The sequence below is a fragment of the Lycium ferocissimum genome, chromosome 5, assembly GCF_029784015.1.
Source record: "Lycium ferocissimum isolate CSIRO_LF1 chromosome 5, AGI_CSIRO_Lferr_CH_V1, whole genome shotgun sequence".
In the NCBI taxonomy this organism is placed as follows: domain Eukaryota; kingdom Viridiplantae; phylum Streptophyta; class Magnoliopsida; order Solanales; family Solanaceae; genus Lycium; species Lycium ferocissimum.
In genome coordinates this window covers 15,054,643-15,125,749 of record NC_081346.1, presented here as the reverse complement: position 1 = coordinate 15,125,749, position 71,107 = coordinate 15,054,643, and the positions used below count along the sequence as shown (strand labels likewise).

The window sequence follows — 71,107 nt, the reverse complement described above, 5'->3', positions numbered from 1 at the left end:
TTTGACGTGGAAATTCACAAGTAATAAGTTAATCGAGATATAGTTTAAAATCAGCTTTGTACTCTTCAATTTTCTGAATTTATGTAGTTAATGAATGTGTCAAAAAGCCTATAAGTATGCTAATGCCACCAAAATGGAGGTATGAGATGAATCTTACTTTGAAATTCTGTGAAACCAGGAGACTGTGAATATAATATAGTGAGAAGATGGTGTGATTGAATAAATCATCCATATTTGATTTAGCAAAGTAAAACCTTGTCTACCATTACAAACAAAGGGAACAAATAGAAATGTTGAATATACAACTAAAGATTAGTAAACCATTTAGGCACATGTGTGTCTTCACTTGCCAACTCTAACTTCTTTTTTTCCTTCTGCTGAATTAGTGGTCATGTCAGGCACTACCTCTCATTATCTACCGCTTTAAACCATTCTCTTGAATAACAAAACAAGTAGTAAAAGTAGCTACGGTATAGTGGTTCTTCCCAACCATTTGCTAGAGTGCTTAAGAGCTTTTAGCCAAACAAAACTAGGGGAAAAAAGAGAAGAAGAGAATCAATGGTGCTTCTACTGCTTCCCTGCTAGAGTGTGTAAGAACTTAAGTCAAACAAAACTAGAAAAAAAATGAGAAAAAGAAATTTGATCTACATATCAACAACAACCGTCTGCTAATCATGACATCAGAATCTACATTTTTTAGATAATATCTTTTCACAAGTTTCGGCTTTGATCAAATGCATCTACCTGTTGTCCATCTAGAGTTTAAGTAATTTCTCAATGAATTAAGTGTTAAAGTACATTCTTTATGTTTTGTTGTCATTTGTCTTATGTTAAGTGCTATGTTTCTATTTCCTTTCTTAATTTGTAGCAAATGATATGAGAAATTTCTACACCAATAATTTTTTGTATCTATATTATTAGGATTAGATTTGTAGTGTCAATCCAACATAAGTCCTTTTTGTAATATCCTTTTGTTCATAATAGGTGTCCACTTACAAAATCAAGAAAGAATTAATTATTTTCTTCCAAATTTACTTTTATTTAGATAAGTGAGCTTTTATGTAATCAAGAAACTATATTAATTAAGGTAGTATTTAATTGAGGGTAATTTGGTCAAAGTACCTACTCCATACGTTTCAATTTGTTAGTTTAGTTTTGACTTGACATTTGCTTTAAAATTTTTACTTTTCTTTTCTTACTTTATTGGTTCTATGTTTCTAACATTAACTGATTGGTAGTTTGTGTAAGTACTATTAAATTCGGTGGGAATGACTTATGAGTGTTGATATTTTCTTTATTGCTACAACTGATAGCATTTAGTCATCTCATTAGAGTTACTAATGGATGATATTATTTTTTGCCTCGACTTTTCACTTGCCATAGGATTTGAGCTAAGTAAGCACTTTCTTTATTCCGGCAATAGTAGTGGTAAACACATGCTAATCGAGTGAGAAAACCAACTGGCCGATCAACATGTGGTATAATATATATGATCACATGCTAATTGAGTGAGAATAATCGAAATATATATAAAAGAAATACTAAAAAAGCAATACTGAATAAGTGGTAGCCAAAAGGGCTAACTCAATAATCCAACAAAATACTGAAATATTTGACTGACTGTAATCTATGAAGCCTCTACTGAATAAAGAAATACTGACTGACTACCGGGACAAGGCCCCCGGCATACCTTAATACTGAAATACCGTCTCGCTAACCGACCGAATATAAAGATAAAGATAGGGCCTCGAGAACCGAGGCTCACCATTGACTAGCCGAATCGAAAGCCTCCCAGCGAGCCGCGTACGCACCCCGTGTATCGATATCTGCATCATGAGATGCGGCCCCGAGCAAATGGGACGTCGCATACACTGGAATTGTACTGGTATGTAAAGCAACTGAATGAAATAATAAGCTGAACTGAAATGCTGATAACTGGACTGAAACAGAGAAGTAAGGATATGGATACTCCCTGTCCTGAATAACGAATAACCTGTTTACTGTCTGTGACCTTAGGTCCAATAATAATAATATACATGCAAAATCTGTGGCATGATGCCTAAGTATACGTATACATAATTTGTGACCTTAGGTCCATATCTGTGGGCCTGATGCCCTAATACAGGTATTCAATAACAAGCACTGAGACTGAGATATAACTGATAACATGATACTGATTACTGATTATGAAGATAAAATTAATCGTTCATAATAATTCTAAGTATTCATACTGAGACTCATGAGATACAATTCACAAGTCTATTGATTACGTATTGAGTTCATGATATTCAAATTAATCACCATGAACGAATTCTGAAACTATAAGCCTAGAAGATAACAGTTCTACAACTATTCAAGAAACTAGGGCTAAATTATATTCTAAATCAATTTACTGATTAGTATGAAGAATGAGGCGTAGAGAGAATCATGAACATTCCCTAACGTAGATAGTTAGCCTCACATACCTTATTTCGCTTCACAATCCAATCGAAAAGTCCTTTTCCGATGAACACCAAAACTCTAGTGTCTCACTTATGGGAAGGATTTACCTTGGAAATCCTATGTTTCGGTTGAAGAATCATGTTACTAATCATGAATAATTGTTTAAATTACTTAGGAATCATTAGAGCAATCTTACCTTGACGTGGGAGGAAGAGGAGCGGAGGAAAACGGTTGCTTAGGGCTTTAGAACGAAGTTGTAATGTCTAATAATTGAAATTTTGAGTTAAGTGTTGAATTTATAGCATGGGACATTTTGGACCCCCGAAAGCGAGGTCTATGGCTTGTTTACCTCGCTTCTGGAGCCTCGAAGTCGAGAGAGCTCCCTTGTCCATTTTACACTTAGATGATTTTTTTGAATTTTTCCCACTTTTGGAACCCTACCTCGCTGAGCGTTGTCCAAGGTGAGCCCTTGCCTCGCTTTGGGGCGAGCTCGGCGATCTCCCGTCACTTTTATACTCAGTTAATAGCATTCAGTAAAATGGTCATAAATCCTAACACAGAGCTTCGTTTGGGCTCCACGATATATTGTTGGAAAGCTATTTCAAAGGTCTACAACTTTCATGTTTTAAGTTTTCTCAAATTCTTAAAATATTTTCACCAAAAAGGGATGGAAGGCAGACCTAGCGAAAACTTAGCCGATTCTATCGAATCTGAGCACCCCTCTATTAGCCATTTTGAGACGATCATATCTCCTTGATCCGGACTCCAATTGGCCTGATCCGTATATACCTGGAAAGATATTCCTATGTTCTACAAATTTCATTAGGAACCTTTTCCAAATTCCCAATGAATCAAGGTGTTATGGTTAAGAAATAGGCCCTCAATTTCCAACAAACGTCTTTAAACCTTCAAACTTCTAAAACTCTAACGATACAGTCTAACCTTTATTTTAAGATACGGGGTGTTACAATATATCTCCCCTTGGGATCATTTGTCCTCGAATGATTTTTGGTTAACTAAGTAACGGAAACATGTGTACACTTAACCGTTATGAACACATGAATGCCGAACCGAAAGTTTGCTAAACCGAATAAATAACTAAACTAACTAAATGTATCTAACTGGCCGAATACCGAAGAACGTGGAAACTATAGAATGGAATCTGAATGGGAAGGTAACTTACCTTCAACATTTTCTGTTGACTATTCAAAGAGATGGGGATATCTGGACTTCATGTCCTCTTCGGCTTCCCACGTAACCTCCTCAACTTTCTGACTCCTCCAAAGGACTTTCACTGAAGCAACTTTTTTCGTTCTCAACTTGCGAACCTGATGATCAAGGATTGCTACTGGGACTTCCTCATAAGTCAAACCATCCTTAACTGTAATGCTATCAGTTGGGACAACCAACGACGGGTCTCCCATACACTTTCTCAACATGGACACATGAAACACTGGGTGCACAGAAATCAAGTCCTGTGGCAATTCAAGCTCATAAGCCACTTGACCAACCCTTCTCAAGATTCTATATGGTCCAATATATCTGGGACTAAGCTTCCCTTTCTTCCCAAATCTCATAACACCCTTCATAGGTGAAACTTTGAGGAAAACCCAATCATTAACTTCAAATTCTAGATCTCTCCGCCTCACATCTGTGTAAGACTTCTGGCGACTCTGAGCCGTTTTCAGACACTCTTGAATTAACTTGACCTTCTCCATAGCCTGATAGACCAAATCTGGTCCTAACAACTCTACTTCACCAACTTCGAACCAACCAATTGGTGATCTACACCTCCGCCCATAAAGAGCTTCAAACGGTGCCATCCCAATACTAGCATGGTAGTTGTTATTATAAGAAAACTCAATGAGAGGTAAGTGATCATCCCAATTACCTTTAAAATCAAGAACACAAGCTCTCAACATGTCCTCAAGGTCTGAATGGTACGCTCTCGCCCGACCATCCGTCCGAGGATGAAAAGTCGTCCGAGATTAACCTTGGTACCCAATCCTTTCTAGAAGGATTTCCAGAAGTTCGCCATGAACTGAGCACCACGATATGAAATAATAGACACTGGGGTCCCATGTAATCTGACAATTTCACTAACATATAATTTGGCGTAATCTTCTGCTGAATCTGTGGTCTTGACTGGCAAAAAGTGCACCGACTTAGTAAGCTGGTCAACGATTACCCAAAATAGAGTCATGCCTCCTAGATGAACGAGGTAGACCTGATTAAAAGTACATATTGATCATTTTCTATTTCCAGACAGGAATATCAATATTCTGAGCCAAGCCACCAGGCCTCTGGTGTTCGGCTTTCACTTGCTGACAGTTCGGACACTTAGCCACAAAATCTGCTACATTCTTTTTCATGTCGTTCCACCAATAAATTTCCTTAAGATCATGATACATCTTAGTGGAACCTGGGTGAATAGAATACCTGGAGTTGTGAGCTTCTGACATAATTTGCTCACTGAGCCCATCAATGTCTGGAACACATAATCTGCCTCGGTACCTCAAGGTACCATCATCTTCCCCTTGTTCGAAAGCCGTCTTATTATGCTTGTGAATCCTTTCCTCCAGCTGCAACAGGTAGGGATCACAAAACTGCTTCTCCTCACTTCAATGACTAGGGAGTATTGAGACCTATCTTGAACAACAACAACACCATCCTCGGAGTCCAAAACTCGAACCCCAAGACTGGCCAAACAGTGAACTTCCTTGGTCATAGTTCTCTTATCTGCATCAACATGGGCTAAACTTCCCATAGAACGTCGACTGAGAGCATCAACTACAACATTCGCTTTCCCTGGATAATAGAGAATATCTACATCATAGTCCTTAAGCAAGTTCGAGCCATCTTCTCTGTCTAAGATTCAACTCTCTTTGCCTAAAGATATACTGCTGACTTTTATGATCGGTAAAGATATCAACATGCACTCCATACAAATAGTGATGCCATATCTTCAAAGGCAAAGACTGCTTCTGCCAATTCTAGATCATGAGTTGGATAATTCTTTTCATGAACTTTAAGCTGTCTAGATGCGTAAGCTACAACCTTACCATGCTGCATTAAAACACAACCGAGACCAACTCCTGAAGCATCACAATAGACTACGAACCCTTCGGTTCCCTCTGGTAGCGTCAAAACTGGAGCAGAAGTCAACCTTTTCTTCAAATCTTCGAAACTCTGCTCGCATGCATCGGACCACTGAAACTTAACCTTTTTCTGAGTCAACTTAGTCAATGGAGCTGAGATTGAGGAAAACCCCTCTACAAAACGCCTGTAGTAGCCTGCTAGACCCAAGAAACTTCTGATATCAGATGCTGATGTGGGTCTGGGCCAATTCTTAACAGCGTTAATTTTCTTAGAATCGACTTTAACACCCTCTCCTAAAATTATGTGGCCTAAGAATGCTACCGACTTTAGCCAAAACTCACACTTTGAGAATTTTGCATAAAGTTCGCGATCCTTTAGTGTCTGCACTATTATTCTGAGGTGTTCTGCATGGTCAGCCTCACTTCGGGAGTATACCAGAATATCATCAATAAATACAGTGACGAACAAATCAAGATACGGCTTGAAGACCCTGTTCATAAGATCCATGAAAGCTGCTCGTGCATTCGTCAACCCAAAGGACATGACAAGAAACTCAAAATGACCATAATGGGTTCTAAATACGATTTTCGGGATATCAACTCCCTTAACCTTTAACTGATGGTAGCCTGATCTGAGGTCAATCTTGGAATAACACTGAGCACCCTGAAGTTGATCAAATAAATCATCTATTCTGGGAAGAGGATACTTATTCTTAATGGTGACTTTGTTCAACTGGCGATAGTCTATGCACATACGTAAGGACCCATCTTTCTTTCGGACAAACAAGACCGGTGCGCCCCAAGGTGAGACACTTGGCCTTATAAATCCCTTATCAAGAAGATCCTTCAACTGGACTTTTAACTCTTTTAACTCTGCTGGGGCCATTCTATACGGCGGAATAGATATCGGCTTAGTGCCGGGAAGTAGGTCAATCCCAAAGTCAATTTCCCTATCGGGAGGGACTCCAAGTAGATCATCTGGAAAGACTTCTGAAAACTCACTGACAACTGGTACTGACTGGAGAGTCGGAGTCTGGGCATCTGCATCCCTGACTCGGACTAAGTGGTAAATATACCCCTTGGAAATCATCTTTTTGGCTCTAAGATAGGAAATAAATCTACCCCTGGGTGTTACTGAATCACCACTCCACTCTAAGACTGGCTCATTAGGAAATCTGAACTGAACTATTTTGGCTCTACAATCTACTGTGGCATAACAGGATGCTAACCAATCCATGCCCATGATTACATCAAAGTCTACCATTTCTAGTTCTGCTAGATCTGTTGTGGTAAGACGATGATAAACTCTGACTGGACAACCCCTATAGATGCGTCTGGCTAAAACTGATTCTCCAACTGGAGTAGACACTTCATAAGGTTCATGCAACTTTTCGGACTCTACCCCAAACTTTTTAGAAATAAAAGGGGTTACGAAAGAAAGAGTAGAGCTTGGGTCTATAAGGGCAAAAACACTGAAACTGAAGACTGATAGAATACCTGTGACTACGTTTGCACGAGCCTCTGTGTCCTGATGACCGGCTAAAGCATACATGCGGCCTGTGTTACCAGACTTAGCCGCACCACGCCCTGACTGGGCCTGAGAAGCACGAGGGGCTGCTGAACTAGTGGACTGTGCTACGCTGCCCTGCTTCGCTGATGGTCAGTCTCTCAAGAATTGCCCTAGCTGCCCACATCCGAAGCAACCATCCATACCTGAATGACAAACTCCCGGATGCCTTTTGTTGCACTTACTGCAGACGGGGTGCTAAAAACCCTTGTTACCCACGCTGGACTGAGATTGGGAGCCTGCTGCTCCAGAATTCCTGTTCTTCTGATCATTCCTGAATTTCGGGACTGGGGCACTGGCTGCAGATGGGGCAGGTCCTGCTGATTTACCTTTCTGAAATGGTCTGCCACCACCTCCCTGACTGAAATGGCCTGTGGACTTGGCCCTTTTTGCGAACTCTCTGTCTTGTTCTTTCTGTCTCGCCTCTGCTGCTTTCATATCATCTTCGTTCTCTTTCACAAAAGTCAACATCTTAGTGATGGTCATGTCTTTGTTCTGAGCCGCTATCTTTGCAGGACCGTAAAGCTCTGGACTGAGTCCCAACACAAAGCGCCGGACTCGGGCTCTCATGTCTTTGACCATATGAGGAGCATACCTGGCCAGTGATGAGAACTTGACATAATATTCGATCACACTTATGCCATCCTGTCTCAAGCGCTCAAATTCCCAGGCTTTAGCCTCTCTAGCTTTCTCTGGTAGAAAATGGTCAATGAAGGCGGTCTCGAACTCCTCCCAAGTAGCATGAGAAGCATCCTCACCGCGGGACATCTCCCATGACTCATACCATAAGTGAGCCACATCCTTGAGTTGGAAGGTGCCAAACTCCACCGCTTCCCTGTCTGTAGCTTGTATGACCCTGAAAATCTTCTGCAACTCATCGATAAAATTTTGAGGGTCTGCATCTGGGTCTGTTCCTGTGAACTCCTTGGGCTTCATGCGCAAAAATTCCTGAGTCCTAGAGCTGGACCCTGATGACCCCTGACGCTGGGCTTGAGCAGCTACCAACTGAGTGAGCAACTGAATAGCTCCGCCAACATCCGTCTCAGAAGAGCGGGGAGTCTGAGCTGGCGCTTGGGGAGGTGCAGTTGGGGGCACAGCTCTTGGAGGGTTCCCCTGAGCTGGGAGGTCTGAATCCTGAGCCCTAGTGCGCATCCCTCGAGCCTGTGAATCTGTAGTTTGATCGATTTCGATGAAAGCCTCCTGACTAGTAGTTGCAGTCTTTTTGGTGTACTTTCTCTTTACATGCATTTTTTTTTTAAAATACGAAATTTCGTAAAGTTAGAAGACTTTCCTGAGGTACTGTTCTAACTGCACGATCTAGAGTATGAAAGAAGTGAAACAATCCTGCATGTCTTGGTGGCCAACTATTTACATGTGTGGCGCGCGCACACACATAAACGAGACCCCACTAGACACGGCTTCATAAACTCCCTAAGACTGTTGAACCTAGGCTCTGATACCAAGCTTTGTCACGCCCCGAACCATGGCCTGGGCATAACACGACACTCGGTGCCAGTCTGTATGTGATCGAGCAAACCAACTGGCTGGCTGGATCAACATGTGGTATACTGATAATGAAGTATGATAAACACATGCTAATTGAGTGAGAATAACTGACTGAAATATATATCTGTGCGGAAGAAATACTAAAAGTCTGCAATACTGAATAAGTGGTAGCCAAAAGGGCTAACTCAATAATCCAACAAAATACTGAAATATCTGACTGACTGTAATCTATGAAGCCTCTACTGAATAAGAAAATACTGACTGACTACCGGGACAAGGCCCCCGGCATACCTTAATACTGAAATACTGTCTGCTAACTGACTGAATATAAAGATAAAGATAGGGCCTCGGAGAACTGAGGCTCACCACTGACTAGCTGAATCTGGGAGCCTCCTAGCAAGTTGCGTCGCGTCACACTCGTATATCGGTACCGCATCATAAGATGTAGCCCCGAGCAAATGGGACTTCGACACCGGAATTGTACTGGTATGTAAAGCAACTGAATGAAATAATAAGCTGAACTGAAATACTGATAACTGGACTGAAACAGAGAAGTAAGGATATGGATACTCCCTGTCTCGAATAGCGAATAACCTGCTTACTGTCTGTGACCTTAGGTCCAATAATAATAATATGCATGCAAAATCTGTGGCATGATGCCTAAGTATACGTATAAATAATCTGTGACCTTAGGTCCATATCCGTGGGCTCGATGCCTTAATATGTATTCAATAACAAGCACTGAGACTGAGACATAACTGATAACATGATACCGATTTCTGATTATGAAGATAAAACTAGCAACTGTTCATAATAATTCTAAGTATCCATACTGAGACTCACGAGATACAATTCACAAGTCTATAATGATTACGTATTGAGTTCATGATATTCAAATTAATCACTATGAATGAATTCTGAAACTATAAGCCTAGAAGATAACAGTTGTACAACTATTCAAGAAACTAGGGCTAAACTGTATTCTGAGTCAATTTACTGATAAGTATGAAGAATGAGGCGTAGGGAGAATCATGAACATTCCCTAACGTAGATAGTTAGCCTCACATACCTATAATCGCTCCAATCCTACGAACTAAACTGCTTTTCTGACGTAGAATACCAAAACTCTAGCTTTGAATCACTTGGGAGGGATTTACCTTGGAAATCCTATGTTTTGGTTGAAGAATCATGTTACTAATCATGAATAATTGTTGGAATTACTTAGGAATCGTTAGAGCGATCTTACCTTGACGTGGGAGAATGAGGAGAGAGGAAAACTACGCTTAGGCTTTAGAACGAAGTTGTAATGTCTAATAACTGAAATTTCGTGTTAAGTGTTGAATTTATAGCATAGGGTAATTTTGGACCCCCCGGCTCGCCGAGCGCGGTCTATGGCTTGCCCTCGCCGATTTGGCCGCCGCGAGCTCCCTTGTCCATTTTACACTTAGACAATTTTCTTGACTTTTTCCCACTTTTGGACACCTCCTCCTGAGCGCGGTCCAAGGCGATCCCTTGCCTCGCTTTGGGCCTCGCTCGGCGAGCTCCCTGTCAATTTTTACACCAAGTCGACAGAATTTAGTAAAATGAGCATAACTCCTAGCACAGAGCTCCGTTCGGGCTTCACAATATACCGTTGGAAAGCTATTTCAAGGGGCTACAACTTTCATGTTTTATGTTTTCTCCAATTCTTAAGATATTTTCACTAAATCTGGATGGAAGGAAGGCCTACAGAAAACTTAGTCAATTCTATCGAATCTGAGCACCCCTCTATTAGCCATTTTGAGACGATCATAACTCCTTGATCCAAACTCCGATTGGCCTGATACTTATATGCCTAGAAAGGTATTTCTATGTACTACAACTTTCATTTAGGAACCTTTTCCAAATTCCCAACGAATCAAGGTGTTATGGTTGCCCAAAGTAGGCCCCTCAACCACTTTCGCAAAACGTTCAAACCTTCAAATTTCCTCTGAAACTCTAACGATACGAGTCTAACCTTTATTTTAAGATACGAGGTGTTACAATTATCTGGTTGTTTCAACTAGATTATCTATGTAAGTTTTCACTACAGCTTCTTTTGATTCTGTTTCATGTAAAATGATATTTCAGGTCTTTTGAACTGTAGAACTAATTAATGGTCTTTTGATTTCTGACAGAATAATTTAACAACTTATACCTTTTCTGTGTATGTTTGATTCAAATCATGTCGCCATCCTGGTATGACATGCATAATAGAGAGATAGAGAATACCACAACAAAAATAGAAAATCCAGTCTTTTTCACGGGAATAGTAGGTTTGGATCAACTCCAGCAAAATTTTCTCATATCCTCCTTTGCCCCTGAGCAATGTCTCATCAACAAATTGTTGCAGATTAGTTTGAAGATGTTTGCTTCCCTAAAGTAGTGTCTAGAAGAGAACAAGGTTTACTACACTTGAATGTACATGTTATAAAATTGTTTTTGTGTATCTATGTTAAAATTACCATTAGATATGAAATTGTGCATCACTGATGTGTTAGTAAATTCATAGGAACTCTTCTTAAGAATTTATTGTTAGTTGTATGTCTATCTCTGTGGATGTAATATGAAGGAGGAGAAAAATTCGTTGTTCTTGAAAAACCAATTAAAGAGCAGCCACATTAAATATCAGATTTCCAAATGTTGGGCCCGTGCGCATCATGGGCTATACTTATCTAGTTGAATATTTACAGCCCAAAGACAAGAAAAAGATGAGGAAAACAGTGAAGATTTGAACCCCAACTATTCAGTACATTACACAAAACCTCTCTACCTCATGACCTCTTCTGGTACAAAAACTAGTAGTAGTAAACTAGACGGGATAATGGTTTAATCTATTTAACTGCACGGTTAGTATTAAATTAGCTTTGTACTAAACCTTCTGGACTAACCAGCATTCTGGTGATTACTGTGGGAAAATCGGGGGAGGAAGCATTCAATTTCTTTCTTGTAGACGAGTGGAGGAAATGATTCATTTTTACTTCACTTTACTTGCTTTCTCAATCAATGATTGACTCTTTGAAGACAAGTGGAGGATAATATTCTTCTACCAACTTAATTTACATTTTGGCGAAAATGGCTATCATATGTCCTAGCTTGTACCTAATTTGGCGCATGTATTATCGTTTAATTCTATTCATTCCCCTTTTTCCCAAATACATGTATATACATGTATCCTTACATTAATATCCTAAATACGTGAACTAACTAAATTCATGTATCACACAAATAAAAAATTCTTTTAAAACAAGGTTCACATTTCAACAATTACAACCTCAGACCTCTATTTGTGTTGGAAGATCCTATTATTCCTTTCCTGCCTCAGGGTAGTACGTAGTTGCTGCTAAAGTGAACTTGTATACCCATCTCCAATGCTTCTTTTTGCACACTTTTTCAGCCAAGTTCAATTCATCATGTCACACCAATTAAGTTGCTTCTGTGAATGCTAGGCCATTTGAGTAACTGCCTCCATATGTTTCCAGTAATTTAAGAGAACATTCAAAGAATAGATGTTGCAGGGTCTCATTTGCCACATTAAAGAGTGGGCAAATAAAACTTGTATCTATACCCCATTATCCAATCCTGTCTTTGGTATACAATCTTCCATGTATAGCCAACCTGAGAATGAATATTCATTTTTGGGCACTATGATTATTGCATATAAGTCTTCTCCGGGTAACTCTTGCAGTCTCTGGTATACTTTTTTGGTTGAGAACCTCTCCATTTGTTGCACCTAGCCAATGGTATCCTGCATATTCTGGTATTGCTTGCCTTAAATATCTTTTGCACAATCCAAGATGTTTATGAACTGTTTCCCAGATGTAGTGTAGGACAGGGCCTGATGTTATATTAATGGAAAAAACAAAAATTGGTGCTGAATCCTGACTGATTTATTATTTTTGGTTTTTGGTCATCCAAACCCCATAAGAGCTGTCCATTACCCTGACAAAAGATATAGTATGTGCTTTTCCATGTTAGAGAAAATATAGTTCATGTATATTAGCTATATACTAATTTCTCAATCGTAGTCTACAGTAATTTCAATTACTTAGTGGTACTGACAGATAAATCTTTATGATAAGTATTACTCTCACCGTTCCAATTTATATGGCACGAATTTCGAGAGTCAAACGAATTATTCTTTGATAACAATTTTTTCATATGCCTTTTAAATATTTTGAATTATTAATTATTGTAAATTTTAGATATAATGTCTTTTTATGTAGTTTCCTAATATGTAAATTTTTAGATATATTTGCTACTACATAAATTTTATTTCGAAAAACTAAAAGATTCTATTTCTAAATGTACGCTTTTTAATTGAGAAGTTTGAATATCGAAAAGCGAAAAATGTCACATAAAGTGAGACAGAGAGAGTAGCTGAAAACCCGCTATAATAACTAGTCAACTATCACATGTTAAAATCTACTAATTGTATAAAAAAAATCTTTGCAAAGTCATTATTTATAATGTATCATCGAAGTGTCTGATACCAATTCCATCATAGTGTGTCTTTTAGGTGTTTGCCTATATATTTGGTGATTATGTACATTAATTAGTCTTATAGATCATCATGACCATATTCAATGAATATTGCATTACCTGAGAAATGGAATTAGGGAAATCGGCTTGTTGAAACATGAGTGATGCTGAATTATCCAAAAAAGGATACCCACTCTTAGTGTTAGGAATAACTTCAGCTGCCTGTGATGTAGTAGGGCTAACTTGCTGAATATTTGGCAGTGGTGTCTCCAAGCCACTCAAATTCTGGAAGAAAAAAAAAATCATAATAGTTAAAAAAAAAAAAAAAAAAAAAAACGAATTATACTGAAAAGTATTAAATGAAACTAGAGAATATTTGAAGGAAATCCATAAACTGAACCAATTTTTTGTGTGTATATATACCTGGTCATCAGGACTGACCATGAGTGCATCTAAGTCCATGCCAAAGTCATTGTACATTGGATTTAAATAAGCCAGTTTCGTTGAGAGAAACTGAAACATGGGAAACACATAATATGATTAGTAATATTTTAATTATACAATGCTAATTAAAGGAAAATATTAATTATTCTCTTTTTACCTCAACTTGGTTTTGCAAAGTTTGGACATAATTGATTATCTCATCCAACATGAGGGCCTTCCCAGTTACCTGATCTCATTCAAGTCACATGAAATTTTTCAGAAGAAATATTAAAAAAAAAAAAAAAAAAAAAGATTTAAATACTACTATCTTGAAAAAGTGTCGTTCCGCCTTACATGGAAAGACAAAAAGAAAACAAAATTATTGAACTAAATTTGTTATCCACCTTGTCACAACCAGGAACAAGAGATTGCAATTTCTTCATCCTTTCACTTATTTTCTGTCTCCTCACCTGATATCATATCACAATTTAAACAGTAAGAAAACTGTTGCACATGATATAGTAGTAAGTAATAATTTTTATAGAATTGATTAAAAAAAAAAAAATTATAGAATTGATAATTTCTATTCAGCAAATACTATGAAGTGGTAAGTACTTCTGTGTCCTTAATCATAAGTCTCGTGTTCAACGAGAACCGGTTATGAAATTGTCTTTCGTGAAAAGTGCTTTAAACCAATAGGAACCTTCCGGTGCGAAATCGGATTTAATCGAGCCCAATGTGATAGCGAACACGGGGTAACAAAAAGAAAAAATCCATACGCACATTGGTAAATTTTAGTTAGAGCTAAAGGGGAAATTAAAATATTGTACCCTTTCAGCAAGACTATGGCTGTCAGTTGCCTGGCCCCTTCTTGCTCTAACATGAATATAGTCTGTTGGTGCCTCTTCATTAGCTTTCTTCTCCTCTTTGACTACTAATTTGCTATTGCTCTTCGTCTTTTTGCCATTATCACCCTGTGTTAAATTGTGGGGAAAAAAAACAGAGTATTGTTAATCTCAAATCCAAGAAATTGATCAAGAAGATGAAAAATTGGAGGACATATATGGAAATTTTAATTACCTTGGAATGAGCAGAACTAGTTGAAGGAGACCCTTCTCTGGATTTTCTTTTCTTGTCCATAGGAGTGACATTAGGCTTATTATTCTCACTTTCAATTTTATCAGTAACAGAGGAGGAATCCATATCCAAGCTGCTACTTTTGTTGGTGACAGAATAAGGCTCATTTTGGCTAAGAGTAGCAGTAGTAGTAGTAACATTTGGGCCATTTTCATGAACAATCACATTGGCAGGGAATTCTGGTTGGTAACATTGAGAAAAACAATTCTGGATTGTACAAGAATTGTTTTGTTCTTTCAAAAAGCCAGACATCTTTATGGGAGAACTTGGCAAAAATACTGTATCAAGAAGAGAAGAGTTCGTGTGCTGTAATTGATATGATGAAAAAGCAGCCATCTTTTTGTTAAATATATCTTCTTTGTTTAGTTTATGATTTGTTTTGGAATCCAGTGGATGGCTTCAAAAGAAATTGTTAAAATATAGGATATTAGGATGTAGTCAAGAGAGAAAATAACATTTGGTTTGAGAAAATGAAAATCCCAAAGGGCCAGGTTTATATAAATATGAAGAAAGAGAGGAAAAAAAAAAAAAATTGGCCAAAGGTTAAATCTTTTTTTCTAGCTCATTCCCTTGCATTTGACTGGTCTTATCAAGTTTGGGGGAAGGTGGGGGCTACTAAATATGCTAGTAGCTTATAGACCTCTCTTTTTATATAAGAAAATAAATAAATGAAATTTCTGTTTGACATATACTAGTGTAAGTATTAACTAATTAAGCAGCTAATGATGTCAGAATAGTGTTACTCCCTCCGTCCCAATTTGTTTGAAGGTTGACCAGTTTAGGAGTTAAATAGATTTTTCTTTGACTTAAATTTAAATATAAATTCTTCGAGTATTTTATAATAAAATTTACATATTTGAAAATTACATAAAAAGTAGGGGAAATGGTCAAAAATGCCCCTCTACTTTGGAATAATAGCTAAAAATATTCTTCATTACAAATTTGGGTCAAAAATACCCCTCACCGTCATTAAAGTTTTCAAATATACCCCTGTCTTAACGAAAATCCCCAACATAACACAATTTTATTTTTAAATCCGCTCCATTTAAACCCGACCCAACTAAATAAAAGACACATATGGGTTACCGGCTTCTGTGTCTAGTGGCTCTAGATGTTGGACTCGGGAACAAGTTGGTCGCATATGGGTTTTTATGTAGTTGGGTCGGGTTTAAATAGAGCAGGTTTAAAAATGAAATCGGGTTATTTTGGGGGATTTGGGGATTTCCGTTAAGATAGGGATATATTTGAAAACTTTAATGACGGGAGGGGTATTTTTTACCTAAATTTGTAACGGAAGATATTTTTAGTCCTTTTCCCAAAATAGAGGGGCATTTTTTACCCTTTTTCCTAAAAAGTACTATAAGTCTGCATAATTAATAATTCATAATATATGAAAATAGTTGAAGAAAATCATAGTCAAAGAAAGAGCTATTTGACTCGAAACTGGCCAACCTTCAAATAAATTGGGACGGAGGGAGTAGCTAGTATCAATTATAAAGACAGATAAAGAGAGTGTACTTGTTTGTGTTAAACTTTCATTAAACACTGGGAGATGATGATTCAAGCCAGTTATTTAAATAACATTTCACAAGAGTGGGAACGTAATAAAACATCTATTTTATTAATTGTACTTGTGTTTCTCTTCTTTAATAAATAATTGTACTAATCAGGAAGCCCTATCCTTTATTCTATTGTGTTCTAGCACTAAGCCAGACATGGCCGTATCAATTCCTTAAATCGATCTTTATTTTTTGGGGCAGCCGTGAGAAAATAGAGCTGGTGCTGGTGCTTACCTCACTCCAAAAGTTAGCTCAAGAATTGTTAAAAATCATAAAAGAAGACCACAACTCAATTTTTCAATAAATGTGGGACTTAACACTCCATCGCACCCACAAGACTGGACAACTAGTGCGGATAATATAACACGATGATCCAACATTGTGAAACACAACAACAAGGGTTGTAAGATTCGACTATGATACCATGTGACTAAATGTACCTTAAGTCTAGCTCAATCATAAAAATTAGTCCATGAGAAGATGATTGCCAAAAATCGTATAAAAATAGCACATTATATTCTCTTAAAGAATGTGCAACTTATTAACAGTAACCATGTCTTCCAATGACGGAGTCTTGTTCAAAGAGTGTTAATTGACACCCCGTCGTTAAAAATTTTACCCTGTTAATTAAATAGATACACAATTATTTCTAGGCGGAACACATAGATGTCCCTTTGTGTTGGTCATATCGATCAAATAGATATTTTAACTCTGTAAATGACCAGATAACATCTTTAATTGACATATGTGTATCTTGTGGACACGGGGATCCAACAAACTTTACGCATGAGTTGCATTCGCGGATGACACGTCAAATGGACCAATCAGTGAACGACATGTGTGTTTTTTTTTTTTAAAAAAAAAAAAGAATACTTAGTCATTTAAAAAAAATTAATTTTTTTTTTTTTTTATACATTTCTTTAAAAATATTGTGTAATTTTTTAAAAGAAAAAAACCCTCCCCTCCACCCCCTCTACTTCTTCCCAAACTTCCTCTTCCATTTGTATTTTATATCTTTCGGCGTTCAGATGCTATCGACTTTGACAACAAAATCTGAAACTTAGTAGTAGCAAGTCATATGGTTAACTACAAGATATAGCTATTCTTTTAGCAATCTATCTTTTAGCAACTTTAACAAAAATTATTGTATTCTCATTCCAATTCTTTCTTAAATAGAAAATACAGGTAAAAGTTTTCAATTTGATGATTTTTTATGTTCCTAATAAAATTATTTTTTGGGGTTATCTACTTCTTCTGGGTCATTTGCAAAGTAGATGAATTAAATTTGATTAAAATTTTGGTTAGATCCTCTTAAAATTTCTTGAGGTTGAAACTTTCAAGATATATATTCTATTAGATGAAAATTTGAAGAATATGGTGAAAATATGATGGGCCCATGTAACTGTAAAAAGAAAAGGAAAAGAGGAATTAAAAACATAATTTTTATTTTAAAAGTTTTATACGTTCAAATTTGGGTGAAAGACAGATATTTTGCCACGTAGGATTCACAAGATCACACACGTGTCAAGTAGAGGTGTATATCTAGTCATCGACAAAGTTAAGATGTCTATCTGATCGTTGTGAACAACTTAAAGAGGTCATCTATATATTTTATTTTTATTTTTTATATTTATAACTATGTTGAATCACCTTGACCTATTCGTGTACTCTGATTAATGTCAATTCATGTCCTTATAAGAAATTTCACCCAAATTGTAAATAGAATTATAGGACCATAGATTGAACATTGTTGGGCTCAGTGTTGTCTTTGTCCAGATCCAGCCTGTTCCTCAAGCTCATTTCATCAGTCTTAAAACGTGAAACTACTATATTTGACAGCCCCCACGAACAAAAAAATCATACTCCTTATTGATAGTATGAGTAATTCTGATTAACGATTTAAAATCACGTTTAAGGATAGTAATATCGTTTTCTTCATTGGAAGGACATTGGCACAACAAATTATAGAAATTTTTACTTTTATTCCTTGACTCATCTGTGTTTGTTGATTTTTCAAATCATTTTGTAATCAAGTTCCTAACGAGGCAATGCCATTGTGTTATAATGATTGAGACTGAAAATATTGACATTGCAGCTTCACTTATGCCACTAGTACTAGTAAGTTAGTACAATTAACGCCTTAAAATTAATCACTTTTCGTTTTATTAGAAAATAAATTTTGTGCCAGTTGTCTTGACGATACCCAAAATCTGGCGTATTAGAGTTTCAGCTTGGGGACCATAATGACTCACTCTCACACGTATCTAGTTATTAAGAGACACAACACAAAAATACGGTAAAAGGAAAATTCTATAGGCTGATATACTGGAGCCCCTATAAATAATACGATTTCTTTTGGTAAGCGTTTGGACAAAGAAAAGTTGAAGTAGCATTTGAATCATGAAAACATAGTACCCACGAATAAGTCCTATTTGATACTCTGGAACAGTAAGCCCTGTTTGATAAACAAAAGCTTATGTAAAATACTTTTAAAAATATTCCAAATCTTTATTCATCGCCAAACGGCTCCTTATAATTTCCTGCAGTTTTTGTATTAGTTCCCATACTTGTTTCAATTCCCAAGCTGAAAGAGCAAAGTCTTGTTCCATAATATAGTTATACATACATCAGCTATTTGCGTGCTTATCCCTTTGATTAATTATGGAGTGATTTCAGGTACTTTTGAATAATCAAACATGTTCATGAAACACGTTCGCACTTAGCTTTACAACTCTGACTGTATTAACTGTTGCCAATCACTACAGTGTCAAGTTTGTACATTATTAGTGTAACAAGGTGTTGCTCGTAAGAAAGTACTTTGGTCTAACAGAATGGAAGTTACAAGTCCTAAATTATTAATATCGATATAAATTATTCATTAATCAAACGATCCCGAGTATCTTACTCACTCGATCACTCGGTCACTGGCAGCCGGAAATAAGTCATTTTCTCATGTAATAATATTTCAGTCAAGTGTGAAGTTACATTTTACTCTTGTGCACAACTTGTACACGCATAAATTAAATTAATGTAACTATGGCAACGTCAATCAATCAGCTACTAAAAGGGCTTGGACATATTAGAAAGATTTGTTAGTGAAATCATATAATGGTGTACTGAGTACTGAATGGTCCATTTCCCTTTTCCTGTAACTATCCACTGACTGCATTTAAATCTGTGTATACTATTTTCTGAATCTATATTGTGACAAAGACACTGGCATACCAAAAATTAAATGCTCCGCCAAACAACGTACACAGTATTTGTTGCTTCTTCCGCAATTTACTTGAAAATTAATAAAATCATTCATTACCAAATAAATATCTAGGACTTATTTTAAATCATAAATATTTTTTTTTAAAATTATTTTCTTTAAACTCCGACCAAATCAAATATTAAATCATAAATTGGGACCCAAAGACAGCATTATGTATGAAAACTAATGCTCATGCTCAGTGTATTAAAATCAATAGTGAAAGTTTCGCTACATTTCTACTACTATGTACTAGCATTCTCAGTATTTTTGTGGCTATAAGACTTTTGAAGCTCGTGGTTTTCGGGGGAAAAATTAGCATTCTCAGTGTATGAAATTAACATCAATAGTGAAAGTTTGCGTAATGAAGCATTATACTACAACTAGAAGGCAGATCTAAGATGGAGAATTCCTCAATTCTTTTGGGGTTGCATTGTCCATTTTGTGAAGACATAAAAATAGAAACTGAGTGGAACTTAGCTAGCACAAAAATAGAAACAATCATTCAGCTAGAAGCTACTGGAATCTGGATGTATATAGGCAAAATCGTAGTGTACTGGAGTTTCAAAAACAATGAACTTGTTTTATAGCTAGGACCAATAGAATTGACTAAGCATGGACAATGAGCTCAATATTTACAGCTGAAAATTAAATTAAGCACATGGATTTCATTTTTTTGTGGCAAGGAGGGACGAGATGATCGATAAAAAAAAATTGGAAGAATGCAATATATTTTATTGTACATCATCTTAATATAAAGTATAAAGCTATATGCAGGAATACTTATATATCAGGATTCAAAGCATTCATATGAAAAGGCGCAGTAGAAGTACTCATGCCTGCAAACTCCGCAGTTCTATTTTTTATAAAAACGAAATGTTTTCATTAAATACAGATATTGGACGTAAGTGAGTGCAGATCATAAAGGGACCTAGAGAGAGATATACGTTGAAAAACCACCAAAGATCGATTAATCAAATCATACACAAGGAAATGAGATGCATGCCATTAGAATCTTTATCTTGTCGTGGGGGCCTATATACTACGCTACTGTTATAGTATTTGATAACATGTGGACAATTTTCCCTTTTCTTTTTTGGTATTTACCAACGTGAACTTTGTGGGTTTTCTACGTTTTGTCTCCTAACCAGCTCATATCATGCAATGGTCCTAGTTATGGAGGAATGATAGCGATTCTTTTAATTATATTGTTTTTTTGGGCCTAATTGAAGGGATATATATATATATCAAGAAATTTAGAATATACACTATTAGACACAGAGGTTTTTCCCATCAGCATTCAGTGGAAAATTTGTGCTACAAAACATGATTTTCCCACCTCATTCCCACCGAACCAATTGACTGAGAAAACGCATAGTGGGAAACAGGTTCTCATTGAAATGTTGGGATATTTTCTACTTTTCCCTATGAAAATACTATTATTAAAGTTTTTCCCACAGGCATTCAATGGGAAGTAACCACTAAACATTTTTCAGTAGAAAATTCAGTGAGAAAAAAGAGATCTTCTAGTAGTGATGTATTTTAAAGTAAAAGCACGGGGTTCTTTGCTAGGCAAGTATGTCATAAAAGAGGAGGATCAACAATTTTGAAGTTATGGGTTTTGGATTATAGAAAAGACAACTTGCTTAAGTTTTGAATAAATTCAATTAACTATTATGCATATTAAGTGGATTACTTAATACAAATACAAAACTACGTACAGTAGGTCTTAATTATTAGAATGGTCTTAATTATTAGAATTCTAACTACATCTCTATTTGATTAGATAGTCTTGAGCATTGAGCAGAGTTAATTTCTCGACCTCAGTTTGACCTGCTTGTATTATAATTCGGTTCATCACAATTTTCAACAAGAGTTTCGGTTGTGCTCAGCTAAATAACTTGATTGAATTAGGTAACTGTTACTCGAATAATAAGATGGGTTTTTACACAAATAATCGGCTAAAATTCGTTTATTAGGCTCGCTCGTTGGCTTCTTTTCTTAGCATCTTAACTCAACAAAGAGCCGTGAAGGATTACGCTACTACTATAAAGTATAAACTCAGGCCGAAAAATAGCGAAGGGAGAGATACAAAGGTTCAATAAATTATGGGTCAATTTTCCTAGCTGTTTTTTTGAATATGAAGATCACAAATGAACTACGGAATAGACTTTTTCGTCTTTATTTGAGAAAGGAAAATGATATAATATATATATATATATATATATATATATGTATATATGTATGTATGTTGTATATAGACGATCTAGCATTGAACAACGTAGATTATTATTTATAAAAGTACTTACTGACCTGCCTATATATATATATATATATATATATATATATATATATATATATATATATATGTTGTACTTTTATAAATAATAGACAATCTAGTTGAGGAAAAAGAAAAATAATAGACGATCTAGCATTGAACAACGTAGATTATTATTTATAAAAGTACTTACTGACCTGCCTAGCTAATACTATACGTTAAGTACTTCATTTTTGCTAATACGGTGTCACAATTAGAGGTAGTTTTTTATTTTAAACTATTTGGATAACTATTTCTAAAGATAAGAATATATGTTTGTCCATATCTTGATCTTGTTCTTGTTGTAGCAACAGTAATTAAATTTAATGTGTCGCCTTTCGTTTTACAATATTCAGTATTTGGTTTGGTAAGACCAAATAAATAACAACTTGAGAAGATCAAGACAAGAGAATTAAAAGGGGATAGCTATGCACCAAACTGAAATATAACATTTTGTAGATAGGCAAAATGACACAACAAAAATCTGTAAAAAAAAAAAATATATATTCTCCAATCACGCCAGTTATCTACTGGTCCCCTAATATTATATATTTGCGACATCTCAAATGTAAAGTCGTGTCAACTTCCAAAGAAGGTCTCCTTTTCCTTCTGGAAATGGACGGTCTCTGGGCTGCGTACATCTACGAGTTGAATGATAAAATTAACTCATGAGGTATGATGACTCATTTAAGTTGAACGGGTTAATGATTTGTTGGTTGTCCATTTATTAACACAACATATTTTGGTCAGATTTAAATTAAAAACGTAGCAAAATTTTTGACCCAAGAGAAACTTTTTTTTTTTTTGTTTGTTTGTTAAATATATTATCTATAGTCAAAATAAAGAAAAAAAAATAAAAAAATTAAACCTTGGTAAGAATTGGGAGAGGGGTTATCCCCCCATTATTTAGTTTATCTTGATCCAAAGAAATAGCATTTGTATGGGTTAATGACCGATGGCGGATAGATGTAGAGTAGGACTTAAGGATTCACGAGAATCAATAGTTTTATTAATTTGCACATACCATGTATGTATTACAAAAGAATCCAATAAAATATTTTGAATATCGTATGACGCATATTAATTTGATTGTTGTAGAAATTCATAAACTTCAAATGCTGAGTTTGCCTCTGTCAATATAACGATCCCCCATAATTATTCACTTAGCTTACTTTGACCTGCCCAAATTTAACACCTCTATCTACGAGCTTTAAATTTTCAAAATATGTTTTTTGTTTAAAATTTGAGTCATGTCCATCCACCTCCATGCACGTAAAGAGAATTTGATAGAGAAATTGGAATGAAACTCTACAACATAAAGAGACAACGATGGAAAAGGGAAAAAAAAAAAAACTATCAGTTTGATGTGCAATAAGCCTCGCTCTTTGACGTAAAAGTAACCGAATGTGTTTTAGGGTATTAATTAATTAATTTACAAATTTATGTGGTATTATAAAAGGGAAAAGGGTCAAAAATACCTCTCTACTTTAGAAAAAAGGCTAAAAATATCCTCCGAACTTATTTTTGGTCAAAATTACTCCTCCCATCCTTAAAGTTTTCAAATATACCCCTGTCTTGACGTAAATTATCCCCCAAAATAACCCGAAATTATTTTTTAAACCCGCTCCATCATTTAAACACGACCCAACTAAATAATAACCCATAAGATCCCCTTATTCCCCCAGTACGTAGGTTTGAAGTTTGAGGAAATTGGAGGAATAAGAGGATCTTATGTGTTATTATTTAGTACGGTCAGGTTTAAATGATGGAGCGGGTTTAAAAAAATAATTTTGGGTTATTTTGGGGGATAATTTCCATCAAGACAAGGGTACATTTGAAAACTTTAAGGATGAAAAGGGTATTTTTAATATAAAATAAGTTCGGAGGATATTTTTAGTCCTTTTTTCAAAATAGAGGGGTATTTTTGACCCTTTTCCCATTATAAAATTGAAATTAACTTTGCCCTTTGACATAACATTTTCCTTTATTTTCTCCTTTATTTTCTGGCTCATCATTCACAAATCACCCGAGACTCTCTCACCCAATGGCACAAACTCACAAAACTTCTTAAGATTACGATATAATGGAGCATCATGATTTTAAAATTCTGAATGTGCACTGTTTAGTTAGTAATGGACTGTATATCTCAATCTAGTCTAGGGATAAAGTGCCGCTATCATCATGAACTAAAATATAACAGTAAGATATTTGAAGATCTGATTTAAGTCTGCGTAGTTACGTACTAGCTAGGGGCTAATTTACAGTTAGAAGTAGTAACGTACTAGCTAGGGGCTAATTTACAGTTAGAAGTTATAGGTTCTGCAGATTCAATAGTTTATAGTTAGAAGTTATAGGTTCTGCATAATTTCGTACTAGCTAGGGGCTAATTTACAGTTAGAAGTTATATGCTCCGCAGACTCAATAATTTTAAATATTTACTTTATATGTATAAATAATTTATTCAGAACTTAATAAGTAAAAAAAATTATAGTTCAAAACTCATAAACTTAAAATCCTAATCCGCCTCTGACGTTGGTGTAGGCCGAGATATGGAAGTGGAATATGTATTCACAAGGGACCACCAAAAAAAAAAAAAAGGTATATATACTGTTAACGTAAAAAAAGAATCTTACATATACTGTCAATGTAAAACAAAAATTTAGGCTATCAGCAGGGGCGGAGCACATAGGCCGAGGGGGTTCATCTGAATCCCCTTCGGTGGAAAAAAACACTATTTATACAAGGTAAAAATTATTTTTTATGTATATATAGTAGATGTGAATCCCCTTTGGCTTCTTCATATGTTTATTTTTTTATATTTTGAACCCCTTAGTGAAAATTCTGACTCCGCCACTGGCTATCGGGTCATCCAAATATATTTACTGGTAAGTCTTCTAAAGTATGAGATTTATAACTGATAAAGATAGTCTGTTACGTTAGTATAAAAATTTCTTACACTCACAGTATAACTAACTTAAACTCGTAAAAAGAGCAAAAATCACAAGGGAATTAAACTAAGAACCTTCACGCAGGTGCTTTCATGAGAAACTAGTCCGTCAGAATATTCTTCTCTAGCTAATTGATAGCCGATTCTCCTTCTATGAAGAAACAAAACTCCGTCGTTCTACTAGAAATTTCCACTTTGTTTCTTCTGAACTAGGAAAATTCCACAAATCCACGCATGCCTGCAAAAGAAAACAATTCTGATAATGAATGTCTTCCAGAGGTCAAACCATCTTTGAACACTCGTTAGAAATCACTTTCATATACAAACTTATCCATTTACGCGCAAATAAATTAAAGCGTGATGTTTATACTACAAATTGCATGCAAACAATACTGTAAAATGTCAATTTTATGTTTAATGTCTCATCAATCAGGTGAAAGAAAGAAGATTACTACAGCTATCATCAAAAGTAGGGAAAAAACACAAAAAGGGATTGCCATGATTTTGTAGGAGTACTCAGTTTCCAAAAAGATTAGCAACTAGACGTATATTTTTGTCATAAATAGGACAAATTAAGAGGTCTCCATCATTACTTTTGTAGTTTTCTGCCCTGAGAAATTACCATTGAGGGAGACGTCGCGAGTAGCAGCTCAAGAATTAGTACAGTTACGTACTTCATTTGGTTATCAGCTGGAGCATGATGTTGAGCCTAGCTGCTTGTTAATTCAATAGCTGGTAATACATTGATGTGAAATAAGCTTGTTGCAATCTGTAATGTCGTGATAAGGTTGAAGTCTTTGTTCAGATCCCCTCCCCCCACCACCCCGCCCCCTCCCCACGCACCAAAAAAAAAAAAATTGAAGTCTTTGCTATTTACTACTACTTGATATATGCAGCAGTGGTTCCCACCTCTAATATCGTCCAGTATTTTGTGGCTACGAGCTTTTATTAAGTGAAGTATATATATTGTGAACTAGTCTTGTGAAGCCCGGGCTCAAATTAATGTAGAAAACTTTATGATAGTTTAGAAAAAAAGATAATTTGATATATTGTAACCTAACATAGTTGGAAGTAATTAAAATAATTTCAAACTGACGACAAGAGTAGTCGACCATTGTGTTTTGCTTCTGTTTCAAAGTAGTGATTCAAAGAAATCTATTATTTTTCAACTAAGATTTCGATAAGTAAAAGGATCCTTTTAGTTCTTCATCACCACAAATTCTTGCATCATTTTCTTAAAAAGATGTCATATTGATATCCGTAAAAGCCTATGTTTAGCTAAACTAAAATGGTTCAAGAGTTAGAAAAGATAAATAACAAAATTAAACTTCAAAAGTTACAAAATTATTAAAAAGAGATTAAGAAGGCGATCACTTAGTAGACACAGTTACATCTCTCTCCTTTTTACTCTCCGCTGAACCCCACTCCTCCCCACTTCCCCCCCCCCCCCCCGCCCCCTGCTTTCTTTCCTCCACTTAATTAAGAACATTGAATAAACCTTAAAAATTCTTTCTTTTTTTTTTTTTTTTAATTTTCTTATTTTCAAAGATCCTAGTATATTAATTCTTGAAAAGCTTTGATATCATAATATACTAAAAGCTATTGCACCCGAAAAAACTAAGATTTACTGCAAAATCTCAACAACAAAAAATTGCTAGAAGGACTGGTGGTTTACATATGCACGATTAGTAAAGACCATGTTTTATGAACTATAAACTACTTTTTACAAAAAAAAAAAAAAAAAAAAAAGAATAATGATATATAATTTGGTTCAAGAAAAAAATATCAAACCATAAATTTTACATTTATTCTTTTGTTGAGAAATTGGTGAATTTACTAGTAAATAAAAATAAAATTTTAAATTTTAAAAATTGACACTTTAAAATGATATTAATACATGCTAATTCTAATTAAATCATACAAAGTATGAAAAACAGCTACTTTTTTTAATTTAAACTTTCTTTTTCTTTTCAAAAGATGCATGTGAGGAAATGACACATTCTTTTTTTAAAAGTCTAAGTGGAATGTTATTTTGATAATTTATGTCATAGTAATATTATAACTATACTACCAGTCCAAGAATGTTAGAATCAACTAAATTTTAATAAGTCATGTCTCAATGCAATTGTTCCTTCTCGGGTTTATTTTTCTAAACGATCAATTTTGATTTTCTTTAATATACAAAATTATGTTAAAATATCATACCTACTTTATATTTTCAAAATAAAAAGATTATTAAGAGATAAGATCAGGATAAATCTAACAATAATCCTAAAATTTACAAAGTGAAAATATCATTTACAGAGTTCTCTCTCAATACCAAATGAGCTCCTCAAAGTTACTATTCCCTATGTACAATTTATGTGGCACAGTTTTCTTTTTAGTCTGTCCAAAAGGAAATGTCATTTTTCTATATTTAGAAACAATTTAACTTTATAAAGTGAATTACAACCACACTAATATCTAAAACTTGTTTTGGACCAAAAATTTCAAAAGTCTCAAACTCTCTGCTCACAAATGTGTTAAATTCCGTGTCTAGTCAAACGGTGCCACATAAATTGGGACAGAGGGAGTACTATTATTTATTTATCTTTATGGATAGCTGATTTTTTAGATGACATCAATACTATTCACAACTTTTTAAGCATTTTAAAGGGTCTCAAACTTTACTATATTTACCAAATTGAATGTGGCAACCTATGTAATAAAGGAATAAAGTAGGGCTAAATACAACAACAACATACCCAGTTGGATCCCACAACGTGAGGAAAGTAGGGCTAAATATATGACAAAAAAGTTATGGTACATATTTCATTTACAAAAAGTTGAACAAAGGGGCCATGTACCGTCAAAACTAGTTGTATACGCGACTGTATATTCAGTATATTAGTGTATATCACGTGTCAGAGTTAGTTAGGATCAGATTCTGTTATGATGAGTAGGTGGTTAGTTAGTTTTAAGTGTGATGATCAGTTCAATGCCAGCTGTAGACTGCTGGCAGTGAGGTCTACAAATATCTCATTTTCTACATTGAGTTGTAACTGAATCAATACAATTTCTTCATTTTGCTTTGTTTCCTCTCAATAATGCAAACCTCCATGATCGAACTTGAACCCTTGATCGTGGCTATCAATTGATAAATTTACATGTACAATATTACTAAAAAAGGCTTGGAAGTATCTTGATTTATTTGGAACGTAACATAATTTGATATATCATGCAATCAATAACAAGTACAAGGGTAAATTTGGAATAGAAAACTCTTTTAGTTAGCAAGCACACAACCAAATGTTTGAGATCCAACTAAGGACTACGAATCTTTGCATTGTCCCTCATTATATATAGTAATGTGAGTTTATACGGAAATAAAAAAAGATATTACTATTTCTTAGTAATTAACTAGAAAATCCATCTTTCCATCTACTGTATATACACTTGAATTTGAATGAAATGTAGTTTCCACAAGAAGAGCTTTGAATAGTCCAGCTGCCATATATGTAGATTTACTTACACATGTTATATGAATGAAAATATCAATCATTAATCAACTGTGTCACGACACGAATCGAGAATCAAGATTTTCCTTTTAAGGACATTTTTATGAGAGGAGCTCTCTGTACTAGCTTTTGTCAAGCCCAACTGTATCATATTGATTTCGGCCCATAATGGAAATGGAGAAGTGATGAGAAAATATGTATGAAAGTCTATATTTGAATGGGTCTTGTTCATTATTTAATCAAGGGCAATGGTACAAATATACCCCTCAACTTTACGATTTATAGTAGATATACCCCTCGTTACAAAAGTGGTGTATATATACCCTTGCCGTTACAAAATTGTGCAAATATACCCCCACCATTATAAAATTGCGCAAATATACCCCTTTCGTTGATAGGAGTTTTTTTTTAAATCATTTAGGTTATTTTTTAATTAAAAAAAATGTCACGTGACTTTAAAAAAAGTCTACCTATTTTTTTTTAGTAGACATATTTTTCTAAAGTCATGGTATTATTTTTTCTGGTGTGTAGGGTATGGTTCGTTTAAAAAAATATCTCTGTGAGTTTAAAAAATAAGTCTACCAATTTTTTTAAACGAACTAGACCAGACCCATCAAAAAAAAATTATTATGTGGCTTTAGAAAATTATGTCTACTAAAAAATATGGGTAGACTTTTTTTTTTTTAAAGTTACGTGACATTTTTTTAATTAAAAAATAACCTAAATGATTTTTTTTTAAAAAACCCCTTCAGCAAAAAGGATATATTTGCACCATTTTGTAACGACAGGGGTATATTTGCACCATTTTATAATGGCAGGGGTATATATACACCACTTTTGTAACGAGGGGTATATCTGCTCTAAATAAAGAAAGTTGAGCCCTTTAATCAAACTAGATAAACTTCAGCAGGAACTTGACAGAAAGTATTTAATCTTTTTAAAGAGACCCATGACTTTTGTTTTCCTTTATCATTTAATATTACATTGAGAATCCGTTTGATTACGTTATTAGATTGCTTCTGATTATTTAAAAAATTAGGCGAATTAATTACAATAATTAGTTCAACAGGGATATATCAGTAGTTAATTAATTAGCTCCATGATTTAATTTTTTTAGATACCAACAATAATTGTGATTATGTAGAATTGAAACAATAGATAGATAAAAATGTTATACATATTATCAAAATCATATTGTTGGAATAGAGTAATATTATTGGGATGTTATAGGATAGAATGATGCGTGAAAGGCAAATTCTATAGAACAGTTATAAGATCAACAATGTTACATGAAAGTGAATGTTCTACCGCTAAAGTCTAACACATCTCCAAAATGAATGACACACATATGCAAAAGGTAAAATAGATATGGGGTCAGACAAGACTAGAAAAATTATAAATGATCACATCCTCACGAAGGTTCAAGTAGCACATGTCTAGATCTAGAATAAAATGAGAGATGGTTCACTTGAATAATTTTGTTCATGTTCTGCGTTGACCGCGAGATGCACTGATAGGTAGATATAAAATCATGATTCATGAAGGTGTTAAAGGGGAATGAGCCAGACCTAAAATGAAAAATATGGTCAGTAAAATATTGTAAATAGAATAAAATTTGGATCAATTTTATTGCGAATTTGTTAAGTTGTTGGGTAGAAAATCCTAAAAACAAATTGGGCCGATGACATCTTAGCTCGGCCTGCTTTTTGACTACTATGCAAGGGGTCATTTGCACGATCATCCTTCAAAGGCACTGGTTAGTGGTCTTTAATTTTTTTTGGCCTTCGCCTAACATTATGAGGTTTGGAGTTCGAATCTCGGTTTAGTCAAAAAAAAAAAAAAAAAACGCAAGTCACCTATTCGGGCCAAAGTGAGGCCTCAGGCAGAGTTTCAAGGTAGAGTTTCGATTCCAAACCTCTGTCTTGCGATTTATTTATTTTTTTACTGAGCTGGGGTTCGAATCTAGAACCTCGGAGTATTAGACGAAGACCAAAAATTAATGTCTACCAATTTGAGGGACAAAAATTAAAGACCAGTGCCTTTGAAGGAAATCCGCACAAAAAAACTTTTTTGTTTGCGCCGATTGTCCTTCTTTTGGGGTGGTATTTAATTTTTTCCCTTCAAGTTGGTGGTCTTTAATTTTTGTCCTTTGCCTGATACCTCGAGGTTCTAGGTTCGAACTTCAGCTCAGTTAAAAAAAAACAGGAATTTCACAAGACAGATGTTTGAATTCGTAAGGCAAAGTTTTGCTAAGACAGAATTTTGCCCTGAAGGTAAAATTAGGTCGTAAGGTAGAATTTTGAAGGCAAAATTTTGTCTTAAGGCCTAATTTTACCTTCAGGCCTTAAGGTTGAGAAACCTAGTATAAACTTAGTCCTATAGCTGTTCAGGTTGCAAAATTGTAGTAAATCAAATCCAGCAACAGTTGCCTCATCCAATAAACACCAACATAAACATGAGTGGAACTGCATCTTTTTTTTTTTAAAAAAAAAAAAAGAAACTGGACTAATTCAAAACTATTAGCAGGTGGAAAGAAGAAATTGCTTGTTCTTAACATGAGAGAAATCACTTACACAGGAGGACAAATAGGACGCAATATAAAGCTCCAATGATAGGACAAATTCTACCTTGCGATTTTTTTTAACAAAATTTTGACTGATCGAGGGTTCAAACTTGAAACCAAGAGATTTTTAGCGAAAGCCAAAAGTTAAAGATTTCAAATTTGAGGGCCAAAAATTAAAGACCACCCCAAAATAAGGACATTCGTGCGAATTGTCCACAAAAAAATGCCATTTTTTTTGCGCGGATTGCCCTTCTTTTGGGGTGGTCTTTAAATTTTGCCCCTCTTATTTATGGTCTTTAAATTTTGCCCTTCATATTTGTGGTCTTTTAAGTTTTGCCCTTCGCTTGAAAAAGTAGGCAAATACCTGAGGTTCTGGGTTCAAACCTCTACTCAGGCATAAAATAAAAAAATAATTTCGCAAGGCAAGGCTGGGGGGCGTATATGTCGGCACATACTCTTTAAGGAAAAACTAAAGTTATGCTAGATCCGACATAACTAAAAGTCTGCCCTATGAGGCAGAACTTTTCCTTAAGGCATAGTTTAGTTATGCCTTATGGGGCAGACTTTTAATTAAGGCATAATCAAAAGTATGTCTCATAAGGTGAAACTTTTCCTTAAGGCATAGACTTTGCCTTATAAGCCAAACTTTTAGTTATGCCTTAAGGAAATGTTCCGCCTTATAGGGCATACTTTTAGTTATGTCTTATGGGGTATACTTTTAGTTAAGACATAACTAAAAGTATATCCCATAAGGCGGAACTTTTCTTAAAAGTTTGCCTTGAAAAGTAAAAAATAAAATAAAATATATGTCTGAAGGCAAAGTCTTTTAGTTAAGAATAACTAAAAGTCTGCCGGAGGGGGCAGAGCGAAATTCAAACTCTGTCTTATGATTTTTTTTAAAATTTTTTAACTAAACGGGGGTTCGAACCTAAAACCCATGGGTTTTAGGCGAAGGCCAAAACTTAAAGACCAGCAATTTGAGGGACAAAATTTAAAGACCACCCCAAAAGCACAATTTTGCGAATTGCCCCAAAAATGGTATGCAAGAGCCCAGCCTTATGAATACTCAGAATGCCCAATATGTGAACAATTTTTTGCGCGGAGTGCCCTTCTTTTGGGGTGGTCTTTAAATTTTGCCCCTCATATTTGTGGTCTTTAAATTATGCCCCTCATATTGCTGGTCTTTAATTTTTGCCCTTCGCGCGAGTTCCAGTTCGAACCTCGCTCGAGCAAAAATTAAAAAAAAAAATCGCAAGACAAGGGTTGAATCGCGTGTATGCCGGACCCGGCATACTTTTGTTAAGGAATTACAAATTTTATGCCGAACCCGGCATACTCATACCTTATGGGCAGACTTGGCATAAGTATGCCGGGTCCGATAACTTTGATAATTTCTTCACAAAGTTATGCGGAGTGGGGGCATACTTTTAATGGGCAAACTTTCTTCATCACAACACTTGCACATAACACAAATTGGTTCTACACTCAAGCCCCATTGTATGATCCTATTAGCGATCTAGCCTTCCATGTAAGCACAATCACATCAGTGAAATATATTTTGGTCGAGTGGCATGTTGAAACACCATAAATTTTCGATTGACTCTTTCAGATTACCTAATAATTGCAAGAATTTAGTTCGAATCAAGCTTTTTCCAGGTTGAGAAGAAGTATGCACTTGCTCCAGGATTCTCCAAGAACCAATAATTTGTCCGACCATCCAATATGTCCGCCAAGCATCGTTAAATTGGTCAAATCCTACTCTTTGACATAGTAGGCATGGATCCACTTTATCCATAAACTTTTATGCCGACCGCATAACTTTGTGAAGGAATTATCAAAGTTATGCGGATCCCATACTTATGCTAAGTCTCGCCCATAAGGCATAAGTATGCGGTCCGCATAACTTTGATAATTCCTTCACAAAGTTATGCGGTGGGGCATACTTTTAATGGGCAAACTTTCTTCATCACAACACTTGCACATAACACAAATTGGTTCTACACTCAAGCCCCATTGTATGATCCTATTAGCGATCGAAATAGCCTTCCATGTAAGCACAATCACATTGTGAAATATATTTTAGTCGAGTGGCATGTTGAAACACCATAAATTTTCGCTGACTCTTTCGGGGATTACCTAATAATTGCAAGAATTTAGTTCGAATCAAGCTTTTCCAAAGTTGAGAAGAAGTATGCACTTGCTCCAGGATTCTCCAAGAACCATAATTTGTCCGACCATCCAATATGTCGCCAAGCATCGTTAAATTGGTCAAATCCTACTTTTGACATAGTAGGCATGGATCCACTTTATCCATAAACTTTTATCTTGACATAACTTTGTGAAGGAATTATCAAAGTTATGCCGGATCCGCATACTTATGCCAAATGCTGCCCATAAGGCATAAGTATGCGGTCCGGCATAACTTTGATAATTCCTTCACAAAGTTATGCCATGGAAAAGGGGGCATACTTTTAATGGGCAAACTTTCTTCATCACAACACTTGCACATAACACAAATTGGTTCTACACTCAAGCCCCATTGTATGATCCTATTAGCAGAATCGCGAGTTTCCATGTAAGCACAATCACATTGTGAAATATATTTTGGTCGAGTGGCATGTCAAACACCATAAATTTTCGGCACTCTTTCAGATTACCTAATAATTGCAAGAATTTAGTTCGAATCAAGCTTTTTCCAGTTGAGAAGAAGTATGCACTTGCTCCAGATTCTCCAAGAACCAATAATTTGTCTAACCATCCAATATGTCCCGGCCAAGCACTCGTTAAATCGGTCAAATCCTACTCTTTGACATAGTAGGCATGGATCCACTTTATCCATAAACTTTTATGTCGGACCGACATAACTTTGTGAGGGAATTATCAAAGTTATCCTGATCCAAGATACTTATGCTAAGTCCGCCTAATAAGCATAAGTATGCCGGTCCCGCATAACTTTGTAATTCCTAACAAAAGTATGCGGTCCGTATAAATAAATTTAAACTCGCCTTGCGAATTTTTTTTTAAAATTTTGCCTGCACGTGGGTTCGAACCCGAAACATGGGTGTTAGGCAAGGGCAAATTTTAAAGATTTCAAATATGAGGGGCAAAATTTAAAGACCACCCCAAAAGAAGGGCAATTCTGCGAATTGCCCATATGTGAATAGAACCAAGCCCAACCCGAGTCCAAAATCATCATCTCTCCTTCTCGAATCTAAAACCCTATCAAAACCCCCGTATTCATTGTTGCAGAAACATAGCTTAGAACCATGGCAATTTCCACTGGTTTTGCATTTTCTTGTCGCCCACATTTTCCCCTCTCTCATAGCATGCGAAAGGTGCCTCTCTCTTTACAGATACGTGCCTCTTTATTGTTTATGATTGAGACACTCTTTATGTTTTTTTTTTTACAGGCATTTATTAGCTGTGCTGCAGCAATTGAAGCCATTGAAGATATCGACAGTAGCAAAGGTTGGTGAACTTCGAGAATTTTTTGTTTTATTGTAAAGTTTCCATTTTTGCTGGAAAAAAAAAGTGATGAAATTTTAGTGGTGTTGCAGAACCAGCAGAATGGAAGAGGTTCAATTCAACGGAACTAGGAATTAGCAGTTCAATGATTGCAAAACCTACAAAAGTTGTTCTTAATGGTCTCAAAAGTAAAGGTACTCTAATTCCCAGTTGATTATGTTTGCTTTTGTTTTGGATTATATTGGTAATTTAATTTCCTTGTTAGTTAACGGGAAAACTTAATGAATGGGACTAATCTCCAGTATTCATGTTACTACGCTTTCTCTATTGGTGCAAAGAGAAAAAAATGAATATATTCATACTTGATAATTCTTTTATGAGTACCTGGCACCTATTTGATAAGTCATCTTCTAGCATCAGCAAACTTTCCTATCCCATTTAATTGTTTTGTGGTTAAGAGAGTTTAAGATTTGCGTGAGAGTTTCTTAAGGGCGTTGTTGTTTATTCCTTATTTATGATTACGAGCAAGAGGTGGTCCGTGTTTCTTTTAAGAGAAATGCAATGTATATGAGATCTGCCATTTGGTACGTGGCTTCTTATAATGTTAACTTTTTATGAGCTGCTTTAGGTGATAAATGTGATGGGATTGATTTCCATTTTTATTAAAAACTTCCTTGTTGCTATTTTTCTTTGTTTAGAAATGGATTATCTAATTTTCAAAAATAAAAAAAATAAAAACAAGAACGAAAAAGAAATGAATCAACTAGCATATGCATTGGCTCCCTTCTGGTCTAGGGAATGAGTGACACTATGTCGGGGTTGGGCGAACCAACTGGTTGCTCCTCTAGTTGAAGTATCAGACCCATTTTCCGATGCCTAGGTTATTGACGAGAGATGCCTAACTTCGCCGAAGTAGAACCCCTGCTTCCCACAAAAGAAGTCCACTACCCACACACCCAAAATGGGAAACTTTCAGTTAGTCCTTGAAGGAAATGTCTCTTTATTATTTAGATAAAAAAACTTGTTTATCCTTGTCAATAAAAAACTTGTTTAAAGATCCAAGTTTCCACCCTCATTTACAGTAAACACATGATGAATAAATCCTGAAGCAGCCATGCGGCAATAAAAAGCAGAGAGAAACTGCAACCGCTGAGACCTAGAGTTTCACCTGATAACAGCTACCAAATAGTTGATGTCATATTTTTTTAACGAAAAAGTTGATGTAATATGCCATGTTTGGCTATATGTAATTGCTTCTTGGTCTTTCAATAGTAATGATTAGATTGAAGCTTAATGGATAATTATCGTGGCATAACGTGCAGCTGATGAGGATAACTATTAGATACTGATTTTGTCATGAAGTTTTTCTATTTACTTGATAAATTGTTATCTAATGCTTTAGTGGTACGGGCTGTGAGTATTCTCTTTTCCCTGTGTCATAAGTTCAATGTCTTCTCTGAATTCTGACACCCTGAGAAATTTCTTTCCGTCTATCTTGTAGGATTTGAAGTTTACCTTGTGGGGGGCTGTGTTCGGGATCTTATTTTAAAACGAACACCCAAAGATTTTGACATTATAACTACTGCTGAACTTAAAGAGGTTAGTCTTGGGTCTGAACTGTATACTGGTTATTCTACTGCATATATTTCAGGTCATGCTAGGTGATGTTGTAAATCATCTTCAATGATATTTCATTGTAGATCAGTTACATTATAGATGTCATAACTGCTTTCTGTCAGTTTCCAGGTTTTAAATAATAACCTTTTCATAGCAACATAGGAGGACTTTAATGCCTAAAAAACCTACCTCAACAACTTGTGGGTCCCTTCCTATTATGTGTTGTCCTCGCTTCTTGGTCGTGAAGCTCATACACGCTATGTAGTTTATTTAACTAATTTGTTTACTATTATCTCCGGAACCATTCCTTCCCTTCTGTCCCTCGGAGGGGAGTCTTAGCTCAGCGATTGGAGGGATTCAAATATACAAGTCCGGATGCATTGCCTGATTTAACATGGAATTTACCTCAAGGGTTCTATGTTGGAATTTTTATTGAGAATTCAGCTGCTTGGAAAATTGTCTTCGGTATATTACGAATTAAAGACAATTTGAAGGCTTTGGTTTTGTTACCTAAACCTTTTTCTCTTCTAACGCGGGAATTGGGATTGTAACAGCTCGCACCATTATGTATTATGTGAATTTCTACCATTAAACAAATATTAGCTGCCTATTCTTTTTCTTTCGGCATGGAATTGACACATCACATACTATAATAGTGTCTGAAGTTTTGTGTAGCTGTAATTGATCTAGTAGAAGGATGTTGCTCAGATGTCTTATCCTTATAAGTCACTAGCCTTTGGTGTAATGTGATGAGTGCTGAATCTTGATGGAGAAGGTGCTAATTTGATTACTCAGTTCAGTGCTTTATGTCCTTATAGAGCATGATTCATGTTTTCTCATAATCTTCTCTGTGTGCCAAATTGACTGTAACTTTGTGATTACTCTAGATTTTGGTACTTTGTATGCAAAAGTTTCTTCTTTGCTAACTAAGATTTTGAATCCAAATATACATGTGATCTGAATGGCCTATTATCATCATTGTAATTGCAGGTGAGGAGAACGTTTTCACATTGTGAGATAGTTGGAAGGCGGTTCCCGATCTGCCATGTGCATGTTGATGATGAACTTGTGGAGGTTTGCCATGATCTTTATCATTTCTTCCCAACATAGGTGCAAAGATCATTTTGCGCACTTTAAATTCATATTATTTGCTTATGAGGTGCATTTTATTTTTATTAATAATTAGGTTTCAAGCTTTCACACCTCAGGAATAAGGCCTGTGAGGGACTTGGGTTTATCTTTTGAGAAGCCCATTGACTGTGATGAGAAGGACCACTTTCGATGGAGAAATTGTTTGCGTAGAGATTTTACGATAAACGGGTTGCATATCTGATCCTAGTTCCTTCTTGACTTTGCGTTTATCAGTGTCCCACATTTGCCAACAACTTTCATTGATTTTGTGCTGTACTTAATTTTTTTTTTTTTGACGGTTATCTATAAGTAGTGTATGGGTTGGAGGTGTTTCAGTAGGCTTCTAAACTTTATATAAAAACTTCTGAAATTTACTATTGTCTACTGACGGTTGTAAATTATCCTCTTTGTTTTTGCTCAGGTTGATGTTTGACCCTTATTCAAAACTGGTCTATGATTACATGGGTGGAGTGGATGATCTCAGGAAAGCTAAAGTGTGCATATTATCTTTAATAAGGTCTAATTGTTAGTTTGTTACCATAATCTTCTCCATTCCACCACATTGATTTGATCACTTTTGCTACAGGTACGAACAATCGGTCCTGCTAGTTTCTCATTTATAGAGGATTGCGGTGAGTTCCCTTTCATTTCCTGTTCCTTAAGTGATGTTCAACTCTTAAAAATGATCGACAGTTTAAGTCCTCTATATTTGTTTGGACATCTATTGGCTTTGTGATTTAATTGCCAACACTTGGCTTGCTTTTTTTCTTCTAAAGCAACTTCATTGCCCTATTGTAATCTTCTTTCTTATATTTGTTATCTTAAAATAACTATAGTACTATACACAAGAGCTTTTGAAGGGGTGGAGATAAGCTTTGCTCAATTGAGGAGTAGTCTCCGATCCCTTATTTTCTTTTGGTGCACCCATGTAGTTCCTGTTTGTATATAGGATTGGGTTTCTTTTGGAGAGAACCATATTTTGTAGGGTTCTTCTTGTTTTTGTATATCTCTTGTATACAGCCAAGATGGCCTATTTATTATCAATGAAATCTTTTACTCGATCAAAAAAATTATTATTTTACCTTTGCAGCTCGAATCCTTCGTGCAATTAGAATTGCTGCCAGACTTGGATTTCGATTTGGAAGGGAGACAGCTCTTTCTATTACAAACTTATCATCTTCAGTCCTGAGGCTTGATAGGGTACATGGTGAACATCTCTCTCACTCTCTCACTCTCTCTCTCTCTCTCTCTCTCTCTCTCTCTTTATATATATATATAAAATTTGTATGTGTGTGACTGTTTATATGTAATATATGAATATATTTATGTGTGTAATGTGTCTATGAATATATGTATATATGTTGGTTTACAAACTACAAAGCATTAAAACTATGTTGTGATAGGTAAAAGCACTAAAACTATTTCAAAATGTTTTATTCGGCTTTGGTTTTTCAGGGAAGGCTCCTCATGGAAATGAATTACATGTTAGCCTATGGCTCTGCTGAGGCTTCACTAAGATTATTGTGGAAATTTGGTCTTCTAGATATACTTTTACCAATTCAGGTGAATATACTCTGAATCCTGTTTCGCCCCATGGTCAGTTAAATTTCATTTCTAATATAGCTTAATTTGCAGGCAGCATATTTCGTACGGCATGGTTTTAGAAGGCGCGATAAGAGGTCTAACTTGCTTTTGGTAATATATATTTTTTTTTTTTATAAATCTTGCTCTGACGCAAGATGTTTGATTTCTTCTTTTTGGATCCACCACAGACTCCTGCCCTCCATAAGGTACTACCGGGGTGAAATATTTTTCCCTTAAAAGTAGTACCTATTGGCCTTTAGGTGATGGCAAACAACGGTGGTTATAAGTTATTATGCTTAGTCATAATTGATCTATTTAACTGCATTTGTGGCTTAAAAAGTGAGTTATGCCATGATGAGGTAGATTTTTGACCATAAGTTCATTCCCTGAAATATAATGATGAGAGACTCAGATTCTCGTAAAAAAAGGTCAAAAGGATAGAGAGAGAAGAAACAAACCATGTTTCTTTTGTTGGTTTGCAATTAACTTGGTGTTGATCTAATGGAGAATCATAAGGTTGTAGATCTCATACTGGGAGCATTTTCAAGACGATCAAAGCTCTGTAAATGCAAATAATGAGTTTGAGAACAGCACTGAGTGAAGAGAACCAACAATCATTATTTAGCAAAGAGTTGCTCATGGTTGTCTCACTGAGTGTTAAAGATTGCATTGTTTTGTTACTCCCTCCGTTCACTTTTACTTGTCCACTATACTAAAAATAAAGTTTCACTTTTACTCATCACTTTTAGTATATCAAGAGAAAAACATATTTTTTTTCCATGTTTTACCCTTAGCTGTAATTACTCATTCCCCAAATCATTTTTCAAGACCCAAGACTAAACATCAAATAATAAGGGTATTGTAGTAAAATACTCATATCAATTATTATTTCTTAAAGGATGTGCAAAGTCTAAACTGGACAAGTAAATGTGAACGGAGATAGTATTTCTTAAAAAAATAGTCCCAAACTCAGTACATGTGCGTTCTTAGAATATACACGCGATCCTGCCTATACTTCTCTTTTACATTAAATGGCCTATACTACAATGAAGAGAAATCATTAAATGGCCTATACTACAATGAAGAGAAATCATGAATCTACAGTACCTGTTTCTCAAAAAAATAAAAATGAAAAAATCATGGGTTCTCTGACGTCCTATTTGTGCAAACCATCAATTGCCAACATCCAAATGCGGATTTTATTCTGGTTCCCTATCCTTGTTGATGCACCATTTTAATACCATGAATATAATTGTCATCTCTCTCCTCCTTCCGTTTCCACATGTAAGTTTTGACATATTAGCAATTCTGCATATCTCATTTCTCGAACCTATGTTATGTTGGTTTTGGTTTGATGAGTAAGAAGTCAAAACTATTATGATTAACTTGTTTCTGCTTTCCTTTGCAGTCTCTATTTTCCAACCTTGATAAATTAGTGGCCCCCGATAGGCCATGCCACAGTAGCTTATGGTAAGATTCTCTGCACTGGCTCAGCAAGTAAGATGGTTTGTAAGTCACTCTATAAATCAGTTTCAATGTCATGGATATCTATTGGATTGTGCAGTATTCCTATTTCAGCCTGATAATTCTCCTGCGTCAGGGACCATTACCTTTCCTCTAGAAAGTTAGTTAAAGGACTGTTCAGATACTAGATAGAAAAGTGAAACCGAAGAGCAAAATTCATACGTATTATATGTAAATAAAGGACCACTGGAAATGGCCTAGAAAATGGGAACCTCAAGGACAAATCAAATATGTGTGTGTGTCTAATTGTTGACAGCTCAAAAAGTTAATGCTTTATTTTTTAAAAAAAAAAGGTAAAATGTCCGTCAACAAGTTCTCGGCTGATTTATAGTTACCAGTTTCAAAAAAGTTCTCGGCTGATTTGACTGGCGTATATATCTCTTGGACATTCTCTCAGTCAGTTTGAGTGGGCTTGTTTACTAGTCCAAATGTGCAAATGTTCCGTATATTGTAGAATGACACATCCTCTAGTTCCCCAGTGTAATTATTTCAACAGATTTCTGAGTCAGTTAAATGCAAGTGAACAATATTTTTGGCAAGTAACTGAAAACGTGCAAGTGCAGATTTTTTTTTGTCAATATGTTTTAGACTTTTAGTCATGTTAGTATGTTTACTTTTAAGTCCAATTCTTTCTAGGTCTTTTAGCCTTTTAGAGACTCTTATGCCAATAGAAAATAGAAAATATGGAGAACTTCTAGTGCTTTTATTTTTCATTTATTTTATATGATGTGAGGTTTCACATGGCCGCCCCAACTGAAGTCTGCCCAGTTCCTAGGTATGTGCATGTATTCTCTATGTCATTTGCGATACATCGCCAAAGAATTAATACTTTTAAAAGAATGTGAGTAATAGGGTAATGGTGTATGTTTTTGCCTTAGCTTAAGTGTAACTGATCTGTCTTCTGTTAACATGCCAAAAAAGGTTTTAACATGTTTCTCTCAATTTTGTTCCTAAAAATGTAGAGGTAGAATCCTTTTCTCAAACTCTAAGTGCATCAGAATGCTAAGAAGCTAATTTCCTTGTCGGATCAATCAGCCAAAGCTTATCTGAATTTTAAATGTTCTAGGGTCGCAATTTTGGCTTTACATAAAGCACTCTCAGATCAACCAAGGGACCCTTTGGTGGTTGCTGCATTTGGCCTTGGTGTTCATAACGGAGGTGATTTGTCAGAAGCTTTAAGTATAGCTAAAAGGATTTCTGCACAACATGATGGAAGCTTTCATGAGTTGGAATCTCAGGATCTGGACTTGCCAGCTTTAAAAGAAGAAGTTGTGGAACTGGCAACTTCAGTTCAAAGGGCACTGACTAATATGACGGACGAGTATTTTGTCTCACGAGCAATGACAAACTACCCTAAAGCGCCGTACTCAGATCTAGTAAGCTGATTTCCCTAATAATCTCTCACTTTTGGTTCTTGTTATTCTTCGTGACTAATCCTTTGTTTCCTCTCCTGGTCGTTTGGCCTTTGGTTTCAATGTCTTATATTTGTGGGCATACAGCTACGAACCAAAAGAAAGTTGATACTCATCTGCCAAAGAAAGAGACAACCTAATCTCTTCCTTTTTCATTCCTTTGCAGGTATTTATTCCATTAGCACTGTATTTAAAGGCGTGCAAGGTTTGCCAATGCGTTAGAATGGGAAAGGAGAACGGATTTGTACCTAAGCAAGGTAGCAAGATAGACTATGAGTTGTTAGCTTTGGGTAGCCTGCAGGAAGTCCGACATGTCTTTGCAAGGATTGTCTTTGATACCATATATCCATTAAACACTGGCGAGGATGATATGTAATGAGTATCTGTTAACGTCAGGTTTATGTATTTTTGCCTATAGAATGTAGTATCAGTTGCAGGAAATTGATAGTTGATAGGTGTAAGAAATAGCTTGTTCCAATAAAAACAGTTGTACCGTTTGCTTTTGATAAAACTGTCTGTACTCTTCTCATGTATTTGCTGAGTGTTTTTGGAAGGTCTTTCCTTTGTTGTGTTTTTACAATCGTATATTGAATCGACAAAAGAAATTTCATCTCATCACATGAGAACCATGAAGTGGAGAAGCTACATATTCTCATTATAAATTTGCCATATTATTGTAAATCCAAAAAACTTGTTTACAGACCAAGTGATACTACTTTAAACCCAATAATGCCGAGGATGATTCATCCTCCAAAATATCCGATACAACTACAAACCTTTAAAGAATTCAAAACTAATGTTACCATATATCAAAAGTCAAAACTTAAATTGAAAGAATTTCCAGTTCCCTTAGAACTAGTGGAAAACAAGAAGAAGATATTACGTAATCATCAATGCTTTCTTCACTTCTGGGCTGGAGGAGCTGCACCACCGGTGGTTGGCCTGCAAGGCGAGGAATTTACGCATCAGTTCAAGATATTATAAGTAAGTCACAAGATTATCTCTTGCTTGATTCAACGTTAGCAAAGAAAATATAAGGTCGAAGAAGCTTACAGGCCAACGAAAACTTTGAAAGAATCATAGATGCCCCATTGTGCTCCAGTAAGTGTGCCAATCATGAATATACGAAGGGGAAGACCACGAGTACAGAGACCCCGTAGTCCTAGCTTACTCACAGCCTGCAAAAATGAACAAATCCATCATTAAGGATTAAGATGAAACCGAACGTTAAAGCAGAGGAAGCAGTTCAATATTTACTCACATCGCCCACAGTCGCCCCCTTGGCATTGTTGAGGAAAGAAACTAGGTTATCAGCAGGGTGTGACACAACAGCGCAAAGAATACCAGCCAAATATCCACCAGCAAAACTCACACCGAGCTGCGTAGAATTGCTGCACTGGTCTTTTGGTACTGGAATGACATGCTTATAGAGTTGTTCCACAATGTTTTCAAATGATGCAAACTTCATCATGGTGTCTGTAAAATAACCCATATGAGACTCAGTCAGTCTAGCCAATATCCATGTGGAACACTCCAGAAAGAGTAATTAAACAGATGCCAAGCAGTTCGACAAATAAAAGTTATACTCCTTTTGTTTCATTGATACAACACTCCTATTTAGTTTGTTCCAAAAAGAACAGAACCTATATATTTGGAAATCTTTAACTTTAAACTTCTCATTTAACATTAATGACATGCTCTTATAGCCGTAGAAATGTTCATGATATGTTAATGAACATAAATTTTAAGTGTACTTTTAGCAAGTGCTAGAACTTCTCATTGCAAGAAACTGAATGACACCTTTTGGAAAGTTTCCAAGTATAAAGTCAAACAAAGTACCCATATGAAAAATCAAAATCCTAGTGATGGAACTATCAGAGGAAATATGTAAGCTTACATGGAATTTGTCGTCCCCAGAGAGGCACAATCCCCTTATAAAGCCTGTAATAAAAATTCAAATACCAAGTTTTCGTCAGCATTGATCAAACCCCACAATAAGCAAATTAACAACAAACTTGTTCAACTTAAAATATATATGCATACCCGGCAGCTCCTTCAGCCTTGACAAGTTTGGGAAGTCCATCAGACAAGCCTCTAGCAAAACCAGGCTGAGTTTGTACACGAACTTTAACAGCCTCAAATGGACAAAGGGCAACATCAGCAATAACTTCAGCAGAAGCAGAACCAGCAAGGTAAATTAAAGTCTTGTATTTGACAGCATTTTCAGGGCCAGCAAGGTCTGAGTAGTACTTCTTGAAATATTCATAGAATCCATATTTGCATGCTCCTTGTGCACTGTAACCAACCAGAGTAGGTGCCCAACCCCTAAACATTCCTCTAATACCCTGCTCCTTAAATAAAATTCCAAAACCAGACGAAATGCTCTTGTACTTCGCTGGGTCAATCTGACAAATCAAACATTTCAAAATAAGGACATTAAATCCGTCATTAATCCAATTTTTTCTGGAAATGCAACTCTTATTTTTTTCATTTTCTTTTTCTCTTTTGATTTTAGGTCAACAAGCGAAAGAATAGAATGGAAGAGCAAAAAATACAGATGTGAAAGCTCTGTTTTTTATTTGCTCACAGAGGAATGATTGATTAAGGTTAGATCAAAAGTAACACACAACTATCCAGCCTAACATGATCAATTTTATGCAAGCCTAAGCATCGTCTTTTCGTGACCGTTATCTTCAACTATTTCATAAGAGTTTTAAGTCATGTACAACGATATATACTAATAATAAAAAAAAAAAAATCCTAACTTTGCAATTCAAGTGGCTATAACAAATTATTACCCTATTTTCAGGTTATCTTAGGTTATTTGTTATTGTAGGTCAACTTAATCTGATAGTATAATAATTATTTATGCGGTAAGCTAACATAACATAAATTCTAAGGTTAATACTAAAAGTTACTCCCTCCGTTCAAGTTTATATCGAAACGTTTCCTTTTTAGCCCGCTCAAAAAGGAATGAAAACTTTCTTAATTTGAAAATAATCTAACTTAAACTTCATGTCTCAACTTTTATAAGAAATTTTATAATGATACAAATGTTATGGAATAGTTAAGACTATAAGTTTCCACAATCTGACAACCACCGTATATTTATGCTCATAAGTTTCAAAATGTTCTCATTTCTTTCTTAAACTCCATGTAGATTCAAACTTTGCTAAGTAAGTTGAAACGAGGAAGTAGAAAATAAAAAGGATCCTCTGCTATAGTATATACCTGCATGTTGCACTTGACAAGATCGAGAGGGGTGACAGCCGTGTGAGTAGGACCACAACTCAGAATACCACCGATGGTACTGGCTGCATAAAATGCCGGTGAATACATTTCTACCTTATAACCTGAATCTGAATTCTCCTTTGGTGCTGGAATCAAGAAAGGCTTCTTCTCCATCGTCGGTGATGATGATGGTAAAATGGATGGCTGAGATGATCTATCCATATTATTGCCAAGATGGTCCATATTAGTCGTGTAAAGAAAACTTGGGATTAAAGATTTCCGGGTAGAGTTGTCTGGAAACGCCATTGAAGTAGGTAGTTGTAACTGTGATCAAGAAATTCAAAGAGCTTTAATTTGTAATACTATGTATAAGAGAATTTGGAAATGAAGATGAAATATAAGAACTCTCCGAGGAAGAGGGAGAGTCGAAAATGGCTACGTTATGTGAAGGTTGTTTAATCAATTTATTGGCTTTCTTTTTTACGTGGCTTTGGACCAATTTATACTTAACACGAATCAAACAGGGTTGGCGGCCTTGGCTCTCCCTAATTTGTACTTTTGAGGTGCCTAATCAATTGGTCTGCGTTGAATGTTATTTGAACATTGACCTTATTTACTTTGACTTTTTTTATTTTTACTCTTTTTCCCTCGAGAAAAAAGACATGGTCTGATAGCTTTTGTCATTTTATTTTTTCGTTTGGAGGCCTCGTTTAAGGTGGAAGGGACGCAATTGCGCAAAGGGATATATTTGGCTCCACTTTTTGTTGTCTATGCTTTCTCATGGTAACTTTATTTTTTGTTGTGCAATATGTTCAAATCCTTTTCCAATAATTTTGTTAATGCTTTTTTCTTTTTGGCTGGGAAAGACAGATTGAAATAAGAAACAAGGCACGACACGTGTCAAGTAACTTAATATCACATGGCATGATGGTTGGTTGAGGTTTTAGGCTGATTGCAAAGTCACGGATTACGCAAAGTCATTGACTCATTGGTAATCCAGCAATTGAAACAAATTAAATATGATTCTTAGAAGAGTCAACGTAAATGTAAATCTAGAAGGGACAACTTTACCAGTCAAATAATTCTAGGAACTCGTGCTAATTGCCTCCCTTGTGATACAATTAAATGCCTTAAGTAGCTGAAAAATTGCAATTTTCCAATTACCAAAAGGTATGCGCGGACCCATTTGACCAATGACGATAACCTCTTGTTTTTTTTTTTTTTTTTTTTTTTTTAAAGCTTCGAAACTTCTTTTCTTCTTTGTTCAGACTCGGTCTTAAATTCCTAACTTTGGTACTAATAATACTGAAACATGTGTCTTTCCGACACTTGTGGGGTCCAGCCTCATCTTTGATTTAAGTGAAATGTTTTATTTCTCGGTGTGTGAATGTGATTGCTGACAATTTCCTAATACAATCTTTGAATTAGCATGCGTAATTAATGCCAAGATAAAAAATACACTCCATCCCTATAAATAGGGTCTCTTTCCACACCAAAAATCACTTGTACATCTGAAAACAGGAAGCGAAAGTGGTATCATTGTGTAAGAAAAATGGTACGTGTGAAAAATAGAGTGTGAGTGATATTGTAGTGAGTGGGAAAATCAAAAAGAGTGTTATTTCTTTTTGAGGTGTAATGGTCTTAGGAGTATTTGTACTCGTTACTACAGTGTGAAATTCCTGATAGTGATATCGGTTACTCCTTTTGTGTTTTTTCCCTTATTCGAAGGGTTTCCACGTAAAATTCCGGTGTCATTATTGCTTTATTTTATTCTTTGACTTAACCATAACTTAGTGTTCGCGTTTATCACTAATACCGTGAATATTATTTCGCGGTCTATTTTATTCCCAACAAGTGGTATCAAAAGTATGCTACGTAATTTGCGGCCACCGAACTTCCACATCGGAAAGAATTACTTTGGTCTCCGAATAAATAGTATTTGTATTTGTGCTAAATGATGGAAGCCAATACTAGTAGAATGGTTATTTTGAGTGGCGTAAATTATGCCATTTGGAAGGGCAAAATGGAAGATTTGCTCTATGTCAAGAATTTTCATCAACTTTGTCTTTGCCACTAAAAAGCCGATCTCCGGATAAGAGTGGAATTTGTTGCATTGGCGGGTTTGCGGCTTTATTAGACAATGGGTTGACGATAACGTGTTGAACCATATTTGGGAGACACGTTCTCGGACCATGGGGCATTTTGAAAGTTTGTATGCTCGGAAAAGCGGTAACAACAAGATGTTTTTGATAAAGCAAATGTTGGGTTTAAAATGCCACGATGGTTCCGCAACGAGATCATCGAATATATATTTTCGGGGATCATGAACCGATTATCTGCTATGGGCATTAATTTTGATGAAGAAATTCAAGGCTTGTTTCTACTTGGTTCCCTACCGGATTCTTGGGAAATTATTAGAACTTCATTATCAAATGCATACGATGATGTAATCTCCCCATGGATCTTGCTTAGAAGCGATCTTTTAAATGAAGAGATGAGAAGAAAATCTCAAGGTTCTCTCATCGATGTCTTGGTGATTGACACTAGGGGAGTAGGCAACAATCGTGATTCTCAAAATGAGAACATCATAGAAGCAAATCCGAAGCCGAGAGTTAAAGATATTGAGTGTTATCATTGTGGGAAAAAAAGGGCACCAAAGAAGTTCTCACGGATTTTGAAAAAGGAGAATAGAGATAAGGAGGAAAAGAAAGAAGATGGCAATCGTGTTGCATTGTCACTACGGAAGATCTTATTCTTGTCCACGATGCGGATGCGATAAATATTGCTTGTGATAGTCGAAAATGGGTTGTGACAATGGTGCCGCATCTCGTGTGACATCAAGGAAGGAATTTTTCTCATCCTATACTCGGTGACTTTGGAACTTTGAGTATGGGTAATGAGGTATCTAGGGTGGTTGGTGTTGGAACGATTTGTTTGGAAACTAGTATTGGAACTAAACTAGTTTTAAACAATGTAAAGCATGCGCTGATGTTCATTTTGCACTTGATCTCTGTTGGTGTTTTGGATGATGAGGGATATGTCGGTACCCGATAGTGTTGGAAAGTGGAAGCTCACTAAGGGTTCCATGATTGTGGCTCGTGGCGAAAAGTGTCGTGGTCTATACTGAACTACGGCCTCTACCTGTGTTAATATGGTGAATGCAGTTGAGAGCAATAGCTCTTCAACGTTATGGCATAAGAGGCTTAGCCTCATTAGCGAGAAAGACTAAATGTTACGGCCAAAAGAAATTATTGTCAAATTTCGAAAGTGCTAAATTAGAAAAGTGTGAGCAACTTTGCTTGGGTTGGAAAACAAAATAGAGTTTCTTTCAAATCTCATCCTCCTTGAGAAAGACGAGTTGCTTGAATTGGTGCATTCGGATTTATGTGGTCTAATGAAAACAAGGACCTTGGGTGGTGCACTTTATTTTATTACTTTTATTGATGATTGCTCGAAAACTTTGGGTCTACGTCCTAAAGACTAAAGACCAAGTGTTGGGTGTCTTTAAGCGAGTTTTAGGCTTGATTGAAAGAGAAACGGGAAAAAGTTGAAGTGTATTCGTGCGATAACGGTGGTGAATACGTGGACCGTTTGACGAATCGCAAGCAACGGGGTATCGACACACCAAAAGACTCCTCCTAAGACTCCTCAGCTTAATGGTTTAGCAGAGAGGATGAACGGGACCTTGATGGAAAGAGTCAGATGTTTGCTTTCTGAAGCAAAGTTGCCGAATTCCTTTTGGGGTGAGGCTTTATTGACTTGCACATGTTATTAATCTATCCCTATTGATTCTTTGCAAAGTGATGTTCCAAACGAGTTTGGTATGGCAAGGATGTTTCTATGACCACTTGAAAGTGTTTGGTTGCAAAGCTTTTGTACACGTGCCTAAAGATGAGAGGTCAAATTAACTACCAAGACAAGGCGATGCATCTTCATCGGTTATGGCCTTGATGAGTTTTTGGTTACGAAATATATGATCGATTGAGAAGAAGGTCGTGAGGAAACGGTGATGTTATCTTCGTGGAGGATCAAACCATTGAAGATATTAACAAAGCGGAGAAGATAAAATCTTCAAGTTAGAAGGTTTAGTTAATCTTGATCAAGTCCCTCATACAAATGTTGATGAAGTTGGTGGGCTCGATGACGATGGTGATGCCCGGGAATCATGTTCCGGATCGGCGTGTTGATGATGATAACGATCTTTGCTGCTATTGATGAGGTAAATACTCCTACTCGTGAAGTCGTGGATGAGTCGGATATTCCACTTAGAAGGTCTACTAGACGAGCATGTTCCTTCTTCTAGTTATTCACCTAATGAGTATGTATTACTCGGCGTGGGGAAGAACACCGAATGTTATGAGGAGGCCATGGAAGATGAGCACGAGGACCCGATGGATTGAAGCCGTGCAAGATGAGATGAAATCTCTGCATGAGAATCATACTTTTGAGTTGGTGAAATTGCCTAAGGGTATGAGAGCTTTGAAGAACAGAGTGGATGTTCAAAGTTAAAGCGAAAGAACTCGGCTTGAAGCCCGGATACAAAGCTAGATTGGTTGATAAGGGATTTGGTCAAAGGAAAGGTATTGACTTTGATGAAATATTTTCTCACTTGTGAAAATGTCCTCCAGGTCGGACGGTTCTTGGTTTGGTTGCTAGTCTTGATTTGGAGATTGAAGCGGATGGATGTGAAAATTTGCTTTCTTCACGGTGACTTAGAAGAGGAGATCTATATGGAACAACTTTGAGGGCTTGAGCCAAAAGATAAAGAAAATTATGTGTGCAAACTTAAGAAGAGTCTCTATGGATAAAAGCAAGCTCCTAGACAGTGGTACAAGAAGTTTGGATCTGTTATGGGAGAGCAAGGCTATAAAAAGACTTCTTCAGATCACTGTGCGTTTGCACAAAAAATTTCTGATGATGACTTTATCATCCTCTTGCTATATGTGGACGATATATTGAGTGGGCAGGAATGCTTCCAAGATTGACGAGTTGAAGAAATTGACGAGTTGAAGAAATAGTTGACTAAGTCTTTTGCAATGAAAGACTTGAGCCGTGCTAAGCAGATTTTGGGCATGAGGATTACTCGTTCGAGAGACAAAAAGAAGCTTTACTTGTCGCAGAAAAAGTACATAGAACGTGTCTTGGAGGCGCTTCAATATGAAGAGTGCTAAGTGGGTTAGCTTACACCTCTTCTGGTCATACGAGCTGACAAAGAGATGTGTCCTACAATAATGGAGAAAAAAAAGAAAATGGCCAAGATTCCTTATTGCTCTGCCGTCGGAAGTTTGATGTATGCAATGGTATGCACTCGACCAGATATTGCTCATGCAGTCGGTATTATTAGCAGATTTCTCAAAAATCCAGGGAAAGAGCATCGGGAAGGTTTGTGAAGTGGATACTCGAGTATCTAAAAGGAAGCTCGGATGAATGCTTGTGTTTTTTAAGGATCAAATCCAATCTTGAAGGGCTATACGGATTCGATATGGCGGGTGACCTCGATAGCGAGAAAATCCCTCTTTTGGATATTTGTTTACTTTTTCGGGGGGGGCTATCATGGCGGTCGAAGTTGCGAAGTGTGTCGCATCTGGCCCGAAGCGGGAGTATATTGCGGCTACGGGCGTTTGGAAAAGAGATGATATGGCTCGAGATTCCTTCAAGAACTTGGATTGCGACGAAATGGAGTATGTTGTCTATTGTGACGGTCGAGTGCAATAGAATTGAGCAAGAACTCCATGTACCTGCGAGAACAAAGCACATCGACGTCGGATATCATTGGATTCGTGATCGAGGTTGAGAACGAATTGTTCCGAGTCAAGAAGATTCACACGAGTGAAAATCCTGCTGAATATCTTTGACCAAGGTGTGGTAGAGACAAGTTTGAATTGTGCAAAGAACTTGTCGGCATACACTCAAACTAGAAGCCCGGTGTACCCTCACTTCGTGTCAGATGGGTACGGAGGGGAGATTTGTGGGGTCTGACCTATAAATACCCGTGATTTAAGTGAAATGTTTATTTCCGCTTTGACAAAGTGTGTGAATGTGATACAACAATTTCCTTTTGCGGATACAATCTTTAATTGGCACGGGCGATTAATGCCCCGAAGAAAAAATTGCACACTCCATCCCTATAAATAGGGAGCTCTCTTTCAGTTTAAAGACACACCAAAAATCTCAGACAATACATCTGAGTGAGAGCAAAGTGAGGTATTCCATAGGTTGTAAGAAAATAGTCTGTGAAGAAAAATAGAGTGTGAGTGATATTGTAGTGAGGTGGGAAAATCAAAAGAGTGTTATTTCTTTTGAGGGTGTAGTGGTCTTAGGAGTATTTGTACTTGTTACTACACAGTGTAAAATTTCTTGCTATAGTGATATCGAGTTGCTCCTCTTGGCCGTGATTTTCCCTTATTCGAAGGGTTTCCACGTAAAATTCCGATGTCATTATTGCTTCATTTTATTCTTGCTGACTTAACCATAACTTAGTGCTCCGCGTTTATCACTAATACCGTGAATATTATTTTTGCGGGTCTATTTTATTCCCAACAACACCCTTGACAATTGCGTGTTTCAACTTTATTTTTGTTTTCAGGAGAATTTGGTCAACAGCACCTGGAATATACAAACGAGTTTCTAGTGTTGAAAGATCAATTACAACTCGACAAGTTTTATTGAGGTTAGAAGAACGACTAGTGCTTCAACTTACTACAAAAGTGCAAAGTTACGACTTACGAATACGATCCATTAAAAGATACATTCTTCCATGTGTCTCTCCTTAGTATTCACAAACATACACTTAAAAAAAATTCAAATTGAGGAAATTAAAAGAATAGTTTATGAGGATTGAAATGGTTGCCATCGTGTGACATTTCTAGCATCCAGACTTGGGTTTTTTGTGGTGATTTATAATCTCAAATTTGTCATGTTAATACATGATGTTTATAACTTTTTTGCTCAAGTTTACCATGATAAGTTAAGATGTGTTCTTTCCCATGTTAAAAGACGAATATGAGAAAATACAATCTGATCTCTTACAGTGTTTATTTACTTGCTTTTATATCCATCTAAAATAAATAAATAAAAAATATTAACGCCCTGTATGGTTCATAAAAATATTGGGAACTGCCGACTTTGAAATATTAAAATAGAACACCTTATATTCATAGCACTAATTCGTATGAAGCTCACCTTAATTTATGTGTAATGTTCCTCATAGAATTAAATTGATTAAACTTGGACGAGCACGTCGTGTCAGGTCAAGCAATTTTTCTCTCCAGGCTTTTGTAGGAAGAAAAGAAAATACTTCCTCCGTCCACTAAGCCCGTCAACCGGTTCAAACCGATAACCGGACTGGTAAAACTGAAACCGGAACCGGTCAACCGCTTAATATATACCTGTCCGGTTTCGATTTTTTTGGGACCGGAACCGGACCGGTTAAACCAGTTAAACCGGTCAGAATTAAAAAAAAAAATTAAAAAAGTAGCCGTTGGGACATGGGCTGGACCGTTGGTCAACGGTCCAATTGCAAAAATGGCCGTTGTCAAACGGTTCCAAACCCCCATTTTGGCCCCCCAACCCTCCAAACTTTTTTTTTAACACTTTAACCCATCCCCCACCCCTATATAAACCCCTCTCCATTTCCATTTTAATCCACACTATTCACTCTTCTCTTTCTCTCAATCTCTCAATTATAGTTACTTTGCAACAATTAGCCACTTTAAATTTCTCTCAAAGTCTCAATTAAATATTATAAAGTCTTAGTCTAGTTTCAATTATTAATTTTGCAATTATAATATTGTTGGTGGAGTTGGTGATTTTGCAACAATCCGAAGTAGCTTTGGTGGATTTGCAATTCTAGCTGCCTTCACTTTGTTGGAAATTAGTCCGGCAATTTGGTACTATCACGCCCTGAACCATGGCCTGAGCATAACACGGCACTCGGTGCCTTGTCGTGTGACCGAGCGAACCACATGACTTATTGAGTCTACATGGGACATGAATCGATGCGGAATATAAAGTAAACATGCATGAATTATGAAAACATGGAATTCAATAATCATAAGTGCGAAAATATTATTATTATTATCATGAATGCGGAATTATGGTAATGTAGCCATTAAGGCCAGCTCAACCGAACATGACAACTAACTAGTCTATGAAACCTCGACACGAATACGTACGCTAAAATCATTCACCGGGACAAGGCCCTGCAAGCATACCTTAAATGCGTATAGCCGACATAAATAGAAGTAAAGACACAACCTCGAATGAGATGGGGCTCACCAAAAGTTGATACGAGCAATGTCTAACGAGCAAATCTCGTTGTCACTCGTCAATCAATACCTGCATCGTGAAATGTAGGCCCCCAGGCAATAGAAAGGGAACGTCAGCACATTGAATGTACTAGTATGTAAAACAACTGAAAGAAATAACATAGGATATGGAATAACATGATAAGAACTGAAACTGAAAACCTAGACATGACCATGAGCATGAGCATGAGCATGGGTACATATATATATATATATATATATATATATATATATATATATATATATATATATATATATATAAACATAAATAAAACATGATAAGTAGGGAGAGCATTTCATAAACCGACCATGTGATATCACCGCGTGGTGCGTGGCGTCGGTACCTCGGCCAGGACAGGCGGGCACGTACCTTGCCGGGGTCTAAGGTGGTAATGTGCACGATGGATCCATTCGTGTAAAATTAAGGAATCGTCTAAGCGGGCGGAGCAATCTTTGTCCTACGGTGGCTACGTAGTTTCGGGCTATCTCGAGCCTTCTCGGTAATTCGTGCAACTCCCAAAAACATGAACATAATATAGTTGGCTAAGAAGACCATGATTTTCGTGAAATAACTTGTAATCATGATTTCACGAAGTAACTTGTAACATAGCTTGTATCATGGTTTCATGAGATAACTTGTAGCATGGTTTCATGAAATAACTTGTATTTAGCATGTATATTTCTTGTATCATGGCATGAAAGTAATTATATGATTTAATTGCATGAAAACTTGTAGACATATAGGATATTCATGAAATAATCATTCTTAGTCAAAAACATGCATGCAAGAACCCATGGAATACAAAATATGGGTTTTCATGGATTACGAATGATTCTCAATAATCATAATGAGTATCGAGAACACAATGATAGAATAATTGCAATTCAAACATAATATAGTCATAGACATGGACCTAGGGTTATCATGAGCATAGTATAGAATAGAAACCCTAGTTTTGTAAAGTTTCATACTTTATGGATTAGGAGGCGTGGGGAAGAACAATGATGTTCCCACACGTAGATAGTAACTCTACATACCTTAATCGCTCCAAAACTTGAAGAAAAGTCAGAATCTTTGAAGAAGAATTCCAAAAGCTTTGAATTTGGAAACCTTGAGAGGATTTTCACTGATTTTCGTAGCTCAAAGGGTACTTCTCCGGACCTCCAAATCCAATCTTTACCGTTCATATTTCAGAATTATGTGTTATGAACACTCAGTTAAAATTTGGGCTTGATCCAACGGTTAGATTATTGGGTAACACCAAATTAATATGGCTGGTCGGAATGAAACTCAACAGAAAAATACTAGAGTTTTCTCCAACTTTTTACAACTCTTGATTTTTATAGGGTAACGGGATGGATGGATTTATTCTAGTCTTTATAAATGATAAATCTTGTAGAATACAAAGGTTCTTGATTAAAATATTTACCTTGGAGGAAATCTTAGGAAACTAGATTGCCAAACCAAATTCTTGAAGGTTTCTTGATTTTTCTTGATTGCAAGAATGAGTTTCTTGCAAGATTGAAGTGTCTAGGTTCTTTAGGGATGGAGGTAGAGAGAAGAGAATAGTCTCTTAGGGTTTAGAATAGTGTTAGGGACGTTTTTACTTCATACAATAATAAAATAAGGAGTCCCAGTTCGAGTAGGAAAAGGCTAAAAACGTAACCCAAAATCTGAAAATTCTGCTCCAACCAGTGATAGTAAAACAGGCATAACTCTTATCATAGAGCTCCATTTGAGCTCCATAAGATACCTTTGGAAAGCTATTCCAAAGGGATACAAATTTCATGTTTTAAGTTTTCTCAAATTATCAACTAATCAATGAGTTACGGGTGCCCGAAGTAGAATTTGGTCAACCACTTTCGTAATACGTACAAACTTTCAAATTTTTCTCTAAAACTCTAACGTTATGAGCCTAACATGAGTTCTAAGATACGAGGTGTTACAGGTACCTTCGTTCCAACTGTATCTTTATTTTTCGCTATTTAATTTATGCAATTTAATTCTAGCAATTTAATTTGTTGCAATTTATTTTTTCTTGTGATTTATTTGAGTGTGATTTAAATTAATTCTATTTAATAATGGCGAAGAGATTTAGACGTGGTGCCGGTAGTAGTGGTATTGTTAGAGGTGGATTTGATGAGGAAACATTTGTGAACGAAACACCTAATTTAGGTATTGATGTTGGTAGAAATAATCCACTTTTAGATTATGAGACAATGCAACAACATTATACCGACACTTTTAATGAAATTGATGATGATGATGATGATGAAACACAAGCCCCCAAAAATCTAATAGGAGATACAGGTCCTGTACAATCACATACACAAGACAAACCGCTTAGAACTCGTAAGCCAACTGCTAAAATTTGGAAATTTATGACTAATGATAAGGAACTCTTTTAAATCCTTGTTTAAAAATGTCTTATACTAGAGCATTGGTTAATCAAATTATATATTTTTAGAAATTGAAGAGGGAGTTGAACCATCTTTATTTGAAATGAGCTTGCTATTAATGCCGAGTTTAGAAAATTTTTAGTCATTATTCTAATTTGAAGAAAATACTACACCGGATTGCTCCACGCCCTATTACTTCTCAAAGTAGCAAAAAGGGCTTGTCGGGTTTGTCGCATTTAAAAGTTTTACATTCACATCCAACTCCTTCTTGTAATGCAAACTTTGATGAATATCACCTTTATTTGATGCGACCAAATGTGGATATCAAGGAACTAGATTATTTGGATGTCTTAGAATGGTGGAAGAAATACAAGGCAAGGCATCCGATACTTTCAAGAATGGCTCGAGATATCCTTACGGTTCAAATATCAACCGTGGCTTCGGAGAGTGTATTTAGCCAAGGAAGACAACAAATTGAAGACCATAGACACTCATTATTCGGATTTAACTTGCAAGTACTAGTGTGCATTCAGATTGGATTAGATCGGAGCGACACAACCAAAACTTAGAAGCGGTGGAAGGCAAAGAGGAAGAGATTGAAGATTTGATAGCAAGTGGAGTGAACCAAATGGAAGACTTTGAAGATATCTCCATGGCCGAATATGATATGGGGGAAATTAACCAAATGATTGACAATTGGTGATTTTATTATTCTACTATTTCTTTGCAACTCATGTATTATTTGTAAGTTAAAAAAAATTACAACTTGCAAATAAATGTTATCCATGAATGAATAAAATATATGGCTCATTGAGATTTCTTCTATTTACTTGTGTTCATATTTTACTTATATTAAGTTAGGAATATACCTAAAATATACTAAGAATATACTTATAATATAAATATACTTAATTTATAAAAAATGAATTTATAAACTTAGAAAAAACTTAAGCTATAAATAACTTAAGTTATAATATATAAGTTATAAGTATACATATAACTTAAACATATATATATATATATATATATATATATATATATATATATATATATATATATATATATATATATATATATATATATATATATATATATATATATATATAACTATATATAGTATACATATAACTTAAACATATATATATGTATAAGTTATATATATATATTGATATATATAAGTATATTCTTAGTATATTTTAGGTATATGTAGTATAACTAAGATATAACTAATATATATATATATATAGGTACTTATATAACATATGTAAATATATAAATATACTTATATAAATACTATAATATACCTATATATATATACTATAATATATATATACTAAAAAAAAAAGAAGAAGAGGTTTTGGAGCGGTTTCGAGCTGGACCGGTCCGATTTTCATTTTAAAATTGGGTAAACGAACAGTGGCGGTTCGGTTTTAAATCGAAAACCGGCCGGTTTATTAGCGGGTTCTGGAAGTCGTCCGATTCAAAAGCTTAGGTTGATGGGCTTCTTCGTCCACTTTTATTTATCCATTATACTAAAAAAAGTTGTCCAAGTTTACTTGTCCACTTTAGCGAACCAAGACATAATTTATCACTTTTTTCCTATTTTACCCTTAGCATTAATAAATCAAATTTTATAATTCCTTTTTCCAAGACTTTGGAATTAGCAATAATTAGGGATAATATGATAAACTTTTCATTCTATTTTTGACTTCTTAAGGCGTGCCAAGTCAATATGTGACAAGTAAAAGTGGACGTAGGGAGTATATAGTAAAAGGTCAAATCATGTACTCTTCGGAAATAGGCGACATTACCCTCCATTAATTTTATGATCTAATATTACACTATTATTAAGAAATAGTCTCAGTATTTCCCTTAACTTATAACAAAACTCCAACCTGAGAGTAATTAATCATACTATACTCCCTCCGGTTCAAAATAATTGAGGTTTTGTATGAGGTTTTAAGCTTGAAGACATGAACTAAGGAATTCATTAACTTCTAAAAATTAAGAGATGTTTTGAGTAAAATACCCTTAATTATGATTTTCTTTTCAAACAACCAATTTTTTTTTTTTTTTTTTTTTACAAAAAGTGTAACTAAACACAACTCCATCTTCAATTCCAACTTCAAAAATTCCAAATAAAATAAAGATTATTTTGTTTCAATTGCCAAACGCCTACTTAAATTGTAATGGGGAGAGTAGTAAAAACCACTTATTATACGTACTCGCTAGATTTAGATATATAGATATTTAGATCTATACTAAAAATTTCAAATTCTTCAAATTCTATTAATAATAAATATTATCTAATTAGAATTCAAATTCTTAATTTTATTATAATTATTACAAGATATCTTTATTACTACTTAATATAAGAGGGAATGTGAGGACTTTTGTAGTCCTCACAATAATTCGCCCAATTTTTTAAAAAAAAACTTTTTAATTAATTACTTTTACTTATTTATTTAAGTTGTTTTTTGTTTTTAATGGGGAGAGTAGTCCTAAATTAATTACTTTTAGGTCCTAATCTTATTTATTTAAGTCAATTTTTTTGTTTGTTTTTAAAGTCTACTTTTCAAAAGCCTATCGAACCTCCTACCTCATTTTTCACGTTCTTTGATTTTTTGATTGGTGCTCGATATCCGATATATAGATACTTAGATCGCGCCTATTCGGGGAGCGCTTCCTCCAAATATTTTTTTCCATATCCATGTTCGAACCCCTAATCCCCGATTAAGAGAGGGCTTGTTTTCAAATTAAATTATGTATTTGTCTTAAAAGTTCATTAACTATGTAATATTTATTTAGAACTAAATAATTTCATCTAAGTTATAATGTCAAATTATTTCAAATTTGATTTGAATTAAATAATTTCATCAAAATGGAAGTTGAAATATTAAAGGAGTGGAATGAAAATTTTGCTTTCATATAACTATTATGGACAAATAGGTATATGGTTGTTAATTGTACACTTCATGTACTAACACAAATTATATTTCTTTAGTTAAAATATCTACTTTTATATATAACGATACATAACCAGTTTATATAATAACATAAGCCCCCTCACATAACCAGTTTATATAATAACATAAGCCCGGGCCTCACATAACTAGTTTATATAATAACATATACAAATAGTAAATCGAGGTACCTTCTATGACAAATTTGAACAAAATTTAGAAGCCACTGATTCCCAGTTAAAAAGACACAGTATTCGTTTATTGATTCTTTTGAAGTACAAGGGGCAGTTGCGGAGTATGCTTGTTCCCTCGTCATTACACTCAGCTCTACTTCACTTTCCCTTCAAATCCACCTCCTTTTTCGCTTTCTTCTCTTCCTCAACACCATTACACAGAACAACAACTCCTCCTTCTTCTTTTACCCACTTACTCAAACAATGCAAATCTTGTATCAAAGCCAAACTCGTCATCATCGGCGCTTTTTCACCCTCAGCAAACCCCACAACATGGTCATCCCATGTTGTTTTCTGGTGGAACAACCTCATCAAACGCAGTGTTATTCTCCGACATCACGAAACTGCCTTATCCCTCTTTAGAGAAATGTTAAGACTTGATTGGAAACCTGATGGCTACACATATCCGTATGTACTTAAAGCGTGCGGTGAGATTAAGTCTCTAATTTGCGGTGAATCTGTACATGGAATGGTTTTACTATCTGGGTTGGACTCAAATGTGTTTGTATGTAATGGGGTTATAGCTATGTACGGGAAATGTGGGTTGTTGGGTCATGCACGCCAGGTGTTTGATGAAATTCTTGTGAGAGGAACTGCTGATGTTATTTCGTGGAATTCGATTGTGGCGGCTTATGTACAGAAGGATGAGGATAGGAAGTATTGGAATTGTTTGATGAGATGGTTTCGTTGAATAGTTTTGAGTTGCGACCTGATGCTGTTAGTTTAGTTAATGTGTTTCCGGCTTGTGGTTCTATGGGGGTGTGGAGACGAGGGAAACAACTTCATGGTTATGCGATTCGGAGATGTTTACATGAGGATGTGTTTGTGGGAAATGCGGTTGTTGATATGTATGCGAAATGCAAGCGTTTGGATGATGCTAACAAGGTTTTCGAGCTAATGGAGGTGAAAGATGTGGTTTCTTGGAACGCGTTGGTAACTGGGTACTCTCAGATAGGACGGTTTGATGAGGCTTTGGGACTGTTTGAGAGAATGAGGGAAGAAGAGATTGATTTGAATGTTGTGACATGGAGTGCTGTGATTTCGGGGTATGCACAGAGGGATTTAGGCTATGAAGCGCTCAATATCTTTAAGGAGATGATGCTTTCTCGGGCAGAGCCAAATGTCATCACTCTTGTTTCTGTGCTTTCAGGTTGTGCTTCTATTGGAGCACTGTGTCAAGGGAAGGAAACTCATTGCTATGCCATTAAAAGAATGTTGAGTTTGGAAGGAAGCAATGCTGAGGAGGAACTCATGGTGATTAATGCTCTGATTGACATGTATGCAAAGTGCAAGGAGATGAAAGTTGCTCAGGCCATGTTTGATGATATTGACAGGAGAGATAGGAATGTCGTCACATGGACAGTCATGATTGGTGGACATGCCCAGCATGGCGATGCCAATGATGCTTTAGAACTTTTTTCGGCCATGCTGAAGGATGAGTACTCTGTAATCCCAAATGCATATACTATATCATGTGCTCTGGTGGCTTGCGCTCGTCTGTCTAGTCTTAGGATTGGTAGACAAATTCATGCATATGTGTTACGACAAGGGTATGAACCTACAATGGTCTTTGTGGCTAACTGTCTTATTGACATGTATGCCAAATCTGGAGATGTTGATGCAGCTAGGCTTGTGTTTGATAACATGAGCCAGAGGAATACTGTGTCATGGACATCCCTGATGACTGGCTATGGAATGCATGGTCGTGGGGATGAGGCTCTCGAAGTGTTTAACATGATGAGAGGAGCAGGGCTCCCCATAGATGGGGTAACTTTTCTTGTTGTGCTATATGCTTGTAGCCACTCTGGAATGGTTGATGAGGGTATGAATTACTTCAACAATATGAAGGGGGATTTTGGAGTTGTTCCTGGGGCTGAACACTATGCCTGCATGATTGATATCTTGGGTCGTGCTGGTCGACTGGATGAAGCTATGAAGCTCACTGAACGCATGCCAATGGAACCAACCTCAGTAGTATGGGTCGCGCTGCTTAGCGCTTGTAGAGTCCATAAAAATGTGGATCTTGCCGAGCATGCTGCTGCAAAGCTGTCAGATCTGGAATCTGAAAATGATGGGACTTATACACTTCTTTCAAATATATATGCTAATGCCAAACGTTGGAAAGATGTGGCCCGGGTTAGATCTCTCATGAAACATTCTGGCATAAGGAAGAGACCTGGATGTAGTTGGGTTCAAGGAAAGAAGGAGACTGTTACATTTTTTGTGGGGGACAGATCTCATCCAATGTCTGAAAAGATATATGATCTCCTAGAAGACCTGATTCACCGTATCAAAGCAATGGGCTATATACCGGAAACAAGTTTTGCTCTTCATGATGTAGATGATGAGGAGAAAGGCGATCTTCTTGTTGAACATAGTGAAAAGCTGGCCCTTGCGTACGGCATTCTCACGTCAGCTCCTGGAGTGCCTATTAGAATAACCAAGAACCTACGAGTTTGTGGAGACTGTCATACTGCAATGACATACATCTCCAAAATCATTGAACATGAAATTATACTGAGGGACTCGAGTCGCTTCCATCATATCAAGAATGGATCTTGCTCTTGTAGAGGGTTTTGGTAGAAAGGTTCTTGTGGAACATTTGGAATTTTGGATGGTATACAAGAAAAAAGCTCTCGGAAATGAAGTACAAGTTCATAATCAAATTATTGAAGTGTGAGATTTGGAATACAGAGGCGGATCCAGGATTTTAATTTTAAGGGTCAACATTTAAGGTTCTTAGCATTCAACCTATTATATCGTTAAAATTATGGGTTCATATCTACTACTAGTTGCAATTTTAGTGAATTTTTACACATAAATTTATGCAACGCGCTAAAAGTAACCGCCGCCTCTAGTGTTTTTAATGCATTAAGTTTTAAGTCAGTCATCTTCATCAAAAAAGTTTTAAGTCAGTCATCTTGTGACAAAATAAAAATAGAAAAAAAGTTGCTGATTAATTGATGATGTGGGAAGTAGTGTTGTCCTCCAATATTGTGATGTGTTCCTGATTTTCCAAGTGGAACAAGTATCTGAACTTTGACCAGTTTTCAATTATTCTGAAGCTAAGTCTGTTTCTGGTAGTCCTAAGCTGACAGGTTTTATTTTTTTATAGTACTGAATACTGATCATAATGTGTCTTATGCCTCAGAATATGCCTCAGAATCTTACCAAATTATGAAAGAAAAGCTGTTAAATGAAGGGAGAAAGCCGTATGTTATCTCTGCTGGTGGATCAAATTCTCTAGGAACCTGGTAAGGCTTATTTTGTTACGCCACTGCTTGTTTCCTCTGCTGATAAAGCTTAAACCTACTTCCTTTCCTCTTCCTTGTTTTCGGCGCTTCACTTGCACCTGGAGATGTGCGTGGATGCTTTAAGCATCAACATGTTGCCATAAGTTCTTAATGATAGCCTTCAGTTTCTGAGTGTAGAGCTCCCTATACAGCCTCTGAACTCATTGCGTCTTGGCTTAATTTGAACTTCAGTATGTGGCCCATTCCCGTTTAATTGTGAACACTTCAGTAGCGAATCAATTTTCCATCTCGTGGCCCCAAATTGAGCCATAAGTACGGTATTAGCTGGTTACTTGTGGTGCAAGGATTGACTTCGCTTATTTCATTCGCTATATTTGTTGTCTTGTGTCTTAGAAAGACAATAATATTTGGATGACTATTTGGGTTTGCAGTGATTCGTTAATTTTAGAACTCGAGTGGCGTAACCCTGTGTTACAGGGATACTTAACAGTATAATCAACCACTCTTCTTGCCAGCTGAAACCCTCTCCACTGGCTTCTTGAAATTGAACAGTCATATAACGTTATGGATTATTGCATTGTCATTCTTCTTTTTCCTTCTTTTTTTGATCGGGAAATGCATACTTTGCTACTTGTCAATATTTCTATTATTCCAAATGTGATGGCACTAGGGTAGCCAGGGATGACTTATTTTCTTGATTGTCAGAGCTATTAGCCATTCAGAAGCTAGTAGCCCGGTCAGAATACATGCCAAGAGTTGTACTTTCTCTATGCTGATGTTTATACAATCATTCCATAGAGTTATAGAAACACCTGTTTAAAGAAAAAGATCCAAGGACTGATCAGCATCATTAGTTGAATAACCAAGGGTTCAATCCATTAATTTGTTAGGAAGTTTCTCAAATGCCTATACCTCATATTAAAACATATCAAACCGAATTACGCTCTGACCCTGAGATTACCATCCTTTAGTAATGGAGAGTGATGGTACATTCTAATTTATTGAGCGTAATTGCTCTAGAAATTTGCTCTACTTTAGGAAGAAATACAAAACCTGTATCTTAGTGTCACCAGTTTGCTAAGTGTGACTATTTTCTCAGGGGCTATATTGAGGCAATCAGGGAAGTTGAGCAACAACTTCAGCACTCGAGCAGTGAATGGAAATTCGATGACATTGTTGTAGCTTGTGGCAGGTTCAGCGCCTCTTCTGCATAATTTTTATAATTTAGTATGCTACACATGAGATTGTTGCAATTAAAATTGTCCATTCATGGAATCACTAACAGAAAGATTTGCTAAAGATATGGTTGAAAAGTTTGTCAATGATTTCCAAAATAATAGGAATATACGATGAATTTATAGAATGATCGAGACTCGTGCTATTAATGAGGAAGATTATGCTCAGTTTGACCCATGACTTGCCTAATCTTTGCTTGACTATAGTTAGACACACTCTCTCTCTCTCTCTCTCTCTCTGTGGGTACTTTTATGTTGTTCTGATAGATGTTCCTTAGTGCATCAATGCTTGTCAGTATCTCTGATATATGTTTTGAGTATCTGTTTCATGTGGAGGATCTTACCTTGTTGATTCTGGCATCATGACACCCTATGGGATACCTTTTATGGATTATTGTATTTTTGTTGCTAGACAAATTAAGATGGGATATATGTTTTCATGTTAGGAATTTAACTTATGGCTTTTGACTTATTTTTGTTATTTTTAGGTGCTTATTTTATTTTGTACAAAGTGCTTAAAAGCTATTTTGGCTAAAAGCACCTAAAATTAAGATTACCTTGCTGGTTTTGATTTTTACCTTTTATTGGTTCCGTCCACTTTTAGTGATTTTTTCGGTGTCTCATTGCTTTCGGATAAAAGCATTTTTAAGTTGCTAGACAAATTAAGAGCCTGTATATCACTCATGTCCAAACCCGGATTAAAACGCTTGCGTGGCCATCCACGTGTAATATATTCATATGCCACATAATAAATTAGAAGCGATGGGCTTAAAAACTCTCCGTAAGCCAAAAGCCATAAGTTAATCATCTAAGTAATTCTAAAAAAACATAAAATTACATGGCTTTTGACTTATTTTTTGACCACTTATATAACTTTTGCTTTTAAGTTTTGCTTGTTCCAATTATCCCCATCGCATAAATTTGTTAACTTAAACTTAAAGCACTTTTATATTTTCCAAACTACTCATGCTACCCAAACACTACAAAAGTGCTTAAAAGCTATTTTGGCTAAAAGCACCTAAAATAAGCCAATCCAAACAGGCTCTAAGATTACCTTGCTGGAGGAGCTTTTGAATTTTTAACCGATTTTTCCTTTACATTTTGTTAACGAATTATCAAACTTATGCCGTCCACATATATTTATTTGTCATTCCAAACTAATTATGGGTTGCATTGACTACATTAACGTGAGATACTAACTACTATTCGCTTAATTCGAACAATTTATTGTTAGGTTTTGAAGTATATATACGTCCACACGAATCATAATATTGATTTGTTAATTTCTTTGGGATATAACTTTTACATTGGGACACAATTCAAAAAGCGAAATCCACTGATGTTTAGTGAATTGAAGGAAATGTAAAGGGAAATGTCAAAATACCAATTTTTTGTCAGTGGCGTGTGACTACACTCACTATGCCATGTGGCAGCTCGGGGATTAATTAAAACCCATTTTGCCAAGTCTAGGGGTGTCCGATAAAAGCATATCATTTAAGAAAACCAGACTGAACTCAAAATCATTTGCTTTGCATCTCTACATGCATCAGTTGAGTCTCCCTGTGAGTGAGTACAACAACACGGGAGCAAGAGTATAGAGTGGGGCATTTTCTTTTTAATTGTACTTCCTTTTCATTAAGGTAAGCTAATTTATTGTGATTTTTCTGTATTCTAAAAGTTCTTCTCCGTTAATGCAGAGGAAGCACCAACAACTAGTCCTTCGGATTGGGTTTTAAACATATCATTCAGAAGCATCCTTTTGCAATTGAGGTATAGACTTGCAGCATAATATTCTATTTCCTTCCAGCCTAAAAATCTGCAATGCAAAGAGGGTAAAGTAAAGCAGCTTTAAGATACTGCCTAATAAAGTGAGAAGTAATTCATGTTTGTGCACTCTTTTTCTCAATGCTTCCTCTGCCAACTTTGTTGATATACAATTGTACATGGATATTAGCTTCATTCCCTGATGTTTTTAATGTCGGGGCAGACATCAGAATCAACTATTCTTAGTGGAAATGCTTAATTAGCGTATGCGATGACGGAAATACCAAACTGAAATGGTTAATTAGAATACCTTTGAGATACTAGCAGGACATTGTATTAGAGAAGACGGAAAGTTTCTTCTCTCAAAGTTACTGTCAAGTCAAATTTCCTTTAGTCAGGTGATTTTTGAACGCATCAAGCACCATTATTGCAGACATATACATGTGCATCTATACACAGAACATATTACCTTATTACACTTAACTCAGTTCTCAAACAGTATATTATCCCGATTTATTGTTTCAGGCTTACAATAGTATCTATATGTTAAAAACTTCTTTTTTGATGATCGTGATGTCCGGGTCAACTCTGTGGGCACCTCGACTAATTCCATGGGGTACCTGCTACCTTCCACCTGTACTGGGTAACTCTATCCACCAAGCCACAGATGGGAAGAAACCACCTATTTTTCTGCTTCCGCTGGGAATTAAACCTGAGACCTCATGGTTCTCAACCCACTTTATTGATCACTAGGCCACACGCTCGGTTTCCAGAATAAGATTTTTATTGCTTTAGTAGCAGTTTTACCCTATGCTGCTCGGACTCTTCAACAATGCCGCCGGTTGCGTCTCGGATCCTCCAAAAATAGTGTAATTTTGGAGGATCCAGTACGGGTGCGGCAACACTTTTGGAGAGTCTGAGTAAAATAAGTTTTACCACAATAATCCACAATACATTTTTTCTCCCGTCTTTGAGAGCTGCTTTTTTGAGTATCACCAAAGAAAAAGCCGAGACTAACTTCCATGTACCTATTTTTGTCCAGGTTACATTTCTTCATTCCTTCTACAATCTATGTAATTTTTTGGGTAAGGTACTGATTTTGTTTGTAGAACCTCTTCCAAGTTGCATGTTGAGATTTCCTTTTGGCAGAGACAAAAATGCTGTTGTAACATTTGGGTGGAAGTACTTGCGAAAATTGATGGACTAATGGCCTTTAATATGAGCTCAGATCTCCTTGTACAAATCATCTTTGTGACAAACACGGAAGACTATAGTAATCCATATATACATATACATATACATATATATACATATACATATACATATATATATATATATATAATTGCAGGACATAGGCCTGCTTAGGTGGCATGCCTCATTGTTCAGAAAACCTATTTATCTATTTTCTCAGAGTTCTGCTTTTTGTCCCCCCGCTGAATCTAAGTGTTCCATTAAGCGTGAGTTACTAACGAATGTCCCCGAAGGGACGCCATTTTAAACCCCTTAATTACCCCGTTTCACTTCCTCTTCCCCTGTGCTAATCGCATCCATTTCCGTCACATCAACATGAAGAATGATTCTCATCTTGATGGCCTTATCAAAATAGCAGACCTGGTATTTCGCTCTTCCTTATTCTTCTTCCTGGGCATTTCTCTTCTCTCCGTTCATAGCAAGCTTAATATCCTTGCGAGATGTTTAATAAATAACGTTCTGAAATAAGTATTGAATCACTTCTTTATTTCGATCTATATTGTGAAGTTAACATCTTATTGGATCTGAAAAACATCATCATCGTAGTTCTTGAGAGAATTTTCACAGATTTCCCAAAATCAAAGAGACTTTTCAGAGGTTTCTTTCATGGGGCTTCTTTTGGCTTCAAAAGCTTTTATGTCCTTGAATATATTTTTTAATCTTTGGATTATTTTATCATTTTATTGTGCTCTTGCTGTAATTACCGAGTACTTTATACACCGACACATCATTTTCCTCGAATTTTTAAATGCTTATCCGGTCACTTCTTTGAATATGCTGACTTTTGGCTTTTCTTGTGATGTAGATTGTACACCATCAATCTTGCTGCGATCCGCACTCCAGCGGATTACAACAGTCGACCACTTGACACTACTTGCAGCGACTTCATTGGAGGTTTTCCTAATTGTTGTTGTTCGGTTGCTGTAGAACGGAAACTGCCACCGCTTTCCGGTCTGTTTTCAGAATCTGTTACAAACCTAACAAGGTGTCTCTTGGGGTCCGATTTTGTCCGATTGGGGTCAGAGATTCGGATGTTTCCTTTTGGGATCAAGGTATTATGGAGTTCTGTTTTTCATAGCCATCTGCTTCAGTTTTTTTCATGGTGTTATTTTGTTATTTGCTACTGTATTTGTGTTCCTCCCATATCTCCATTTAGGCGAACAGAAAATGACGCAACTAAGACTCTTTCTTTCTTGATTACTTTTAATTTTGCCTGTTATGGGCGAATTCATGGAAACGGGGGATTAGGATTGTCAGTTTTGTTGAACTGATGTGTAAATCAGCAGCCTTTAAATTCTTCGTTCGATGATACAGTAGATGGAATATTTACGGAAAAGGATTGTCTTTTTACCCTTTACATCTTCGCCTTTTGGAAAGCCTAGACACTCTGCTATCAGTATCGGCCTTGTGGTGGAGGTAGAACTTGGAGAGCATAACTCTTTTAAGTTTATTTGGTTATATTGTAAGATGATAAGTACAGAAATATCTTGGATCCACTGGTTAGACGATTACGCCTTCCCGTGTTCTCAATTTTTACTTTTTCATCATTTTGGTGCAAATATTCTTGATTTAATCGTATTTAAGTTAGTAAAATATTTTGACAGGTGAATAGATTTCATTGCTAGTTATATTATTGGATATTGTTTTTTGAATAATAATGAGTTTCTTTTGAAAATATGAGTTTCTTTTCATGATGTTAATACTTGTACTGAGCTTCATTGATTTCTAGAATATATATGCGCCTAAGATCATTTCATTTGACTTTGCTCGCCTATACTTGGATACAATAGCCTCTGTAGTTGTTAGCGAAAACGTAAAAGGAAGAACACAAGATTTAACGTGGTTCGGATCAAAATGATCCTACGTCCACTAGAGAATAGTTGCTTTTATATTATTAACAAAGGAAGGGGAGATTTCGCAATTACACCTAAGAGAATTGCTTTCTCAACTCTCTACTCAGTACAATGTATTGTATGATTTTTGGGATGATGGTCAAAGAAGAATTGCCTCTTGTTTTATAGGCAAACAATGACTTGGGCTCCAAGTGTGCTACATGGACATTTCAATTCTCCTCCACATCTTAGCATCCTTTGGCTCCGAGCAATGCATGCTGTGGCTCCAAGTAATTGAGCATTCTTTGGCTCCAAGTAATAGAAAATCATTCAACTAAAATTGACACAGGATTTTTTTCTATCACATGACAAAAAGCAACTCTTTCAATCTCCACCTTGGTTTGTGTTCCGAGCATGCATATGAACAACTACGGCCAAAACTTCTAAGCTTATTGGGCAACCCCGTTGAATCAAACCCTTTTTGAACATACCACCTCCACCTAACAACTGTTCTCTCGGAGTTGCATCAGTTGATGCGTACTCTTGCTAAGTCCTTGAAGTGTGCAAACTTAGCGAGGGAGATTACCTTGGTCAACATGCCTGCAGCGTTATTGTCTGTGATAACCTTCACGGCCTTGATAGTTCTCTCTTCAACAACATCTCGAATAAAATGAAATCTGACATCAATGTGTTTAGTGCGCTCATGAAATCTCTGATTTTTAATTAGGTGAATAGCACTCTGACTATCACATCTAAGAGTTGATTCCTGCTGAACCAAACTCAATTCCGCCACCAAACCTTTCAACCAGATAGCTTGTTTCACCGCCTCCGTTGCTGCCATGTATTTTGCTTCTATCGTAGACAAAGCGACAATCAACTGCAGAGTCGATTTCCAACTAACGGCACTGCTAACGAGAGTAACGATGTATTTAGTTGTGGACCTCCTTCTGTCAAGATCTCCTGCATAGTCAGAATCCACATAATCGAGAATTGAAATACCTCCACCATTTTTTCGAAAGGTTAGACCAACATCAAAAGCTCCCTTGAGATATCTCAATATCCGCTTGATAGCTTCCCAATGCCTCTTTCCTGGGTTGGATATGTATCTTACATATTGAGCAATATCTGGACGTGCACATACCATAGCATACATAATGCCAATGTTGCTCGGACTCTCCAAAAATGATGCTGCACCCGTGTCGGATCCTTAAAAAATGCACTACTTTTGGAGGATCCGACACGCACCCGTGTCCATTTTTGAAGAGTCCGAGTAGCATAGTATAATGCTACAAACTACACTGGCATAAGGAACCTTTGACATATGCTCCACCTCATTCTTGGACTGAGGCATTTGTAACTCTAAAAGTTTAAAATGAGGAGCTAATGGTGTACTTACAGGTTTGCACGTATGCATATTGAATCTCTTGAGAACCCTTTCAATGCACCTCTTCTGAGAAAGATGTACAACACCGTCTTCTCTTGAAATCTCCATACCAAGGATTTTCTTTGCAGCTCCCAAATCCTTCATGTCAAATTCCTTACTCAATAGTTTCTTCAAAGCATTTATCTGTGTAATGTTGTTAGCAGCAATAAGCATATCATCAACATACAACAGTAAATAAAACATTGAGTTACCAGACATCTTGTGATACACAGCTATCAAATGCACTCCTTGAGAATTCATGTGTATTCATGAATGCATCAAACCTCCTGTACCACTGTCTAGGGGATTGCTTCAAACCATACAAAGATTTCTTCAGTTGGCATACATGATCTTCTTTTCCCTCAGCTAGGAAACCTTCAGGCTGATCCATAGAGATTGTCTCTTCTAGATCACCATATAAGAAAGCAATTTTGACATCAAGCTATTGAAGCTCTAAGTCAAATTGTGCAACCAATGCCAGTAGACGCGACCGAGCTATGCTTCACGACTGGAGAGAAAATCTCATTGTAGTCAATTCCCTCCTTCTGACTGAAACCCTTTGCAACCAATCTTGCCTTGAACCTAGCATCTTCCTCTTCAGAAATTCCCTCTTTTTTTCTGTAGACCCATTTGCATCCAACTGTCCTCTTCTCCTTTTGCCTTTTCACTAAGACCCATGTCTGATTCTTTGCAAGAGACTCCATCTTTTTCAATGGCTAACCGCTATCAGGCAAGATCTTTGCAAGAAGTAGCTTCAACATACGAGGAGGGCTTCAGATCCTTAATCTCTTCTTCTGCAACTATGAACGCATATGCAATCAGGTTTGCTTGATCTAAAAGGCGTTCACGGTCTTCGTATCTGCCTCTTCTCCCTTCCCTTCGCAATTGTGGATGGTTCATTGACAACAAGTTCTTCAGATCTACATCTTTTGACTCATTCTTAACCTGAGTCTCTTGATCCTTTTCCTTGGTAGCTCCACCGGAAGCTCCACCTAATCGTTGTTCTCGTTTCCTGAAAACTCCATCGAAACTTTACGGGGATCAAGTATAGAGGATTCATCAAAGGTGACATCTCTACTAATTATAAATTTGAGTAAAGACAAGCACCAAAGTTTGTACCCTTTTACTCCATTCACATACCCTACGAATATGGCCTTCTTAGCCCTTGGTTCAAGCTTTATTCATCAAAGGTGACATCTCTACTAATTATAAATTTGAGTAAAGACAAACACCAAAGTTTGTACCCTTTTTACTCCATTCACATACCCTACGAATATGGCCTTCTTAGCCCTTGGTTCAAGCTTTCCTTCGTTAACATGATAATAAGTTGGACACCCAAATACTCGTAAGTATGAATAGTTAGAAAGTTCACCTGACCATACCTCATTCGGAGTCTTAAAGTCAATCGTCGATGCTGGAGATCGATTGACAATATGAACAGCAGTGTGAACTGCTTCAGCCTAAAATACTTTGGACATTTTGGCTTGTAGGAGCATACAACGAGCCTTTTCAAGAAGAGTTCGTTCATCCTCTCAAAGAACTCCATTCTCACGTGGGGTGTGCCGACAATTCATGTTTTGAGATTCCATGAACCTTGTAGAAATCATTAAGCTCTTCACTGCAAAACTCTAAGCCATTGTTTGTGCGAAGATATTTGATTTTTCGATCCATTT

At 36.1% G+C, this 71,107-nt stretch overlaps 4 protein-coding genes across 8 annotated transcripts; 2 read left to right on the top strand and 2 right to left on the bottom strand.

Moving 5' to 3' along the window:
- Positions 1-12,347: 12,347 nt before the first annotated feature.
- On the bottom strand, positions 12,348-15,282 carry LOC132056191 (transcription factor BC1-like). Its single transcript, XM_059448278.1, has 7 exons — positions 14,617-15,282; positions 14,367-14,510; positions 13,941-14,006; positions 13,715-13,783; positions 13,537-13,626; positions 13,234-13,398; positions 12,348-12,573 (listed from the first exon to the last, which is right to left on the bottom strand). Exons 1-7 carry the CDS (start codon positions 15,007-15,009, stop codon positions 12,481-12,483), a joined length of 1,020 nt encoding a protein of 339 aa, XP_059304261.1. The 5' UTR covers positions 15,010-15,282; the 3' UTR covers positions 12,348-12,480.
- Positions 15,283-34,036: 18,754 nt separating this feature from the next.
- On the top strand, positions 34,037-42,075 carry LOC132056189 (uncharacterized). Of its 5 annotated transcripts, none has more exons than XM_059448273.1 (14): positions 34,037-34,144; positions 34,220-34,268; positions 34,367-34,468; positions 35,776-35,873; positions 36,882-36,965; positions 37,078-37,211; positions 37,444-37,516; positions 37,609-37,654; positions 38,113-38,222; positions 38,478-38,585; positions 38,658-38,717; positions 40,015-40,076; positions 41,197-41,506; positions 41,709-42,075. In XM_059448273.1, the coding sequence occupies exons 1-14, from the start codon at positions 34,076-34,078 to the stop codon at positions 41,916-41,918; spliced, it is 1,515 nt and encodes a 504-aa protein (XP_059304256.1). In that variant the 5' UTR covers positions 34,037-34,075; the 3' UTR covers positions 41,919-42,075. The 5 variants fall into 5 exon arrangements, with proteins under 5 accessions (XP_059304256.1, XP_059304254.1, XP_059304255.1 ...); XM_059448271.1 differs by having other exon boundaries at positions 34,220-34,277; XM_059448272.1 differs by having other exon boundaries at positions 34,037-34,166; positions 34,251-34,277.
- A 116-nt stretch (positions 42,076-42,191) lies between these two features.
- LOC132056190 (mitochondrial phosphate carrier protein 3, mitochondrial-like) lies at positions 42,192-45,261 on the bottom strand. The gene is made up of 6 exons (XM_059448277.1): positions 44,774-45,261; positions 43,586-43,947; positions 43,440-43,483; positions 42,804-43,018; positions 42,596-42,720; positions 42,192-42,484 (listed from the first exon to the last, which is right to left on the bottom strand). The coding sequence occupies exons 1-6, from the start codon at positions 45,077-45,079 to the stop codon at positions 42,445-42,447; spliced, it is 1,092 nt and encodes a 363-aa protein (XP_059304260.1). The 5' UTR covers positions 45,080-45,261; the 3' UTR covers positions 42,192-42,444.
- A 13,428-nt stretch (positions 45,262-58,689) lies between these two features.
- LOC132056188 (pentatricopeptide repeat-containing protein At5g16860-like) lies at positions 58,690-61,361 on the top strand. Its single transcript, XM_059448270.1, is given in 2 exon segments — positions 58,690-59,328; positions 59,331-61,361. Coding segments are annotated over 2 exon segments (2,517 nt in total). The 5' UTR covers positions 58,690-58,739; the 3' UTR covers positions 61,259-61,361.
- Positions 61,362-71,107: the final 9,746 nt, after the last annotated feature.

Excerpts from the sequence above, each read along its gene's own strand:
- LOC132056191 (XM_059448278.1), bottom strand. The coding sequence starts at position 15,009 with ATGGCTGCTTTTTCATCATATCAATTACAGCACACGAACTCTTCTCTT. Across the intron at positions 14,007-14,366 it reads GCCATAGTCTTGCTGAAAGG|GTGAGGAGACAGAAAATAAG; the intron begins GTACAATATTTT and ends ATATGATATCAG. Across the intron at positions 13,627-13,714 it reads CTTTGCAAAACCAAGTTGAG|TTTCTCTCAACGAAACTGGC; the intron begins GTAAAAAGAGAA and ends CCCATGTTTCAG.
- LOC132056189 (XM_059448271.1), top strand. The coding sequence starts at position 34,076 with ATGGCAATTTCCACTGGTTTTGCATTTTCTTGTCGCCCACATTTTCCC. Across the intron at positions 35,874-36,881 it reads CTACTGCTGAACTTAAAGAG|GTGAGGAGAACGTTTTCACA; the intron begins GTTAGTCTTGGG and ends TTGTAATTGCAG. Across the intron at positions 41,507-41,708 it reads AAGCGCCGTACTCAGATCTA|GTATTTATTCCATTAGCACT; the intron begins GTAAGCTGATTT and ends ATTCCTTTGCAG.
- LOC132056190 (XM_059448277.1), bottom strand. The coding sequence starts at position 45,079 with ATGGCGTTTCCAGACAACTCTACCCGGAAATCTTTAATCCCAAGTTTT. Across the intron at positions 43,948-44,773 it reads TTGTCAAGTGCAACATGCAG|ATTGACCCAGCGAAGTACAA; the intron begins GTATATACTATA and ends TTGATTTGTCAG. Across the intron at positions 43,484-43,585 it reads AAGGCTGAAGGAGCTGCCGG|GCTTTATAAGGGGATTGTGC; the intron begins GTATGCATATAT and ends TTTTTATTACAG.